Raw genomic sequence first — 72,089 nt, 5'->3', positions numbered from 1 at the left:
TCAGTCTTGCTTTTGAATGAAGATTTTCTTTGTTTTGCCTTCTGACATGAATCACAAGGGCCATCAAGAGCAAATACTGATTTTGGCAGTACTCTCACAAGATCTTTCTTGACTAACTCATTTATATTGTTGAAATTTAAACGAGAGAGTTTCTTGTGCCAATTCCAGCTTTCTTCAATTGATGCTCTGCTCAACAGGCAGATTGCAAAACCATCAGTACTTGTTAAAAGCTTGGCTTCATAAATGTTACCATGCCTGTATCCTTTCGGAATAACTTTGCCTGTAGATTTGCTTACAACTTCACAATGTTCTTCAAAGAAATCCACATGATAACCTCTGTCACAGATTTGACTAACACTCAGCATATTGTGTTTAAGTCCTGAGACCAGAGCTACTTCTTTAATGATGACATTCCCAAAATTGATATTGCCATATCCCAGTATTTTTCCAATGTTGCCATCTCCATAAGAAACACTTGGGCCAGCTTTCTCCACAAAGTCGGATAGCATGGCTTTATTTCCAGTCATATGTCCTGAGCATCCACTGTCCAGAACTAGGATATTTTTCCTGTTGCCCTGCAATCACAAAGACCACTAATGATTAGTTTTAAGGACCCAGACTTGCTTGGATCCTTTGGCCTTATTAAGTTTGTTAACATTTGCAGTGGATTTAGCATCAGAGTTTATGTTAACATTTTTCTTATCAGCATTTACACTATCAGACTTTGTATTAGAACTTACACTAGAAGGAACAATGCTAACTTTCTTTAAAGAAGGTTTTATTTGATAATAATCATAGTACAAACTATGATTTTCCTTACAAGTATAAATGGAATGCCATAAACTACCACAATGAAAACAAGGATTTTGTGGCCTATATCTAACAGACTGACTCTTAACTCCTGACTTTGAAAGTAAGAAGTTTATGTTCTTATTCTTCCTGCAAAAAGAAGCCAGATGGTTAGAACTTCCACAGTTATGACATGTTTTTCGAGGAGCATTAGGAACAGGCTTATAATCATTGCTTTTATTCACGTCTTCCTTTCCATTCCTATTTTTCCTAGGTGACTTTACCTTGTTTACATTCTTAACATCCTTCAGCTTATGCTTAAGTTGTTTCTTCGTCATTAAGTATACATTAACTTCAGTTGTCTTTTCCTGTTTTAGTTTGTCAGAAGTTATTTCCTCTTTAACTTCTGATTTCTCAGTATTAGACTTTACAACTACAAATTTAACAAGTTTTAACTTTGGCTTTTGTTTAACAACTATAGGCTTAATTTCTACAGTTCATTTATCATTCTTATCATCTCCATAACCTAAGCCCTCTTTCCATTTTCCACTACTTAACAAATTCTGAGTTATTCTGCCAGAGTTAGTCCAAGTCCTGATAATCTCTCTTTCCTTTTCTAACTCAGTTTTTAGAGATTCATTCATTTTAAGTACTTCATCCCTAACATAGAAAGCAACATCTCTATCTTTCTGAGTTTGATGGAACATGACTAACTCTTTTTCTAAATAATCATTCCTCTTTTTACAAGCAAGATTTTCAGAAGTTAATCTTTCATATGTTAAAGTTTGATCTCTATAACTAATGAACATGGTTTTAAGATATCTTCTCAACTCATTAATATCATCAGTATGAAAGGCATAACTAGTTTGAGGTACCTTTTGTTGGATTTTTAAACGCAGTGGGGCGTGGAAAAACACTTTTACACACACAAAATCCAAATAAAAGCATATAAATCGTGAATAAAAATTCGAGGGATCGAATCTAACCTTTAAAAATAATTCGGAGACAACGATCAGAGATCCTTAGCAGTTGCTCCTCAAGTGTGAAGCACTCCACCGGTATCCACCAAGAAAACGACTTTTAGGAGGAGGTGGAGAGAATTTGGTTTTCTAAAATTTTTGGGTTTCCGGGGTTAGAATAAAATAGGGTCTATAATAGTGTATTTATAGGCAAAATTTTCAGCTGAAATTTTCCCATAAATATTATTATTATTATCCCATTTATTATTCTCATTAATAATTAAAACACCTTTTAATCATTAATCATTTTTCTAAACACTTTAGAAATAATTCTCTCTCTTGATTTAATTTCCAAAAATTAAATCCTTAATTAATAATATTAAGAACTTTTCTTAATTAATTTATAATCAATTAAATCTCATTTAATCAATTATTAAATTTTCCAATTAATTATTTATTTCACAAATAAATAATTATTAGCCATTATTAATTAATTCTTCCACCATAAAATCATTCTCTTTTTATGGTGTGACCCTGTAGGTTCAATATTAAGCCGGTAGTAGAAATAAATAATAATAAAACTATTTTATCATTATTTATATAAATTCTCTAATTTATTAAATATGATTAATTAATTAATCACATTTATTCTACATCGTGAGTTATGCTTCTCAACATATCGCGACTATCCGGATAATATGAATTCACTACTTAGAATACCAAGAACCTGTCAGTGAATAGTTACCGTACAATAAACTCCTTCTACCCTACAATATCCTGATTAAATACAAGGCATGGATCTCGTGTCAAGCCTATCTAATTCAATCACTTGCTTACCATTTACTATGCGTAGTTCTATGCAAATTAGAAACTCATTTCTAATTTCATTCACTCTGGCCAGAGATTCCTGAACTAGCATAAGTGGATCAGCCTTGAAAATTCGCTTCCTTCACTGGAAGGGGTAGATCCTTTATTGATCATACACTATCTTCGTGTATAAATTCCTATACCCAGAAGAGCCCTAATAATTGTCCTTGGAGACTAAGGACTAAACCAAAGCATAGTTCAGTGTACACAAGATGACTATGATGACCTCAAGTCTAAGGATACTTGTACAACTATCACTAAGCGAATAACTGCTGAAACGTGAGTGAACTCCATCAGTTGTTCAGCTAGGCGAGTCATGTTCAGTGAACTTATTCTATAATAAGCACCTACATACTAGCTATAGTGTCACCACACAAATGTCTATGAGAACAGACATCCTTCATAATGAAGCAAGCATAGTATGTACCGATCTTTGTGGATTATTAATTACCAGTTAGTAATCCTATGACCAGGAACTATTTAAGTTTAGAGTTATCATCTTTTTAGGTCTCACTATTATGATCTCATCATAATCCATAAAAAGCTTTACTCTAACTATGGTATATCTTATTTAAACACTTAAATAGATAAAGCCCGTAATAAAAACAAAACAAGCCTTTATTAATATCAATGAAATCAAAACAGATTACATAAAGAGTTATTCCTAAATCCTAATACCTGATTGGACTTAGGACATATTCCTTTTAATCTCCCACTTGTACTAAAGCCAATCACTCTGGTATCTAATACCCATCTTGACGATCAAAGTGACTTTCATAAAGTAGCTTTGTGAGTGGGTCTGCTATGTTGTTATGTGTGTCAACTCTAATTCAATACAATATAAGAAATGTTACCGCACTCCCACTAACCCTTTTGTAGACGCATGGTTCATCTACGTTTTTGATAAAATCAAACTCTTTGATTGTCTCATCAAAACGAATGTTCCATCTTTCGAGAAGCTTGCTTTAAACCATATATGGTTCGCAGCAGCTTACACACTAGGTTTTCATTTCCCTTGAAAAGAAAACCATATGGCTATATGCCAGATTACATAGTCGTAGTAAACAGCAATCGCAAGCAAAATCCGAACTGATTATAACAGGGCTACAGGTAAAAGGCTTCATCAAAGTCAATCCATTGCCTTTGTTTGAATTCTTTTGCCACAAGCCTGGCCTTATAGGTCTCCACCTGGCCATCTACTATAATCTATCTTTTGTATACCGTATACATAGATTCCATTCTGGATTTCATGGCACTATGCCATTTCTCTGAGACAACACTACTCATAGCCTCATTATAGGTCACAGGGTCGTCATCATCAAATGATTGACAACTCATTGTCATTCTCAATGACAAGGCCATATTACCTCTCAGGTTGGCGAGACACTCTCCCTGACCTACGAATGGGCTGTTCCACAAAAGGTTGTTCAGTCAGAACAGGTGTTTCCATTTGATCCGTAGTAGTTTGTGCTTCTTGAACTTCATCAAGTTCAATTTTGCTCCCACTGTTTCCTTCAAGGATAAACTCCTTTTCCAAGAAGGTAGCATGTCTGGATACAAACACCCGATGATCGGTGTAAAAGTAATACCCTAAAATCTCTTTAGGATATCCCACAAAACTACATTTTACGGATCGATATTCCAGCTTATCTGGGTCAACTTTCTTGACATAAGCTAGACATCCCCAAATCTTAACGTGTTTAAGACTCGGTTTCCTTACTTTCCATATCTCATACGGAGTTTGAGGAACAGATTTGGAAGACACCTTATTCAGTAAATATGCTGAGGTTTCCAATGCATAACCCCATAGGAATACTGGAAGATTTGCATAGCTCATCATGGACCGAACTATGTCTAACAAAGTTCGATTTCTCCTTACAGATACCAATCTGGAGGAGTCCAGTGGGAGACTATACCATTTACTTAGAGATAATCTAGAAACACTCCATTAAAGTATTTACCACCTCGATCTGATCGAAGAGTTATGATACTATGTTTGGTTGTTTCTCCACTTCATACTTATTACTCTTTGAACTTTTCAAAGGCCTCAGACTTGTGTTTCATCAAACACATATCCGAATCTAGATCTATCATCTATGAAAGTAATGAAGTATGAAAATCCACCTATGGCTTGCTTAGACATTAGTGCACATACATCTGTGTGTACCATTCCTAGCAAATTTGCAGCCCTCTCTCCATGTCTACTAAATGGAGACTGCAATGCCACTATAAAGTGAGATTTTCATCATCCCTTTTCTTTTACTAGTTTGTTCAATCTGAAGTAAATCATGCTCTATGTCATATACATACAGACCATTATTTAAAGTACCACGTCCATAAAGAATATTATCTCTAAGAATAGAACATTCATTATTCTCAATAATAAATGAAAAATCCACCCAAGTCTAACATGGGAATAATATTCCTCACAATCGAGGGAACAAAATAACAATTATTTCAAACAATAGTCTTGCCCGTAGGCCTATGTAAATGAAACGATTCTACATCTACAGCAGCAACTCTTTCTATTTCCCATCAGTAGAATCACCTTCTCTTCCTCAAGAGTCCTACTTCTCCTTGGTCCCTGCAACAATTGCAGATATGAGAACCACAGGCGGTATCTAATACCCAAGTAGAAATGACATATTCACTTCTATCATGAACATACCTGAATCAGAAGCGGTAGTCTCACTACCCTTCTTCTTCAATTCTGCAAGGTAAACCTTGCAGTTCCTCTTTTAGTGCCCCACCTTGTTACAGTGAAAGCAAACAACTTTGCTCTTGGGGTCTTCAGCTTTTGGTGGAACCGGCGTTTTCTCACCTACTTTCTTCTTCTTGGAAGAGTTCCTCTTCCTTTTCTTAGGATTGGAACCTTCACCAATTAGAAGAACAGAACTCTTCTTAGGGGGAAAATTCGATTCCGCAGTCTTCAACATGTTGTGGAGTTCAGGCAGGCTGACATCCAACTTATTCATGTGAAAGTTCACAACAAACTGCGAGAACGAACTCGGAAGCGATTGCAAGACCAAGTCTTGGCTCAGCTCCCCATCCATGGCAAAACCAAGTTGTCCAAGACGTTCAATCAAATTGATCATCTTAAGTACATGGTCATTCACAGATGATCCCTCAGACATCCTACAACCGAACAGCTCCTTCGATATCTCATATCGAGCTGTCCTCCCCGCCACATCATACAACTCTTGTAGATGCATGAGGATAGTGTGAGCATCCATATGCTCATGTTGCTTCTGTAGCTCAATGTTCATGGAAGCTAGCATGATGCATTGAGCAACATTTGTATCATCTATCCACCTACGATACACAACGTGTTCATCATTATGTGCATCACTAGCAGGTTCAGTAGGCTTAGGTGAGTCAATCACGTATTCCAGCTTCTCAATCCTGAGAACAATTCTCAAGTTTCGAAGCCAGTCAGCATAATTAGGACCAGTCAATTTGTGAGCATCTAGTATGCTCCTGAGTGATAGTGCAGAAGACATAACGTACAAAGTAAATCTGTAAATGATAAACACATAACAACACTTAGCAAATATTCGATTTCATTTCAAAACACTATATGAATCGTGTCTTTATTCATAAGTGGCTCCCACTAGTTTTCCTAATTTATTCAACCCCCTACATGAAAAATTAAGCATTCATAATGCTAGTGGGAATAGGGATCCTACATTCCATTACACAACCCCGGCTGTGGCACGAAACGCCATGTAATGTTCAATAGGCAGACAACTCTTGTCAATTACATCTCATGTTATTCCCTAATCAATCTTTAGCCTCTTGAATAATTGAGTCACGGCTGTGGCACGACAAACTCAATATTCTAAGTCAAGTCTAACCCAACATTCCGTACTATTGAATCAGTCCCCAAAGGCCCACGGCTGTGGCATGTAACGACCTTTAGATTCTTATTCAATGTACACATCTCTATGTAATAGACAAGTATTTCTTATTTCGAAATCAAAGCCCTCGGCTGTGGCACGAAACGACAATGATTCAAAAATAAGAACTACTTTTCTATCATGTTGGAAGGCTATGACCGACACAAGCCCGTTGTATCATTGGCCAATTACTACTTGATATTATTTAATTTTAGAGGGATTATATTAAGTTACAATCATAATCATATTATAAAGAGATTCTTCCTTTTAAATTAAATATTTCAAATCAATAATCAATAATCAGACGATTCCCAGATCGGGTGGAGCATTGTCAAGAGGCGTCACTTAATAACCCTTTCTTACAGATAGAAATCTGTTGTTGACAGAATCATCCTTTCTCTCATATCGAAAATTCATATTCAATTACGTGTTTCACAAACACAAGAATCTCATGATTGTATTCATAATATTATTCTTAAGGTTATGAAACAATTTCACTATACTAGGTTGTCTAACAAACGCCTTATGTTCATTTAAGTTCACCTAAATCTATCATCGCATGATAAACTAAGCATATATCACATATATCAACATGAATAAACATCAAGGTAGGCATGTCATATCATCTAGCATATGAGTCTAAGCATCATACATCTCTATGTATCACATGAAGCATTTAAAAGCAATTAAAACAGTCAAAAACAGCTTTAAAACACTTCATGGAAATATAAACAGTTCAAAACTTTTATATAAACTAAAATTGATCACTCCATTAGATCCGTCTCGGAAAAACGAATCCAACGGTATATTACACGCCCAAAACGGAGTTACGAAACTCCCAGAAAATCAATTTTAAAATCAACAGAAGGGCTGTAACGCATTACAGGAACGCGTTACAGGCCCTGTAACGCATTCTGGTGATGCGTTACACCCCTTTTCAGCCATTAAAGGGTGTAACACATTCCGTGAATGCGCCACAGGTGTGTAACGCATTCCCGGAATGCGTTACACCCCTATTATTTTTTTTTTAATTTTCAGCAGCCGACTTCTTTTCTCCTCGAAAACCGTGCAGCCGCCTGATAGAACCTGTTCCCTGCTTCTTTCTTCCGTGCCATCACACAGAAGACATCAGCAGTACAAATACATAATATATACATACAAACAATTCATATATATATAATTATTTAATTACAAATTTAATTGTAAGAACTTCAAAAATTCATAATAAAAAATCTATACATCCTAAAATTATGAAAAAAATATCCAGACGATCTACAACACTTGTAGAACCCAGATCAACATTCAAAATTATTTTGAGAAACGATTTCTCATCAGACAAAATTAATCCATAATATAACTTGTAAAAATCATAATAAATTCATACAAGCACATAAAATTCTGAAATTTTTACCACAGATGTATATGCATACAACCTATGCTCTGATACCATTGTTGGATTTTTAAACGCAGCGGGGCGTGGAAAAACACTTTTACACACACAAAATCCAAATAAAAGCATATAAATCGTGAATAAAAATTCGAGGGATCGAATCTAACCTTTAAAAATAATTCGGAGACAACGATCAGAGATCCTTAGCAGTTGCTCCTCAAGTGTGAAGCACTCCACCGGTATCCACCAAGAAAACGACTTTTAGGAGGAGGTGGAGAGAATTTGGTTTTCTAAAACTTTTGGGTTTCTGGGGTTAGAATAAAATAGGGTCTATAATAGTGTATTTATAGACAAAATTTTCAGCTGAATTTTTCCCATAAATATTATTATTATTATCCCATTTATTATTCTCATTAATAATTAAAACACCTTTTAATCATTAATCATTTTTCTAAACACTTTAGAAATAATTCTCTCTCTTGATTTAATTTCCAAAAATTAAATCCTTAATTAATAATATTAAGAACTTTTCTTAATTAATTTATAATCAATTAAATCTCATTTAATCAATTATTAATTTTTCCAATTAATTATTTATTTCACAAATAAATAATTATTAGCCATTATTAATTAATTCCTCCACCATAAAATCATTCTCTTTTTATGGTGTGACTCTATAGGTTCAATATTAAGCCGGTAGTAGAAATAAATAATAATAAAACTATTTTATCATTATTTATATAAATTCTCTAATTTATTAAATATGATTAATTAATTAATCACATTTATTCTACATCGTGAGTGATGCTTCTCAACATATCGCGACTATCCGGATAATATGAATTCACTGCTTAGAATACCAAGAACCTGTCAGTGAATAGTTACCGTACAATAAACTCCTTCTACCCTACAATATCCTGATTAAATACAAGGCATGGATCTCGTGTTAAGCCTATCTAATTCAATCACTTGCTTACCATTTACTATGCGTAGTTCTATGCAAATTAGAAAATCCTTTCTAATTTCATTCACTCTGGCCAGAGATTCCTGAACTAGCATAAGTGGATCAGCCTTGAACATTCGCTTCCTTCGCTGGAAGGGGTAGATCCTTTATTGATCATACACTATCTTCGTGTACAAATTTCTATACCCAGAAGAGCCCTAATAATTGTCCCTGGAGACTAAGGACTAAACCAAAGCATAGTTCAGTGTACACAAGATGACTATGATGACCTCAAGTCTAAGGATACTTGTACAACTATCACTAAGCGAACAACTGCTGACACGTGAGTGAACTCCATCAGTTGTTCAGCTAGGCGAGTTATGTTCAGTGAACTTATTCTATAATAAGCACCTACATACTAGCTATAGTGTCACCACACAAATGTCTATGAGAACAGACATCCTTCATAATGAAGCAAGCATAGTATGTACCGATCTTTGCGGATTATTAATTACCAGTTAGTAATCCTATGACCAGGAACTATTTAAGTTTAGAGTTATCATCTTTTTAGGTCTCACTATTATGATCTCATCATAATCCATAAAAAGCTTTGCTCTAACTATGGTATATCTTATTTAAACACTTAAATAGATAAAGCCCGTAATAAAAACAAAACAAGTCTTTATTAATATCAATGAAATCAAAACAGATTACATAAAGAGTTATTCCTAAATCCTAATACCTGATTGGACTTAGGACATATTCCTTTCACCTTTAACTCAGCAGCTTCAGAACTGCTATCAGCATTTGCTATCAAGGCATAGTTCACCTCACTTTCAGAATCTGAAGTGTCTGTCCAGCTTTTCTTCTTTGTGACAAGAGCCTTGCCTTTGTCACTCTTCACTTTCTTGCAATCAGGAGATATGTGGCCTTTCTCACCACAGTTGTAGCATTTGACATTTGTGTAATCTCCTCTGTCAGACTTCCCTCCTTTGCCTTCAGATTTTCTGAAACTATTCTTATCAGAACTTGCACCTTTCCTGGAAAACTTCTTTCCCTTCCTGAACTTTCTGTATGCAATCCTTGTGATTCCTTTCACCATAAGAACACACAGCTTCATCATCTCTTCATCAGCATCCATCTCAGGCAAGCTTTCAGTTTCTGAGTCATCATCACTATCAGAACTTGATGACTCAGTATCAGACTTTGTGATGAGCGCTTTTCCCTTGCGTTTCCTTGAGGTAGCTACCTTGGGGGATTCTTCCTCAGCCTTAAGAGCAATTGTCCTTGACTTTCCTCCTTTCCTCTTGCTTCTTTGTTCCATCTCAAGTTCATGAGTCTTAAGCATCCCATAAATTTCATCAAGAGTTGTTTTTACAAGATTATAGTTGTCTCTTATAATTGTGGCCTTTAAATCCCAACTTTCAAGAAGATCTAACATGAATTTAAGATTTGAATCTTCAAGATCATACTCCTTATCAACTAGTGATAAATCATTCAAGAGTTTGACAAATCTGTCATATAAATCAGTCAATGACTCATTAGGCTTTGAGTCAAAGTGTTCATACTCTTGAGTGAGTATAGTCTTCCTGTTCTTCTTAATCGAATCAGTTCCCTGACATCTTATCTCCAAGGCATCCCATATCTCCTTTGCAGTTTTGCAGTTAATTACCCTGTTTGACATTACATCCTCAATGGCACTATGCAGCAAGTGTCGTACCTTAGCATCCTTAGCAATTGATGCGATATCTTCAGCAGTGTAATCACTCTTCTCCTTTGGTACATATTTTGCTGCTTCACCTGCAACTACAACAGCGAGTTTTGTTGGCTTGTGAGGTCCTTCATTGATTCTATCAAGATATTTTGGATCTGTAGCTTCCAGAAACATAGTCATCCTCACCTTCCATATGGGATATTCATATGGTTTCAGTATGGGAACTCTAATCGCCTCATATCGACTATGGATTTGAGTCTTTGGAGGTTCTTCAGTTTTGGTGGGCTTGGTTGGAGTTTCTGTTTCAGATATGATTGTTTTTAGATCTTAAACTATTTGTATGTTAACAGATAGGTTCTGATACCACTTGTTAGGTCACACACACTGTAGAATGGGGTTGAATACAGTGTATAGCACAATAAAATCGAATTTAAAGAACACAAGTAACAGAAAACAAACTTTATTAAACTCTGTTACAATGTAAAACTGTCCTCTCTCAGTGATGAACAAATATCACGAGAGCTGCTAGGGTTGTAATGAATAATATTCTCGATAATGATAACATTTATAGTGTAAACCCTATGTCTGTGTTTATATATTATACAGTTACAAGATAATCACTAATTGATATGGAATATAATTTTGCTTCCTAAAATATATCAACCAATTATCTTTTCTTCCAAGTATTATATTCTTCATAGAATTCCTTCTTCATGCATATCTCTTCTTGCGTTTGTCTTGAACTTCTTTCCTTTCAATCAACCGCCTTCCTTATCTGAAAGTTTCCTTAAGTCCTGATATTATCTCCTGATAAATATCTCCTGAACCTTAAGTACTGGTAACTTAAGTTCTGACTTCTTTATAAGTGCTGATTTCCAGTTAAGTACTGATTTATCCTGTTTAAGTAAGATCTGAAAACTAAACACAAATCATATTAGACATGACATTATCAAGTATATATAACACTATCTTTATTTATCGAGGAGCCTTAATCGCATGTCTTAGATTCCCCTTTCACGAATTCATTCCACGTCTGCTCGCAGATGTGCAAATAAACCCATGCCAGCTCCCCCTAACGCATGGAAAAATATTATTTATTTTATGGTTTTATGTCTTAGGAATAAATTTCCTCTTTCAGTCGCCGTTAAGTCGCCGTTTTTAGAAAGATTTTCCAATTCTATAACAGTGCTTTAACTCAACCGGGCTGGATTTTAATACGTCAAAGGCCCAAAATCCCCCATATTTTTTATGGTAACTCCATTGTCGAGAATAACCCAAAATGGAGAGACGAATTTGTTAGGTTGACCTGGACCGGAGGCAATTGGGCCACTTTTTTTCGTAGGCCCTTTTTCAAAGTAGTCGATGGTAGTCCTTCTAGCATTAGGTTAACTAATAAGGAGGAGGTCGCTTATCAAGCCCTCATTGCGGATAATGGCCAAACAGACTCCTGGACCCTTTTAGAGGAGTTTTCTCTGAAGAAAGTTGGTCTCTCCCAGGCCAGTGATAAGGGTAACTTTATCTATTTTTTTTATTTCTTTCTCTTTATAGAAGCTTAATTATTTCCAGACTTTAATGTTTTTCTCTCTTCCTTTTTTATTTCAGCTTGCGAGGCCATTAACAACATTAATAGGCCTAATGAAGGGGAATCAGGCCGCCAAATAGGGGCCAAGCTGAATAGGGACCCAAGAAGTAAGCCCGATGCCCCTATCTTCCTAAGGCCTCATATCCCCGAGGTCGCGCTGGGGGATGATGTGGATCCTCCACTCAAGGCGCACTCTTTCAGGCCCAACCGGGGCTTCAGGAGAAGTGACACGGTGTTAAGATCCACCAAACATGCCAAGGATTGGTCCTACCACTCCATAACTCCCCACAACTTTACTAACATTGTCACGTGGAGTGACACTGACTATTGAGCTTCTGGGTTCTCAAGCTCAAGCTTCGGTAATGTTTCTCCCTTTTCCTTTAACTATTATCTCCTTTTTATTTTGAGCCTGTGCTAAATCTTGTTTCCCTTGTGCAGAGTAACACCTACTTCCAGGCGGCCCTTCACCAAGCTAGGTCTTGGAAGGGGAACTCGGATGAGTTTGAAAGGGAGATGAAGAAATAGAAAGAGAGAGCTGGGGTCCTTGAGAAGAAACTGAAGAACAAGGATGAAGAGTTGTCTATAGCCCATGTTGAGCTGGTCAAACTCCGGAGTGATAAGGAGACACTCATTTATGATTACATAGACTCCCAGAAGTTCAGAGATTTGATGAACATCAAGATGAGGGTCTCTTTCCCATCCAGTTTACGCAGGGTTGGGATGCTGCTGTGAAGGCCGTGGCCGAGAAGCACCCAGGCTTGATAGAAGCCCAGGACTTTATCAGTCCTTAGCAGCCGGAGACTGAGGACAGCTTAGATGCTCTTTTCACTCCCCTATGCAAGAAGATCTCATTCTCGATCCTAGCACTACTTCTCCTCATTCCTCTCCAGCAAAGGGTATAGAGACTTCTGCTAATCCCGAGGAGGGGCAAACTGAAGCTGAGAAGGATCAGGACGACCCTGCTAGGGATGAGTAGATTTTTATCCATTTCTTTGGACTTATGTATTAATTTGTTGTGTTTTGAACTTATCACCCTTCGGGGTTTATTTATATCATTTTCATTGCCTTATTTAGTTGTTTCCTTTTAATTTTCTAAGTATTTTGGAGTTCGCACTTTCAAAGAAATAGGTTAACACACCCGAACTACTCAGTTCTTAAAAATCATGCATCGAATAGAGGGAATAAGACTTGGTCTTCCAAAGTCTAAAATATCTTTAACTCAAGAATATACTCTGGTTTTTCAAAGTCTAGAATAACCTTTATTCTGAAACATAACTTGGCTTTCAAAACCTTACATAAGATGGGTTCAACCCTTAATAGTCACTAACTAGAATGCAAATCTTACTAAAACTGAGATAAAAAATTCTATGCAGGAAAATCTTCAAGGTGCTTTTGAACCTGGTTACTACTATAGTAAATACTAGCTATAGGTACCAAACTTTCAGGTTTTGAGCATGCCAAGTCCGAGGTACTTCTTCCCCATCCACGGTCTCCAATTTGTAAGATCATCTTCCTTGAACGCTCTTAACCTTGTATGGCCCTTCCCAATTTGGGGCGAGTTTTCCCTTCTGCCCTACTCTAAAAGCTTCCACCTTCCTTAGGACCAAATCTCCCTGCTTGAAAAACCATTCCTTCACCCTTAGGTTGTAGTAGAAAAAGGCATTTTTCAGATATTCCACGATTTTCGCATGCGCTATATGCTTGGATCCTTGGAGATGAATGAGTTATCTCCACTGGAACAACCGCTTCTACCCCATATGCTAGCATAAATGATGTTGCTCCCGTAGTGACCCTACACGTAGTTCTGTAAGCCCAAAGTATCGGCAGAACTTTATCCACCCAATTATTTCTGGATTTTTCAATCCTCTTCTTTAAACCATCTAGAATGATACGATTTGCAACTTCTGCTTGCCTATTGGCTTGAGGGTGAGCAACAGAAGTGAATCTCAAGTCAATTTCGTTCTCTTCACAATACTTTTTGAACTCTTCATTATTGAACTGCATTCCGTTGTCGGTTAACAAGATTCGTGGAATTCCATATTTGCACATAATATTCTCCCACAGGAACTGAGAGACTTGCTTAGTCGTAATATTTGCCAAGGGCTTGGCTTCAATCCATTTGGTAAAGTAATTAATCGCAACAATCAAGAATTTCCTTTGAGCAGTAGCCATTGGGAAAGGCCCGAGAATATCCATTCCCCACATAGCAAACAGGATTGGGGAGTTTATGAAAGTCAACATTTCGGAAGGTTGTCTTACTACAGGGGCATTTTTCTGACAACGATCACATTTTTTAACGTATTCTTTGGCATCAGTCATCATTTCTGGCCAATAGAAGCCTAAGCGAATAATCTAATGGGCTAGGGCCCTGCCCCCCAAGTGTTGTCCACATATACCCTAATGCACTTCTTCTAAAGCAAGTCGAGCCTCATCCGGCCTAAGGCATCTTAAGTAGGGAACTACAAAAGACCTTTTGTAAAGAATCCCATTAATCAAAGAATATCTTAAGGCTCGCATAGATAGCTTTCTTGCTTCCACAACATCACTAGGAAGCCACCCGGTTTGCAGATGAGCCTTAATAGGATCAATCCATGATGTCCCCAGCCCTATAGGGGCAACAAGCTTAAAATCAATGCTTCTTATTTTCAAAATGCGGAAGTATACGCTCCCGAGCTTTCTTTAATTTCTGACGAGGCAAATTTGGACAAGGCATCGGCCTTAGTATTTTCCTCCCTTGGAATGTGCTCAACATGGCACACGTCAAACTGAGTCATAACGACCCTTACTAGGCGCACATATTTATCCATGATTTCATCTCTTGCCTCAAACTCCCCCTTGACATGAGATATGACAAGTTTTGAATCTCCAAAGACTCTCAAGTTCTTGACCCTCAATGTCCCTTCTAGGCCGAGGTCAGCTATCAGAGCTTCATACTCAGCTTCATTATTTGTGGTTGGGAAGTCTAACTTCATGGCATATTCAATCAGGAACCCATCTGGGCTTTGTAAAACAAGCACTGCTCCACTCGAATTTGTTTTTGATGTTCCATCAAAAAAGAGAACCCGGTATTCCTTCTCTTTAACGCCCTCTTCTTTGTCTCCTTTATTACCTTCCATGTCTTGAGATATAGAATCTTCCTGCCCCCGACTTCTTGGTTGGGTATAGTACACTCCACCGTGAAGTCAGCCAACGCCTGGGCTTTTATTGCCGTTTACGGATTGTACTTGATGTCAAATTCTCCCAATTCTATTGCACATTTAATCAGTCTCCCACTAGCTTTGGGGCTGTGAATGATGTTTCTCAAGGGCTGATTTATTAGCACTTCAATTTTATGAGCTTGGAAGTAAAGACACAACTTCCTTGAAGCCATCACTAGGACTAAAGCAAACTTTTCAATAGTCAAATAATTCAATTCGGCTCCGTGCTGAATCTTACTGACATGATATATGGATTTCTGGACTTTAAGTTCTTCCTTAACCAATACAGCGCTCAAGGCATTTTCTGAAACAGCAAAATATAAGTACAAAGTTTCATTCAGAGCTGGTTTGGCCAACAACGGGGCTTGAACCATATACTTCTTCAATCCTTCAAATGCCTTCTGACTTTCCTCAGTCCACATGAAATCTTTTACCTTCTTCAGGGATTTAAAGAATGGTAAACACTTATCTCCAGACTTGGAGATGAATCGTCCTAAGGCAGCGACCCTTCCAGTAAATTTTTGAACATCCTTGATAGATCGTGGAGGCTCCATATCCAAAATGGCCTTTATCTTATCAGGATTTGCTTCAATTCCCCTCATGGAGACCATCAATCCCAAAAACTTTCTAGATTCCACTCCGAAAGCACATTTTGCTGGGTTTAGCATCAAATTGTGGTATCTCAAGACCTCAAAAGCTTCCCTCAAATGGGTTATGTAGTCAGTCTTCACAAGACTCTTGACTTCCATTTCATCTACATACACTTCCATCGTTTTCCTAATAAGATCTTTAAAAATTTTATTCACTAACCTTTGATAGGTAGCTCCTGCATTCTTGAGACCAAACGCCATAACAAGATAACAAAAAACACCGAAGTCAGTGATGAATGATACCTTTGGCATGTCATCTTTATGCATCTTGATCTGATTGTATCCACTGAATCCATCCATAAAACTCAACATCTCGTGACCAGCAGTCGCATCTATCAATGTATCGATCCTTTGCAACGGAAAATAATCTTTTGGGCATGCGTCATTTAGATCATGAAATCCATGCATATTTTCCATTAGCCTTCTTCACCATTACAGGGTTTGCTAACCACTCCGGAAATTGTATCTCTTCAATGAAACCGGCCTCTAAGAGCTTTTCTACCTCTTGCTTGATTGCCTCCTGTCTCTCTGGGGCAAAACTCCTTTTCTTTTGCTTCATGGTCTTTCAGTTTGGATCTACGTTCAATTTGTGAGTGATCAGTTCCGGGTCTATGCCAGGCATATCAACTGCTGACCTTGCAAATGTATCACTGTTTTATTATAAAAACCTCACCAACTTCCCTCTAAGGGGCTCCTCTAGTGACGCTCCAATAAAAGTTACTTTCTCAGGATCCTCGAGAGCCAAAGGGATCGGAACCAAGTCTTCTGCTGGCTTCCCTCTTTTCTCATCATTCTCGCGGATATCCAGATCCTCTATAGGCAAAACTTGCCCCCCAACTCCATCAGCCCTACAAGAGGCTACATAACAACTCCTTGCCATCTTCTGATCTCCTCTCTCTTCTCCAATCCCGTTTCGGGTGGGAAATTTCATCACTGAATGATAAGAAGAGGGGACTGCCTTGAAAGCATGTATCCCCGTTCTTCCCATGATTGCATTGTAAGTTGATCCAGCCTTTACAACTATAAAATCCAACATCTGTGTTGCTTGTCTTGGTTCCTGACCTATAGTCAGAGGCAACTTAATTATTCTCTCCACGGGGCACTCGACTCCAGCGAAACTATATATTGGCATATCAGTTGGGGTTAATTGAGAATCATTGTAACCCATCCTTACAAAGGTATCATGGAGTAAGATGTCCACCGAAGCTCCATTGTCTACAAGGATTCTCTTCGCCGGGCTGTTCCCTATTATCAGTGTTATGACCAGAGGATCGTCGTGAGGAAATTTGACACCCTATAAATCAGAATCATCGAACGTCATTGTTACTCTTGTCCTAGCCCTCTTCGGGGCTTCTCCGACAATATGCATAACTTCTCTAGTATATGCTTTCCTTGAGTTTTTAGATGAACCAGCAACAGTTGGTCCTCCAAAGATTGTATTTATCACTGGCCCTCAGGGTCGTGGTCCTCCGAAGATTGTGTTTATCACCGGTCCCCTAGGTTGGGGATTTCACCCCTGATCATCCTGATCCCTTTTACGATCATCGAAATTCTTTCTTCCATTATTGTTCTTATCTCCTCCATCTCCAGTATACTTGCTCAGCCTTCATTTTCAAATTAGGAATTCTATTTCATCTTTCAGTTGCCTACACTCATCGGTGTCATGACCAGCATCCTAGTGAAATCTATAATATTTGCTCTTATCTAGCTTAGTAGGATTAGCCTTCTGGGGCTTAGGCCAACGAACATCTCTATCTTTCTCGATTTCCATCAAGATCTGACTTCTAGGAGCGTTCAACTTAGCATATTCAGTGAACTTTTGTCCCGGTCCTCCCTTCTTCGGGGTTGAATCAATGTTTTGCTCGTTTATAGGATACTTGTCCTTAACATTATATTCTAGATCAGTCTTTCGCTTTTTGCCACCAGCATGCTCGTTATTCAATACTGTCTTCCTCATGCTTTCCTTCACTTTGATGTACTTCCCGACCCTGTCTTGGAGCTGTAACATTCTTTCAGGGGGGTGCTTGGCTAACGACATCTTGAAGAACTCGTCCCTAGTTCCCTGCTGCAGTGCTATCATAGCTACCTTGTCATCAAGGTCTGGGACCTTCAATGCTTCCTTGGTGAAACGGTTCAAATAGTCTCTCAAGGACTCTTTTGCCCCCTGCACAATGCTCATGAGGGATGCTGAACTTTTCTCATGCACTCTCCAACTGATGAATTGCTTAATAAAAGCTTGACTTAGATCTCTGAATGACCCAATTAATATGGAGGCAAACGGCTATACCATCTTTGAGCCATTCCCGACAGGGTTTGAGGAAAGGCCCAACACTTAATAGCGTTGTTCAAGGGCTGCAACAACAGTGCATTAGAGAATGTCCTGACATGATTAGTGGGATCTTCAGTGCCATCATAAGCTTTGATGGTGGGCATCTTAAATTTCCATGAGATGTGGGCATTCATTATCTCTTCAGTGAATGGTGGAGTTGGATCATCAGGATCTCCTAGGGGCAGAAGATCACTTGGATCAACCCTTGGGACAACAGTCCTTCTTTGAAGCGGACCATCCAGGTCTATAATTGGAGGAGGATTTCTCCTCCTCGGAGGTAGTTGGGGTCTCGGGGTCAGGTGGGCCTCCAGGTCACGCTTCAGTCTTTGGATCTCAGCTTCATGAGCCCTGATCCTCTCCTGCACTTCTTGGGGATTCGTCCCTCGGGTGCTTCTGGGGCGTTGGTTAACATCGGGCATTGGTTCTTTACCAGCACGCCTCCTCCTTGGAGCCACATCATCATCCGAAGATTCAGAGTCTCTCTCAGTATAAAGGCCCAGAGAATTCTTGATCCTCCGGAATATGAGCCAAACCGCGTATATAGGGGGCGTTTGCCCTTGCGCTTTACTCCGATTTGCATGTCCACTTCCTCCAACCTCGGGGTATAGAGGCATCCCATAAGGGGGGGGTTAGTGGTCACAATAGTTGAATACTCATATCCAACGGGTCGAGGATTCACAGGTGCATGTAGCTGTTGAACTTGGGAATTCGTCCCTTAAGGAGCCGGGGGATTCGTCCCTTGTGGCTGAGGCTCAGTTGCCCCTATCAGGGTTCCTCCTTGGGTGGTGGCATAGGTCGAATGCGGGGGTATATCCACCGTTGACGAAATCATTTGGGTCGTCCCAGCTGGTGTTCCTTCGGGGGCGTTGCTCCCGTTCCGTGTTCTCACCATGGTTATTGTTATACTTTACCACAGACGGCGCCAAATGTTATGGATAAAAACTTAGGGTATACTTAACGCTAGGGTTCGTGAGCTTCGAGACTCGATTTGACTGCTCTTGTGTTTCGTGACTCTACCTGCCTTAAGAAGATGCCTACGTACCTTGCTGTATGCCAAGGATCGAGTCAAAAAACGTAGTTCTGATTTGTGGGGTGAGACCCCTTATATAGATGTTGGGAGTCCTTGAATTGGATTAGGGTTATGAGACTTGGGGGACAAGTCTCAGAATTTGGATAGACTTTGGAGTCCTATAATAAAGGAATCAGATTCCTTGTTGGTTTAGGTGCCCTCTAGGCTATCTTCCATAGAGTTATATTACTGTTTGGACTCGTTTAATGAACTGTTAATCCTCCCTATTTATTAATTACGAAATTAATAAATATTCAGGGCTATTGGGCTTTCTTTGTTCCGGGCTTTCTTTGTTCCATCAGGCCTGATCAATGTGTTAACCTTCTTAGGCGTGATCAACGTGTTAACCTTCTTGTGCCTGATCAATATGTTAACCTTCTTGGTCTGAATGTCATACACATTATTTTTTTTAATGAATCTTGCGGTCCTAAATATAATTAATGCAACATTAATGATATAATTATGGTTTATTTCATTCCATATCAACACACCACCTTTAGCATGCGTCAATAGAAATTATCACTGGACAAGGAAACTGTGCCCATAATTTCTAAAGTAATTAGGCTATTAACCTTAATTACCGTTAGGTACATATCATCTTGATTACGTTGAAACATGGATGGGACTAGCGCATAAAACTGTTTGCGGCCAAATATTTAGGGAATTTTTGTCATTTCAACTCATTTACCCTTCTCCTTTCTTGTATACAGGCCCCTTTTCTCGAGTGCTCGAAAAGTGCTCGAGGTAGGAAACTGTCAAAAGTGTGACCGTACATTTTCAGAAGGAAAAAATATCACCCGCCAATTTTGTTAGGATGATATTTTTCACCAATCATGTTTCGTGAATATAGGAATTGTATTTTTATATATTAAATTTTTGTTCATTATTAGTTTTGAATTAGAAAATTTAAACTTAACTCTTACCGTAACTTTATTAAGAATATTGTTTGGTAACCCGAATACGTTAATAAAATCTTTTTTCTGATATCTTGATGTAACATCAATCACATTTAAAGTGGGTGCACATAAACGTATACGGTGTACGATTTTAATATCAATAAATTTATAAGATATGCACTTTATACATTAATATTTAAAAATAATAGATAGTTTTTGTAACACTTTTAGAAACCGTTTCGGGATTTTAACATTTCTCGTTTGTTAAAAATCAATGACAACTATTTATGTAGTAAAATCTGCATTATATGAAAGATGGATTGTCGATATAATGACTGGCATCCTTATAGTAACGTAATGAGAGATTTTCAATAAAAGCAAAATAATTTGGTAACCCAAATGTCCGAGTCCAGTCTATTTAACAGAAAATCATGATACGGGCCCACCCCGCCCTATGCAACATGTTTGGTATGGCCTATTAAGGCTATACGCAAGTTTTTTCGCCCATTGAATTGATCTACCTTAAATTTGGCAATGTTGCACCAAATTCATTTGGGATCATCTTTTTTTCTTTGAACAAGATTCGAGATCTTTACTATAATCTTCGATTCATTACTACTCATTCAAATTATGCTAATTTAATAATATTATTTCTTTCCATTGAAATGAATTGGAACTTGGATAGTATGCAGTAGTATTGAATTAGCAAAGCGATAACCAAAATCTATTATGAAAATATAATCAGTGTGTTATTTATCGGAACGTATCACTTTATTTGGAGCAGTGATCTTTGGTATCTCCGTAACGCTAATTTTCTCATATCCTTATTCATCTCTCTCGCGTCTCTATAAATACTCAGTCTCTCTCTCTATGCTACTAATATAATCTCTCTGCAAGATCAACGACACAATGACAACGGGGTTTGGTCCGGTCTCCAAAACCTCCAACGTACTTTCTTCTCTTTTTTGGTTCACCCTTAAACACAACACACACTTAATTTTTTATTTACTTTTTTATTTACACTCCGTGCCATGTTATTTAGGGTCCGTTTGGATAATGGAATTACAACTTGTTTGAGGTTCTAATATTGAAATCTCGTTCTTATTATCGTTAAACTGGTTGAAATCCCATTAACCGAACTGACACCATAATATGTAATGTTTTTTTTATTGTAACAGATTGCGACACTGGGCTTTCTGATCCTGGGATTGCTTACTCTACAAGTGGTGCAATGTGACATAGAGTTCCCAGCAATAAGTTGTCGGAAACATATCGCGTTCTTGACGGAATTTGGAGGAAAAGGTGATGGGAAAACATCAAACACCGCGGTGTTCAAGAATGCGACTGCTCAACTGAGTAAATTTGGATCAGATGGCGGAGCAATGCTCGTCGTGCCACCAGGAAAATGGCTCACTGGTAGTTTTAATCTGACTAGTAATTTTACTCTTTTTCTCCAGAAAGGAGCGGTTATTCTTGGATCTCAGGTATAAATTTGTTCGAAACGTATCATTTTTTGTACGTTATTTACTTTACAACAGTCTTGCAATTACAATATTTTAGACGAATGCAAATTCTGCACGTTTATAGAATGTCTATAAATTGCTAAATTTCTTATCGGAAAGTAGGAGTAACATGATTACGATACATTTTTCCAGGATATATCAGAATATCCTCTGATTGAACCATTAAAATCGTATGGAAGAGGAAGAGATGGTCCAGGGGGGAGGTATGCTAGTCTTGTCTTTGGAACAAACCTCACTGATGTTGTCATAACAGGTAATATATCTGATTTCATTTTCGTCTGTGCAATTTGTGTATACTTTTAACAAAATGATTGATTTTTATGAGGACTGATTCGATCACAAAATTTGATTAGGGGAAAATGGCACGATTGATGGCCAGGGTGCCTACTGGTGGGATAAATTCCATGCCAAAGAACTTGAATTCACCAGGCCTTATTTGATTGAAATAATGTACTCAAATCGAGTCCAGATTTCTAATCTCACGCTGCTCAATTCTCCCTCGTGGGTTGTCCATCCAGTTTATAGCAGGTTCGGACATTTTTTTCTGTCACAAAATGTACGATTATTAGTTTTCTTCGGTTGAAGAGAGTCGTTAATTTTTACTTGGTGCATAGTTCTTTCTTCATTTGATTGCCATTCAGCAGAACACATCATCCTTCATTTGATTTTTTGATCTTAATTTGATCAAACTTTGTGATTTTGCTGCAGTGATGTAATAATCCAAGGTTTAACCATTATTGCACCTGTTGACTCTCCTAATACAGATGGGATTGATCCAGGTCTACAATGCTATATACTGCTAATTCTATCCATTCAATATTGTAATTCTCTGTTTAAATGTATTTTTTGATGTTCTTACTTTTTGTTTGCTTCTTGTACTTCAGATTCTTGTACAAACATAAAGATTGAAGATTGTTTCATAGTCTCGGGCGATGACTGCATTGCAGTGAAAAGTGGTTGGGATGAATATGGAATCGCCTTTGGAATGCCAACAAATCATCTCATCATTAGACGGCTAACTTGCATATCCCCTGACAGTGCAGTCATTGCTCTTGGCAGTGAGATGTCCGGAGGTATCAAAGACGTAAGAGCTGAAGACATAACTGCCATCAATTCTGAATCAGGGGTGAGAATCAAATCAGCTCCCGGAAGAGGAGCTTATGTAAAAGACATATATGTGAGACGCATGACAATGAACACAATGAAGTATGTTTTCTGGATGACTGGTTCTTATGGATCGCACCCTGACGAGGGTTATAATCCAAAAGCACTTCCACAAGTAAATAACATAAATTTCAGAGATATTGTTGCTGAGAATGTCACAATGTCAGCAGATCTCGCAGGAATTAAAGAGGATCACTACACCGGAATTTGTGTTTCTAATGTGACCATCAGTCTATCTCCAAAACCAAAGGAGGTCCAATGGAACTGCACTGATATTGGCGGGGTAACAAGCAATGTGAGTCCTAAACCATGTGGCTTGCTGCCTGATAAGCATTTAGAATCAGGCTGTGATTTTCCTACCGATGTACTGCCTATCGACAACGTTCAGTTCAAGACTTGTAAACTGGCTTCCCAACAAGTTAGCAACTAGATTAGAATGTGTGAAATGTCGAGTTAAATGTTATTTTTAGGCTATGATGCAACTTTTGTGGTTTAAGGCATGATGTTCAGATAAATAAATAGAGCTTGACTGTTATTAAATATAAAGAAAAAGGAGTATGCGACGTTTTAACATCCAAAAATTCAGAATATATTTCAACAGCAGCAAAAACAGCCATAGAATAGTTAGTGCTTACACAGTAGAAAGAAATTCGAAAATTTAAAATCAATTTTTGTTTGTACATATAGCAAAAGCAAATAGACGCATCCAAAATTTTGAACCTCGATTCCTGACTATCAGATAACCACAGCTCATCTGCATCACCCATGGACAGCTTCAGTGCTCGTGGTCCGATATGGAAACACTTGTTCCCGCTAAGCTTGTCTAACCAAAAGTACTGTTTAATATTTGAATGAAACAAAGTTCAGTCCAACTGAGTATAAAAATTAGTTCAATTATTATATTTTTTTTGTATGGTAGTAACTTCATTCCAAGGCTTCTGTTAATGGGGCTCGGCTCCCAGTGCTAAACATGGATACATGTTCAACTATCATATTTGTAAGACTGCAGACCATATTTAAAAAAAAATTCCTTTCACCCTATTTAAAAATATTATTATTAATAATATGTCATTTGCATAAATGTTTAATAAATATCTTGATTCTCAATCTTCAATTTAAAGCTTGTAAACGGAACTTTGTCATTTTTCGGAAATAAATTACCTTATAATATTAATAGCAGTTTGCTCACGTCGATGGTCTGGTTTACCTAGCATAGAGCAAAAGTAATGGAAAGGAGTAAAATTTGATAAAAAGTAAAAACAAAACCAAGCTAAGATTACTAAAGGAAACTAAAAATCTAAATGCACAATACTCAAAACTGAATAACTTAATTTAAATGAGTAAATTGTTTTATTAATATTTTAAGAAAGGGTTATGGTACTAAACTTATAACGTTATCGTATTTTCTGATCAGGCTGTGAATGCAAATTTGTCATATTAGGGTTTGAATGTGATAGATTTTTAGTGTAATGATCATTTTCAGCTCCCAGACATTTTTGACACGTTTGAACATAAAATTCATTTTTTTGGCACTATGTTCAAACTCTTCCGAAAATGGCACAGAATGCTACTACTTTTGAGGCATATATATATTTTTTTCCTATTCCCCCCTTTTTGTGTCTTGTGCGCTTTTTTTCGAGATAAAAAATTATGGTGAAAGGCATGTTTTGACCTCTTATATTGAATTAAGTATAAATTATTTTGGTCTAATTGTTTTTTTTGTTGGATAGTGATATAAACATATTTTAAGTACGTATTTTTTATTTTAATAATAAAATTGTATATATATGACTTTCGTAGTTTTCAAAAAGGGTGTCTTGCGAGTCAAGTGCGCAATTTTTTGATAAAGACACAATTTCACGGGTTTTTCCAATGTAGTTGCAATTTTTTTCTGTAAAAATTCTTTCCGTGTAGTACTACTTCTGTAGTACTTTGATTACTTTATATTTTTAAAAATAAATAAATTTAAAATTTATGAGTTTTGACTACCAAAAAATGGTAGTATAAATTCATAATAAATTAAGAAAGAACTAATACAGAACAGTAATTCGACAGAAAATTGAAATTAGCACGCAAGTATTAATGATAATAACATTACAATAAAGAAAGATACAACTAATATAGATCTAGAACAATGCAGATACAAAATACAAAATGGAAATTTGCATGCCGTCAAATCAGAACACAATGATTCTCGTCAACATGCTGCGATCGAGGTTCAACATCACCATGATCATGGGTCACCAATACTTCGTGTCCACACAAGAGGTGTATTGTTAAGCCTAAATCTGCAGCGTAACTCTCTGTCTTCCGCACTCTGATGATTAACGTAAAACCTGGTCGAAGGTGCATCGATCAGCCAGGTCTCGCATGTATCAGTATCAAGGTTCATTTTGCATTCAGAAATGGTGATGGTATATGGGTGTAGACGTTGCAGAGCAGCGAAGTTCATCTCCCTATTAACCGGTACATCATTTGCTTCCGAAATGACAACATTAACTTTGTTACTGCAATATAGTAGCAATTTTGAGGAAACAGAATACATATTTTGAGAAATCTTTGCACTATGATGGTTTAACTTATTTTTCTTACATTTCATCACCAATAACCATTTGTAAAGACCTCTATTGTACATTTCTTGCATTTATAACTTGTTGTACATTTCCTCGGTCAACAATTAATCCAACCACATCTACAATCCATAAAAGAAGAAAATGTTAATATGTAACGAAATGTAATACGAAAAGGTTCAATGAAAATGGAGTATAATGATTACCAACGTAGTGATCATTTTGGAAGTTAACATCATCAATTTTTGAAAGATCAACAAAGTCAAATACATCTTCATAAGTGTCGGGAACTTCAGTAATTCGAGTTAAATAACAAATGAGAATGTGCATGTCCCCTTCAACACATTTATAATTTCCCTCGTAGGGTGTCACAATTTTTTTTTGAAATATCATAAGTTTGACCTTCGACAATTCGACCATGAAAACGACCTACCTCCCCAAACGGTATCCATGCATGCATACGGTTGCGCTGTACGGATCTATGAATAGATTTATGAGAACTATATAAATGAATTTGGTGATTGACAAGATTAAGTTTTTAAAGCAACTTACATATTCATCAACAAGTATCATCTGCAAACCTCGATACGCTACGTTATTATTGTTATAGTCATCCCATTGTCATGATAATTGAACTTTGATTCTCCACTGATTTGACTTACAAGCCGAAGGTTTCTTAGTGATGTGTAATGTACTGAATCCATTGAAATGTATTATAAATGGTTTGTAACTTATGCAATTGCAAAAGAAATGCAATATGACTTATGGCCATGTAGGTTTTAATTTATAGACCCTTATTAGTAAATGAGTTAGGTATCCCGTGAATACACAGTATAAGGCACATTCAACAACTCATTTATATGATTTGACTTGTCATTACTGTTTTTCATGTGTCCTTCCACTTGAACAACTCATTTATTTTGTTGCATTCTGCATGTGGCAAACAGTGGCCCCTTTATAAATTGGCAGTTGTAGAAACTAATTTTATTTTAAATGCTCAATACACACTAAATGTACCTCTACATCAAACAAGTATGTAAGTCATATGTCATAGACCTATTTGTATATTCGAGGATTCAACTCAACTCAAATAAGAATGTAATAAGTAAATAGTGGATCGACCGTCAGAGAGATCTCGCAAAGTAATATCTGTCAAAGGATTCAGAAACAAGGTTCATCTACAGACTTGAGGAGGTAATTCACTGGAAGAAGTTCAAGAAGTTGATCATGCCTCAGTGATATAAATCAAGATCGTGGATTTAATCAAGTGACAGAGATCTCGTCAGAGTATCAATTAATTACAAGGATTAAATCTGAAGAAAATCAAAGTGTCAAAGTCAAGACATGAAGAAATGTCACGGAAGTTAGTCACTCATGAACCAGACAGTACATCGAGTGTCAACGTTGAAGTGGTGGAATTGATTCATAATTTTCAGTGATTTTCAGAAGATTTGCAGAAGAATGGTTGCTGCTCAAGACTAGAATTAATTCTCTATTAATTAATTAAGTCATCTAATTTAATTAAGAAAATAATTATATCTGCGAAGAATAATTTATTTATTAATTGAATTAATTGATTAATTAATTCTGAATTAATTCTAGGAATTTTCAGAAGTTTAATTGGATTAAATTCAAGCATTAAATCAGCAAGACAATTGAAAATGAACTAGCATGACAATCAGGATTGTCATACCGATTGTCATGCTAGGCCATTGTCAATTGTCTCACCGAAAGTTACTCTAGGAGGATAATTGTCTTGCTAGTTCATTCTGATTGTCATGCTAGTTCATTCAGATTGTCTTGCTAGTTCATTCAATTATCCTACCGAAAGTCTTGCCAGCTATAGGATTGTCATGCCAATTCAATTCTATTGGTTTGTTGATTAAAAAGAAGCAGAAGACCTTCTTTCAATTATCTATCATTCAAACAGAAGAACAAAGAACAAGAAAAGCAGCCGCCTTGAAATATTACATTTTTCATCTGTTTAATCCAAGATTAAATTTCTAGATTGTAAAGTTAAATCCAATCAACTAGAAATCTTTATCTTGTTCTTGTGTAACAATCTAGCGGATCAAAATCCCTAGAACTTAATCTCAAATGACGTTTAGCATTTGAATCTTTTTATTACAAAAATAGAAAAAGTTCATGTCGAATTTATTCTAGATTTGTGATAATTAATTTGAGATTAATTCCTTGTAATCGATACAGTTGTTGTAACACCTTTCAAGTTTAATAATATTTTTATTTAACTTGAATTTTGTTTCACATTTTTTATTCCGCATTTAATTCGATTATTCGGTACTGTTTGTATTCAACCCCCCCTTCTACAAACACATTGGGACCTAACAAAGTAACATTTTTATATATTATGTTGAACTACAATGCTAAAATTCATGATTATGAGGCCTCGTCAAGAAAAAATATATTCCCCCATGATACATTTTTCCAAGGAACTAAAACCATACGAAAAAAATATTAAAATTAAAATAAAAAAATACATACTACAAATAGGTTTACATCACTACTCAATAAAAAAAGAATTAAACCAAAATAATATTTGGGAATTAAATATGAGTATTTCAAAACATGCCCTTACGTAACAAATGCACACTCGACTAACATGACATCCTTTTTGAAGCTACAAAAGTCATATATTTACAACTTTTTGATTAAAATAAAAAGACGAAAATGCAGAACGTGTACTCGAGGTTTAGCAAAAATGCAGAGTATGTACCTATGTTCTAGTAAATTACAAACGGTGTACCTTAAGTTTCAAAATTGCTGCAAAACGTGTACGGACGTTAACTTGGAACTAACACCGTTAGTAAGAAATGAAAAAAGGAGTGGTCTATTTGCATTTAGTCCAACTAACGGTTATAAACTCTCTTCTCTGTACTTTACCCGATCTTATATCGGGTTATTTCTTTCCCCAAATCAAAAACCCTAGCCCTTACACACAATTAAGCTATAAATCAAGATATTCAATGGCTGAATATTGTAGTTGTGGTCGCATTGTTGTATAGAGAACAGCTTGGATAGATGCTAATGCTGGAAGGAGGTTCCTTGGGTGTGTTCAAGGTAGGAGGGGCTGCAACTATTGATGAACCTGTTTGTCATCGAGGTCGAGTGGTAATTTGTGGCTTACGATCTAGATTGAGAGCTCTTGAAGCAGACCATATCAACAATCCAATGTTGGTCGATGAAGACATCCAAGATAAAGTTCAGAGGAATGGGTGTTCAAAATATTATTATGTAACTATTTCGATGTTGTTCATTATTTTTCTGATTGTTTGTGGTGTGTTTGGTAATGTGAAAGAAGTAGATATAGAATTGTAAAGTTGTAATGAGGATTTTAATGTCTTGTTGTTGTATATTGGTAATGAAATATTGTATTGGTAATGAAATTTGTGGTTGATCTCAATTGTTTCTTTGCATACACAGATCATAGCATAAGTAAAGAAGAAAATTTGTTAAATAAAAAGCCATTTATTTAGATAATAATGCAGATAATACATGGCTTAATCTGGGAATAACTAAAAAGACAGTACAAGCATTTCAAGCCATCTTGTCTACAAGCAACAGGCCCTGGATGGATGGTGGTGGCATAATAACATCCTCAAGGCCACCATGATCATTCATTTCCTCATTGGCAAGAGCAGCAACAGGTACATTTGAAGTACTTGGGATGTGCACCACATCACAGAAATCCCACTTCTCAGTCATGATATGCCTGATCGTCAACACCAAATCAAACATGTCATAGTCTTCATCAGGGTTGTTCACCTTCTCCACAGCTTCTTCATTCTCACACTCAACAATGACAGACATATTTCCGCTCTCTCATGCCATCTTCAAACCATACCAGATGGACCCCAGTTCTGCAGTCACTGGCACTGTCAACCCAATCATACTCTTGCACCCTTTCATTTAGTTTCCATTTGAGTCTCTCATTATGCATGCCACAGAAGCCTTCATGTGAGAGCTAAGAAAGGAACCCTTGACAGTCCCTACAATAGGCTTACTCCAAGTAGACATATTGCTCTAAATAAAGTAGATAAACTGTATAGGTGTTTATATGAATTGCAAAGCAATGCACAAAGTAGTGAAATTTATAGGCAGAAAAACTTAAATGCATACTGTCCCAAAGTTTAGAGCAACCAATAGGGGTATCAACCACTGTCATTAAGACTTGATGTAGTCAAAAACTTGGTAAAATAACTGTCAATTCCCAGTACAAGCTTGTTGAAATGCAGTCAAAGTAAGGACTAGCATTGGCCTATAAACTAGCCTATCACATTAATACCAACCTATGTTAATTTAAAAAAGTATGTTACAAACTTAACAATTATGAAAATTGTTACGAAAGTAACATAAATACCATCCATTTAATGGATGCAAAAAATGCATAGGCTGCCAAAAATCAGTAACATGTATAATTGCTTAAATCTTCCATGGAGGCTTGGTGCTTGATTTTTCCTTTCTCGCCCTAACAGATGCTTCCAAATTTTTCAAGCTAGTGGTGCAATTAACTATACTGTTGAATCTGTATGGTTGTATTCCAAGAGGGGTGTTTGATACAGCTGATGTAGGTTGAGAGTAGGTAGTAAAGATCTCACCTTGATTTTCAGTAACATTAATAACTCCCACCTTGGCCTTTTTCTTTAAATTTGCATATTTTAGTTGTGCTGGCCTCTCTTCCCTCCCTGCAACTACAGCTTTTGAGTTTTTGAAAATTGCATGCTTCTTAATAGGTGCAGAGTTTGTAGCATTTGACTTTTTAGTAGTTTGAGTAGCACTACCATTGTACATATCTAGTTTCTGCAAATAATCACAAATTAACTTATACTTGCCAAAATGTAGTTAAAAAATATAATGTACTTAACATAATGTAGGTAAAAAAGATCACATTTTTTGGACGGCTCCTTGCATTATGCTTTTCTTGTCCACAATGGCTACATTTTACAGTGCTATTCTTCCTCACAAGCTTTGTACCATCAGATTTATCTTGTTTAGGATCATTTCTACAGTCCTTTTTCTTCTTAGGTCTACCAGGAGCTATCTTTACCAGAGGGGCTAGAATATTTGGATTTCCAGTGACTTGATCTCAGTATAGCTCAGAATTTATAGGTTCAAGTGTGTGTTTGTGTGTGTGTAGCATGACATAAACATGGCCTTAGTATATGTCTTGTGAATGTGCTCTGAAATTTCCAAGTTCCTCCATTTTATACATGCACATGCATGATAACATGGAAGTCTAGTTAGTTGGTATTTTCTGCATGCACAAGTGTGGTTTTCCATGTCTACCACCATTTCATGACCACCATCTGTCACAGTTACCAAATATGTGGCCTTGCCAGACCATTGCACCATACACCCTCCAATGAAGCTCATTGATCTAACAAAACATGAATTAATATAAAAATATTATCAATATATTATTACATAACTATGGATGAATGACCACTTACTTGTTAACTTTCCTCATGGCACCAGGACATATAGGGTTTAAAGAGTAAGTTTTTAGCATCTTGTCTCTCCTAGTCTGAATTCTAACCATAGCACTCTTATGCAAACCTTGTAAAAGACCAATGATGGGAAGATCCCTATATTGTCTGATACTGTTGTTGAAAACCTCAAAATGGTTATTCACAAACATATCTGATAGAGAAAATATCCTAAATGCACTTCTAGTCCATTGTGATTTAGGTTTTTCCATCAACCAGTTGTAGCACTTCTTTGACAGCTGCATGATAGAGTTAATTAAATTGTGCAGTTAGTTAGGTCATAAATATGATAAAAAATAAATCTTAACCTTTTTTAGCTCATCCATATGTTTGTTGAACATGTAGTCTATTGTAGCCCTTGCTGCAAGCCACAAAAGCTTTCTCAAAATGATTCCTTTATGATCTTTCACCATGTTCCTATAAAGGTGCATAACACAAAATCTGTGTTCACAGTTTGGCACCACTTCTGTCAATGCATTGATCAAACCCTGAAATAATTATAAAGGTAAGTTATAATGTCAATTAATAAACCATGAAATGTCAAATAAAGGCCTAGTTACCTTTTGTCTATCAGAAATGAATGTCCAGGATGCAGAATTGACCACACCAACATCAGTTACCAATAGATTTATGAACCAATTCCAGCTTTCTGAATTCTCTGCCTCAACCATGGCCCAACAAATAGGGTACATCCCATCATTAGAGTCACACCCAACTGCTGTCAATAATTGACCTCCATAAGGTCCCTTGAGATGGCAACCATCCAGCCCAATTATAGGTTTGCAACCTATTTTAAATCCTTTCTTGATAGGTCCTAAACAAACATATGTTCATTTAAATCTTCTTCCCTCCAATCCAATCTGTTCTTCTTTTAATACAACATCATTTGTGGATTTAGGCATAACTTTTTTCACTTCATTCACATAATTTCATAATTTACCATATTGTTGAATATGATCACCCTTAATATTTTGTAATGCCAACCTTTTAGCCCTTCCTACCATATAGATGCTAACATTGCAATGCCATTCATTAATTATCTTCTTCTGAAATGCAGAGATTGGCCAAGTGGGATTCATCCTAAGGTCATTCTCATAATGCTTAGCTAACCACCCCATAGTAATTTATTTTTGTTCAAAGGTAGGTGCACAAGTATGCTTCTTGAAATAAGTCTTCACCTGGTATGTAGAAGTGCTCTGCATTTTAGCGGCATAGATTTTCCACTTACATCCACTACCAAGACATACAAATCTAACTCTCACTCCAAAATTTCTTACCAGCTTTATTGCTCTCATGTGCACAATGGCATGCTTTCTCACTGCTGCCCTAAATGAAGTTGCACCAGTGAACAACATTCCCAACTCAAATTGTGGATCTCCCATATCTGTTTCCTCATTAAAAACATGATACTTCAATTCCTCTTCATCAGTGCTATTTCCAGCCATTCTCTCCTCTTCACTACCAGCATACTCACTGAAGTCAGATACATCACTTAAGTCTTGTTCATCTTGATCCATGAAGCCTGTTATTGTAGATACATCAAATGCACACATACCATAATGCCTATCATTTTCATCAGCACACTTGTCTTTTTTGAACTCACCATTTTTAAAAGTTGTTACATCTTCATCTGTTGAGTCCATGTTTGAGCTATCACCATGAAAGCTGTTGTCATCACTATGATGATCACTATGATCATTATTATGATCATCAACTAATTCATTTCCAAAGTTAGGCTCTACAATATCTTCATGATCACTGAAGTCTTTATATATACCCTCAAGTTCAAATAATTGCTCCAATTCTTCTTTCTCATATGCAATATGTCTAAGATCATTTACATAAACTAGGTCATCCAGATGCACCTGTGATGGTATGTATGTTTCACTAACAGTATATACATGTATGATTCTACTGCAATCCAGAGCATCACACATTTGCAAGACATGAGCATCATTTGATAAATGGTTCAAATTACTCTCTAAATCACCATTTGGAACCTTGTAAAACACCTCACAAACAAATGTTGATTCACCACATTCGGTTAACATATTACCTATCGCTAAAAAGCTCATCTCATCCACATCACAGCTGTCTACATATCTTATTTGTCCACCAACATAATTTCTAGGATTTAGTTCAAATTGACCACCAATGTGCATTTTTATGGAAAATTTATCAAGAGAATCTGCATAAATATGAAAAGGTGGCAGAAAAACATAGTAAGCAAACATATTCAATATGTTCTTCAAACCCTAATCCTCTTACAAACACAAAAATCACACTTTTCTATCACACCTATGCAAACATGATGGTTACAATCATATGAGACAATATTACATATAATATCACATTATACAAGTATAAATTAAAATTTTATCACTTCAAACTCACTACTGCAATCAAGATAAAAAACATGAAACAAGATAAAGCAAGAAATTGACTACTGTAATCGGGTACTTCCTTCGGGGGAGTATACATCATTTTCAGCTACAGGACGCACAGACCATGCCGTGGCAAATTCAGCAAGAACCTTGGAAATTAAGACATAAAAAAGATTAGGATGGAATCAAGAAGAGTAAAGTAGGAGATTGGCGCCAAATTACCTCCAGCCAGTGCATATATATTACAATAATGCATATTCTGCTGCAATTACCAGAACACCCTTCACAATCTGCTTTATTTACTAACGGAAGTAACAGTTGAGATGACGGGCGTACACATTCTGCAGAGGTTCATCAACCGGAGGTACACAATCTGCAATTTGAAGGAATGAAGGTACACACTCTACATTTTGTTAATATTACATGTACACACTCTGCATTTTAGTCAAATAAAAAATATACACTAAAACTAGGTTTATATCACTAACCAACAAAAAAAAAAAATAAACCAAAATATTTTTTTTTAAGTATAATACTAGAGCTCAAAACATGAGCTCCAGAAAAATTTTTTTACGTAGCAATAGACAAAGGCACAAATGGGGAGGGAAAGAAAAAAAATAAAAAATATATATATATATATATACCCCAGAGCGCCACTTCTAACTTCTTGTGAGTGTCTGTGGCAAAACCCCGAAAGCAATGGCGTTCTGTGTCATTTTTGGAAAAGTTTGAACACCTATGCCAAAAAAATGAACTTTATGTTCAAACGTGCCAAAAATGTCCGGGAGCCATCATTTTCTCCCCAACCAAACAAGGTGTGATAATGCATAGGTGACGAGCAATGTAAGTTCTTAACCGTGTAATTGCAGCCTGATAAGCAATTAGATTCAACATGTGATTTCCGATCATTGATATACTGCCTATTGACAACGTTCAGGTCAAGATTTATATGCTGCTTTATTAACATTCTTAGCAACTGAATTGACAAGTGAAATAAGAAGCTATTATGTTAATATATAGTTTATGATGCACCCCTTGTGAGTTCTGGCTCGTAATCTTAATGAATAAAAACATATGCAACGAAGATATCATGTGTGGCATCTTGGTATAAAGAAGATACAATTGCCAAGATATAAAACACACCCGTCGCACCAGGGCGAGGCTGAAACAGCTTTAACAGCAATTTACTGGTTAGGTGTATTTCAACAAACAAACAGGTAAATAAAGTATACACTGCATTTTACTTTCCTTGATGTATAGCTATGTCGTATTTGCACTTCAAATTTATGGTCAGCATCCATCTTTCAATTTGCATATATTCATCTAAAACACTCTCAAATGCGAAAATCCATGGTTGCAGACACAATTGCAAACAATGCCTTCAGAATTGAAATCGTCCTGGCATGCAGATATCCTTGATGTTTACATGAAGTTGTTTCCTAACTGGATGCAGCTTTATCTCATATAGCTTTGGCCAAAGCTTTCCTGTCACTGATATATATAGTTTACTACTTAAAACATCGAGATAGCACAAACCATAAAACGGAAGGATTTAAGAAAAGATAATCAGTTTGGCGAATATATAAACACATTCAACTTGAGTTCTAATAATTGGCCTGTTCATGCTGAAGAGTTTTCACATTGCTGTGTAGACCATAACCACAAGCAGTCAAGCATAATCACATTGGAATTCTAGTATAGAATATAATATTTGTTACTAAACGGTGAACTACCCTAAAGCTTACCAAAAATCCTGTTTTTCTCTCTATCCCAAGCTATGCCATTCAAAACATCAAAATTCTGGAAGACAGAAAGTTGAAAATTTTAAGTTGCACAAAGAAAAGAAAAAGTAAGCCCAATTGAAAACAGTCCTTTTGAATAGGACATACTGGGGTATGTTTGGTTTGAGTAAAAACAGTCCTAAAGTTACAATTTGTAGCAAATCAGCAACTAAAGCATGTAAAGCAATCGCAGATGATTAAAATGTGAAGGCCTTACATTTCTCCCAGCGGCTAGTAATCCTTTTCTACAAAACAAAAAATAAAAAAAAATGTAATCTAAAATCAAATAAACTGGAATTTTGTGGCAACATTTTCCACTACACCCAAAAATTGATATACATATATAGCAACTGTAAGAATTATAAGAAACCTTAAACTGTGAAGTAGAATCCACTCACGGACGACGCCATCCTTTGGTGAAATTCTAGCAATGCAGTCTGTCTGCTTCATAAAAACACAAGTTCCAAGGCATGCTAAGCTACAACATTTTTAATGTAGAAATGATTAATGTAACTACAATGAAAATGTTCCCAGATGACAAAAAATGTTGCAATTTTATATTTGAAAGCTATATTACCCGAGTGCGGGTACAGGTGTCAGAAACGAGTGTAGTATCAAGTGTCAGGTTCTTAGTTCTAAAAGATTTATGATTCTTCGATGTGGATCTGACTGGGTTTAAAAAAAAGAATCCAAATTAGATACTACACACATGTCATGTCCAGTGGACACGGTACAGAGAAATAACTGGAGGGCCTGGGTAATAGAGTTTAAAAGCAATCAATGACATTGACCTATACTAAGATTTTGAATGCTTGGTATCTTTAGATAAAATTAACTTGAAAGCTTCTTTGAAAGAACTGCGAACAAACACACCACTGCATACTGTAAAACAATAGATAGAGGGAACAATCAACTAATGCATCAGAGATTGTTGATCTAAGAAAGCCATCAATAATTCAATATCATGTTATAAGTTGCACAATAACAAGATACCCAACAATAAATTCTGTCGTTTTTATTTGATCCTGAATTTGAATGAATTTGAGATTTGACAAATATCACAACACAAAATTAAGAGCTCCCTGAGATAAATATAACCAACGATGGGCAAGTGAAATACCGGGTAGCTTACCTGCAAAACATTTGCCCAAACTTCATCATTTATATACTCCAGCTCATTAAGGTTATGCACTTCATGCCCATTATAGGTGACAACTTGTTTCTGTAAGACTTTTTGGTGAAAACACATTGTAAGAAGAAAAAAGTATATACTTAAATAAAAGGGAAACACCAAAGCTACAATTCAGTGATTCATTAACTATGCAGTTTAATCACAAAAAAGCTACGACACACCCGTCAAATACTGTACACAGTATAAATCTAGGAGCTGAATACACAATCTTGCTCCCTCTTCCAACCCCCCCAACACAACTAAAGCCAGCGAAAAGATACCAAAAGTTTTTTGTTCTGCTTAGACCTTTCATGTTTAGTGGATCAATGTGATACAAGGTTGAACTTCCATCAGTTCCAAATAGAAATTTTCCATCAGTAGCCAGCCCCCAACCATCTTCCATCTGGTGAGTAAATCTCTGAAACTGCAAAAAAGAGGGGGTAAATCACTGCAAATCTAAAGAACTACAAATTCATCATGCTTATGCTGTAAAAGAATTTATTTGTTGATATATAACATACAAATAATAGTCAGTCCCCTTAAGTATGTTGAACTATTGAACAGTACTTAACAGTGACAGTCTGACACAGATGGTCTTGCTCCATAATATTATCACAATTACATATGATTCACCGCTTCAAAATTAAATGAATAAGGATATGAATGAGCTATAAATAACCAAGGAATTATTTATAAAAGCTTAGAAAACCTAGTTTGCAAGTCCATTTTATCAAAATATATTGGGTCGCATTCTGTGAACAAATCCTTTTCTTTAGATATGCAATCTGTGCATATCTTAAATTCTGAGATCTTACCACTCAGTGTTCTTGCTCATCACATCGGCCCATCCTCTATTAGTGTAGTAAGTACAAGTAATTTCAAAACTAATCTAACTTCGATTTCTTACATTTACGAGACTCTATCCAAAATCCTTAATTGATCATGTTAAGTATCCTGATTCCTGATTATGTCATTCAGTTTATTTGTCCAAATCTTGTGATAGTGTCAACCTTTTACAGAGGGTGCGCATCAACTGATTTATTTTACTGTTGTTCTGTAACTAATTTTTTGGAGTTCATATAATCATAAAAAGTTTAAATACGAAATTTTCCTCTACTGCCTCAATCTCATATATAAGGTTTAACAACCATATAACACATGCATGGTCGTCAACCAGCAACAAACTGCACCAAGTTCTAAATATTCACCTTTCAATAAAAAAGAAAATTACACTACACATGCTCAAATAGTCCTACACGGCTACAACCTAATTGTTCCACTCAAGCTATTCCAAATCAGCATATCAAACAGTATTTCAAGAAAAAATAAATCATTATAATATTAATAATTAAACAGCACAAAACTCCAAAGCTCTCTTGTGGTAGATCGTCATAATGACACAGAAGACCAACAGCTGTTCGATCCGAGTGCTTCTCTTCACTTCACAGTGTATTCTTAAAAGTGTTGTACTCTATAAATACACTCACTTAATGGCTTTTAACATATAATTTATGCTTCAAGTGCTGGAAATATCATAAAATCAGAAACAAAAAACAAATTATAATAAACTGCATACATCCATATGCAAAATGAAGACATTTGATGAAACAATTTTTTATGCTTAAGAAACTTTGTTAAATTTATCGACAATATATATACACACATATACTAGTCCTCAATTTTGAATGCATGAATGGAATTCAAATTTTAAATTATCATAAAAGGTGAAGCACAGACTTTGCTGAAATCATTTCGGTCATATATGAAACCAATTTTCTTCAACCAAGTAACTTGATATAACCTACAAAAGCACATGAAGGTCATCAGAATGAAGTACCCTTTAGCTGTAACACCAATAGATCATATATTCAAACAAACTAGGCTTGGCCAAAAAATTGCTACTTATCTGACGGCACACAATAATGTAAATATTTTTTTAAGTACCACAGACACAAGCAGTGTCAAACAAAGAATTTTGAAAAACTGGATTAAATTTTGCCTCGGGCTGAAAGTTAAGCTGAATATATGTTAGAAGAACGCTAAAAATGTACTTTATTGATGTGTAAATAATAGGCGTCTGTCCATAATTCCTCTTGTTTTATTTTTTTGAAGTCACTGCTTGTTTATGACTATGTTACATCACTGGGTTATAAGCTTATTGCTACATAATTATTATAGGCAAGCTTAAGTCAATGTGGTCTAGCACATTCCTTCCTCTCCTCCAGTCACAAGTATAGCTAGATATCTCGGATGCGTCGGCTCAAGATCACAAAGGTTGCTGCCAGTCGTCTAGCTTTTTAAATAGAATTTGATCATCCTAACAATTACACAAGGCTCTGTAAAATAATACAATTACAACTAGAGAACACAAATATTTATTCACAAACCTGTCATTAAAAAGAGTTAGACCTTCTCCAAAGTAAGTTGAATCCATCTTATGAAATGCCAAAATCTATTAATAGAAAAACACAATTAAAACCCAATATTTCACCAACTATTTGTAGAGAATTATAAGAGGAGTAATGCATACAATGTTATGAAAGAAGTAACTTAAATACTGAAATTAGAAGATCGACATAATTGTACCTCTCCGCTCCGAATATCTACTCTCCGAACCGATGACTGAAAAAAGTTACGATTGATAATTGTTAGCAGACCACAAATCAATCAGGCATTAGAATGTAGTAAAAAAAAGAGGTTTTTTCAAAAATACGTATTTTTTTTTGCAAAAATACGATTTTTTTAATTTTAATTTTGCAAAAATACGATTTCACAATTTTTTTTGCAAAAATACGGTTTTGCAACCCGCAACAACCAGATGCAACCCTCTGCAACCAGATACAACCTCAAATGCAACCCGATGCAACCTCAATTGCAACCAACCAAAAACCAATTCAGTACTTTTTCAGTTAAGTTGCATATTTGGTTGCTTCGGTTGCAAACAGTATTTTTGCAATTTTTTAAAAAAGATCGTAAAATTGCAAAAAAACTTAGAAAAAGTAGTATTTTTGGTAATTTCTCAAAAAAATAACTAGCAGGAGAACAAAAAAAGAAGAGGTGACCTGATGATAAAGACCAGTTGACTCATAGAGAGTATCATTTCCTCCATATAAAAGCCCCTAAAAGCACACAAGTACCGCGATCAGCTCCACGTAAACTACATTATAACAAATACAAACAAATCATAGATTATAAACATGATATGATTGTAAAGACCTGAGTAAAGGCTCCAGGATCATGAGGAAACTCGTTGACAACCTCGATTACGTAGTTTTGTTTAATTGTACTGTGGGATTCTATTGCACGGAAGGTGTTTGATGAAATGCTCAAGAGAAAAAATGCAACAATGAGCAGCATCATAATAATGAGAGGTATGAAAAAGATGTGTTTTTTGATAAAGGTGTGGATTGAAGGTGGAGTAGAAGTGGTGATTGAGTCTTTGAGAGTTGATTTGTGTTTGGGTGGTGCTTGTTGTGTGTTCTTTCTTCTTTTACCTCCGCTCGCCATTGCTTTTCTTGATTCCCTGAGCTGCGGGAGTTTCCCGTAAGCCCGATCCTGTTTTTGTCTTCGGTCAAATTTTCATTTTAGTTCCTGTTTTCCTCTTCTCTTCTCAGATTTGTCATTTTATTATCTTGATTTTTTTGAATGGTATAATCTTGATTATATTATACAATTAATTATTGTTTTATGATATAATTCCTAACCTCCCAAATTTGAATATGAACGAAAGTATGACAAAAAAGCAATTTTTTGCTCTCAAATTTTTGGGAGTCAGAGCAAATCCAACAATGTTTTACTAGATGTCTTATAAATATAATAAAATATAATGTCCTAATAATTTAAAATATGATTTTTGCATATTAACTCTAACAATATGCCTTATAATGGTGTCCTATTATTAGAATAATATTATATTTAAATTATAATTGAAGGGAAAGAAAAGATGAGAGAAAGAAATGAGTAAAAAGAGAGGGAAATAATTTTTTTATTAATATAAATTAAATAAGGCATGCCTAGGCATTTGATAAATATCCTAGTGTTTTAAGACACCACTAGGACATTGTTGGAGCACTCATTTAAACAAAATGCCTTAAATTCTAGTTTAGGACGTGAATTTAGGGCACTCTTGGACTTGCTCTAAGTGAAAATTTTAAAAAATAATCAACCCGCAACTTTTCGTTTAATAACGGGGTGAAAGACATATGAGATAAATGTGCGTGAACATGATTATCCGTGTAAAAATAATAAATACATTTTCGCGTCATTTATTTTTGTCACATTAGAATTCGGGACTTTTTATTTGAAGAGTGTGGAAAATGATGAATTAAAAATATTTTGACTACAGAATCGGTATAATATATTTTTTTATGATAAAATTTGTTATTCAACAAGATATCGTGGTCTAGCAAAAAAAAGTATTAAGACATAGTTTGTAACTTACTTAACCCATACACTTATATTTTTTTTTCTTGATTGAATTATAAATTTTAAAATGAAAGTAAGTAATATGTCCAATGAAAAGAACACTTACAAATTTACGTTATTCCCTTATTACTAAAAATATACCTTAGTCACATCTTACTTAAATTATATTTTTTTAATCTTAACTCTAAAGTAATATTTATAACTTAGTCACTGTGTATATAAAAAATAACTAATGTTCAAGTAATTAAACTAGTGTACTTGCTAAGCATGCCTAATTATATAATATTGTCCGTTTTGAATCGAGTACATACAGATTTATTTTTGAGTCACTCTCAAAAATCCTCGTACTAATGAAGTTATCTGACTGCTTATATATTAACAAATTGCCCCCACAAATGATGTTGGATAACTCTAACAACCCCCTCCTTACACATCTTTCTCGACACCTGTCGGATCAGCCTGTTGACCTATATTGAAGTCCATCACACAACGGTCTTGAGTCCAATTCCCACGTTCAGTTGTTATGATAATTTGAATATTAACAACTTACAAACCATGTTTAAATTGAAAATAAGATAATACAAAATATTTATAAGACGTGGTCTTCAGTATATTTGAAAATATATAGTATATATATTATTGTTCAGATTATCCAAATCAAATTAAAACGGTCTTGCGTCTAACTCTCATGCTTAATTTGTTTGATTAATTAAAATCCTAACATACACCCTATATTGTGTTAGGGATTCGAGCATAAAACGCAACGGAAAAACAAAAAAAAATGAATCTCTACCGCAAGATCTATGTATAATGACTGGATAATTATGTAGAACAGATGTTTACCTTAATATAGCTTTCCTTCTGATTGTAATGGACGTCCCGATTCTTGATGAACCACAACAACCCTCCTTTCAGAGATCTGCTCTCCAAAGTATTCACATGAACGTCCGATCGTCCAACGATCACCGGAGCCGGTACTAGCCGATTTGATTGCCTTCTTCTCTATCTTTCTCTCTAGCCTCTCTAAGATGTAGAGCTGCTAGGGTTTTTCTCTAAAAACGTGATGCAACTTCTAACCCTAAAATATACATCTTAATGCATATATAGGGAAGAGAGGTGATTAAGGCCTAACCCTAAACCTAATGGACTTCTAAAAGGACCCATTCTGATTTTGGGTTTATATTATTATTAAATTTGAATTCTAATATATATATACAATTAATCAAGTCTCGCTTAATTAATTAAATAATTAAATTCGAACTAATAATAATATTTAAATTCATAATTTAAATAATACTTTGTTTTAAACGTTCTTTGTGTGTGACCCTTTAGGTTATTATTACGTTGACAATAATTATATTTTCTAATAATAAAATTATAAACAATGAGTGTCATCCAGTAATACATCATTGCTACTCAAATAATAATATTAATTAGTGATTCAATTAAACTTTTCGTGAATAATGTACAATGTAATGTAATTCCTTTAGCCTTATATTATAGATCAAACTCGAAGCATGCAATGTGTCATCCTCTGCAAACGTTGAATCCTTCTTTCCTTGATCAATGAGAAAATCAGCATTTGAGCACGACCATGCATTTTATAGTCTTACTCAATTAAGAGGCCAATAAATCACTCCGTTAAAATAGGAGGGCTAAATCACATTTAGATCATTCATATTTATCATACGATTCATAATATACCCAATGTCTACTTTTATGATTACCCGGTCAAGAATAACTTTCAATAGTATCAAAGTATATTTATTCTTGTATAGAAATATAATAATTTCAGGTCAAATGACCAATATATCATTATCACTGTGAGATTAACTTATGACATTTTAAACATGTAGTATCTCACAACGGATCAATTCAGCACCATGTATTTAATACATGTGTCTGTGTTTTGACTTTAGTATCACCATATCTATGATCAATGAGATGTGATCATCAGTCAACAAACACACTAATCTCAACGTATTTATTATCGTCCCTTACCAATAATACTCCCTCCGTCCCAATTTATATGTTTTGTTTGACTTTTAATTGTCAAATTGACTCAATTTTGACCGTAAATAAAAATTTAGTTTTTTATTATTTTGAAAAAAATGAAAAATACATATTAAAGTAGAATAAACATACTTTCTAATGATGTAATTTTTATAAATATTTTCGATAACGTACTATGTGAAATTTTTGGTCAAAATTCGGTCAATTTGACCGTAAAAAGTCAAACAAGACATATAAATTGGGACGGAGGGAGTACTTGACTAGGGACCTTTAAGAATATCAATATTATTTTCATAATCTCATTTCTAAGTCACGTACTTAGAGATATAGATTTACATATCATATTTCAAGGATATTTATTAATCTAACATTTTATCGCAGAAAATAAAGATATAATAAATTATTAAAGAATAATTCATAGAATCATAATTAATAATCCAAATATTTTATAATATAAATATAATAGTGTAGTGTTGTATTTAGGGTACAAATATTAACATATTGTAGGTATGTCGCAGGTGATTAGAGAGTAATACCATTTTTATAAAAGAAACTTTCTATACATAACCAACTTATGTAAAATTTTGTTATGGATAACAATTTTGAAAAATAAATACACTCCTTTAAAAATATGAAATGATTTTGATAAAGTATTTGGTTGGAAACTGAGCTTTACTGAAATGGATAACGTATATATACATATCAGAGTTCTTACAAGTGAATTCCTATAAAATAGCTTTGAAAAACGAGCTCTAACTTTATATGAAATAATTTGTGGGTGGAGGCATTCCGTTTGCTGATAGGTTATGATAGTTTGTTAATTTCCATTTTTAAATTCTCAATTTTGCAATTTATTTTTATTGTACTAATGTAGGGACCGTATTGGCAACTATTGGGGTTGCCAACTATTGAAATGTATTTTTGAAAAAGTTGTCAAAAATGATATGAAGAAGAGATAAAATAAAAAACTAATACATATATTAACTTGACAAAATTTAACAACTTTTTGGACAACTCCTATCGGAGATGCTCTTATTGTTAACATAATATGTTTGCATATAATTATTATTGATATCAATGTTACTGATATGATTATAGCATGTACTTTTAGAATTAGAAATATGCACAAAAAACTATCCATAATATATCTCAATTTAATAGATTGATGATATATTAAAATCAGCCTTCTTAATTTACCATTGTATATATTATCATCAAAATCAATAGTGTAAAAATAATACTTCCCATAGTTTAATGTCACTTCATTATTTGAGAAAAAATTTCAAATCAATATAACGAATTTGAGTAAAATATAAAGTACGAATTAAATTATACGTGAATTGGTGAGATCCAGTAATGCAAATTAGAATATTTTATAAAATCATAAAATATATGTCATAGCAAAGAATTTTATAAATTTTCAATAACTAAATTATGAACAATATTGGCTCATTTATAAATTAAATTTAGATTTGTAAAAATTAAATTAATTTCGACTAGCAATTTAATACTTTACTTGAGACTATAATATAATGTTAAAATCCTGATCCGAGAACAAAAATATATATATAATATGATATTTTTTATAAGATTATTCTTAAAAAATGAATATAAAATATTAGTATAAAAAATAAAAAAAGATGTGAAAAGAGTAGAATAATCTAGAAAGAGGTTGTTCCCTCCAAAAAACCCGCACAGACTCTGGAACCTCCCAGAACCAACCTCTCAACTAAAGAATAGCTCCCTGGAACCCCTCCCTCTCCCGGTATCTATACTCTATATAAACACATACAATCCAACACCTCGTAATCATCTTCTCAACAAATCACAAATCTCTCTCAACTATTTTCACACACTCAGCACTCAAATTTTTCATTTTCAAATGGCAGATATCGAAACATTCGCATTCCAGGCTGAAATTAACCAGTTGCTCAGCCTGATCATCAACACTTTTTACAGTAACAAAGAGATTTTTCTTCGAGAGCTTGTCAGTAATTCATCCGATGCTCTTGATAAGATTCGATTCGAAAGTCTCACTGATAAGACTAAGCTGGATGCTCAGCCTGAGCTTTTTATCAGGATTGTTCCTGATAAGGTTAATAAAACTCTCTCGATTATCGATAGCGGTGTTGGAATGACTAAAGCAGGTATATATGCATTACAATCTCTGATCTCGTAAAATAATGTTAATAATGTACGATTAGTCTCGGCTATTTTGAAATCCTGGTTCCTCCGTACAATATTAGCACGATCGGAGTTTATACGTTTTGTTAGCGGATTTACATTATATTCTGTATATGAATTGTGAATTAGATTATAATATACTTTTAGTCTCGGTTATTTTGATATCCTGGTTCTTGCGCTGTATAATATTAGCACGATCTGATTTTATATGTGTTTGTTAGCGAATTTATATTTTATTTTGTATATGCATTGTGAATTAGATTGTATGATAATGTTTTGCGAGTATTATGCTAGATTAATTTGGTTGTGGTTTGATTGATTTTAGATTTGGTGAACAATTTGGGGACAATTGCGAGATCGGGGACGAAGGAATTTATGGAGGCATTACAGGCAGGGGCGGATGTGAGCATGATTGGTCAATTTGGTGTGGGATTCTACTCTGCTTATCTTGTTGCGGAGAAGGTTATTGTGACTACCAAACATAATGATGATGAGCAGTATGTTTGGGAGTCACAGGCTGGTGGTTCGTTTACTGTTACGAGGGATGTGGATGGAGAGCGGATTGGTAGAGGCACTAAGATGACTCTCTTCCTCAAGGAGGATCAGGTATTATATTTCTTCTTGTTATTTATAAATTCGTTTATTATGAACAAGAGTGTTTTTTTTGTTTTGATTATTTTAGTCTTGATGATATATGTGCCATTTTTCGGAAGTCAGTTAGTTACCTGTTATGTTTGGGTTGATATTTTGATTTTTGTGTAACATGTATAGAGTGACAGCAGTTTTTAATTTCTCAACACAATGTTTACTTTCTTGAGGTTAAGTAGAATTGCTAGCAATATCATGTGATGTTCTGTGAAGTACCAATTAGTCATGGTTTAATATGCTTTCATAAGCATATCATGTTATGGCAATTATGTGAAGTTAAGTACCAATTACATATTTAGGCAGGAGTTATAGTTTTTCTATTCCGTGTTCATTATTGTCGTTGAGGATTAGGAAATCATGGCATATGGTTTAGTGTAGGATTAGAATTGCAAAAATTATTTTAAGCCTGTAATATTTACTGATAACTTTCTTGTGTTTGTGCAGTTGGAATATTTGGAAGAGAGGAGGATTAAGGATCTTGTGAAGAAGCATTCTGAGTTTATTAGCTACCCGATATATCTCTGGACTGAGAAGACTACTGAGAAAGAAATAAGTGATGATGAAGAAGAGGAAGAAAAGAAAGAGGAAGAGGGGGATGTGGAGGAAGTTGACGAGGAGAAAGAAAAGAAAGAATCCAAGAAAAAGAAAATTAAGGAGGTGTCTCATGAGTGGGAGCTCATTAACAAGCAAAAGCCCATCTGGTTGCGCAAACCTGAGGAGATCTCTAAAGATGAGTATGCTTCGTTCTACAAAAGCTTGACAAATGATTGGGAAGAACATCTTGCTGTCAAGCACTTCTCTGTGGAGGGTCAGCTTGAATTCAAGGCCATCCTCTTTGTTCCCAAGCGTGCTCCCTTTGATCTATTTGATACTCGCAAGAAGATGAACAACATCAAGCTCTATGTCCGGAGAGTGTTTATTATGGACAACTGTGAGGAGCTAATACCTGAATATCTAGGTTTTATCAAGGGAGTTGTTGACTCTGATGACCTGCCTCTCAACATCTCTCGTGAGATGCTTCAACAGAACAAGATCCTCAAGGTAATCAGAAAGAATCTTGTGAAGAAGTGCATTGAGATGTTCAATGAGATTGCAGAGAACAAAGAGGACTACAACAAGTTCTATGAAGCGTTCTCCAAGAACTTGAAGCTGGGAATACATGAGGACAGTCAGAACAGGAACAAATTGGCTGATCTGCTCAGATATCACTCAACTAAGAGTGGTGAAGAACTCACTAGCTTGAAGGACTATGTTACAAGAATGAAGGAGGGTCAAAAGGATATCTTTTACATCACTGGTGAAAGCAAGAAGGCAGTTGAGAATTCTCCGTTCCTGGAGAAGCTGAAAAAGAAAGGCTATGAGGTTCTTTTTATGGTGGATGCCATTGATGAGTACGCAGTTGGTCAGCTGAAGGAATATGATGGGAAAAAACTGGTTTCTGCTACCAAAGAGGGTTTGAAACTTGATGATGAGACTGAAGAGGAAAAGAAGAAAAAGGAAGAGAAAAAGAAGTCTTTCGAGAATCTCTGCAAAATTGTGAAGGATATTCTTGGAGACAAGGTGGAGAAAGTGGTTGTCTCTGACCGTATTGTGGACTCTCCCTGCTGTCTTGTTACAGGAGAGTATGGTTGGACTGCAAACATGGAAAGAATCATGAAGGCTCAAGCTTTAAGGGATAGCAGCATGTCTTCTTACATGTCGAGCAAGAAGACCATGGAGATCAATCCGGACAATGGAATCATGGAGGAACTAAGGAAGAGAGCTGAAGTTGATAAGAACGACAAATCGGTGAAGGATCTAGTAATGCTTCTGTTTGAGACTGCTCTATTGACATCTGGATTCAGTCTCGATGATCCAAATGTGTTTGCAGCAAGAATCCACAGGATGTTGAAGCTGGGGTTAAGCATCGATGAAGAAGAGGCTGCAGAAGACACGGATATGCCTGCACTTGAGGAAGATGGAACTGAGGAAAGCAAGATGGAGGAAGTTGATTAAGGTGCCCCCAGTTCGGTTCTGTAGTGAAGAAAAATTGGTCTGAGTTTTGTCCTGTCGAGTGTCAAATGTTGGTTTAGTGTTTCTTTTTCTGGTTTGTTATTGTCTTGTCAGTATTTTGTGTCCTGTTGAGTTGAATATCGATTAAGCATTTGATGTGATGAACATTACCCAATTTTGTACCTGCAAATTCTTGATCAATATAATTTTCTGTTTGGGTAATCTACTCTCGATTTCACATTCTGGCAAGCAAATTATATATACTCTATGCATAATCGCCATATTATGTTGGAAAAACTTAGAGAAAAAAGAAGATACCTACATTTTTGAAGACAACTTGTACTGCTATATTTCTTGTTTTCTTTTCCTCCTGTAAAACTCAAGGTAAACTAGCCATTATATATGCTTTACAAACATATTAAAACTAACTACTACTAAAACTAACCACTATTAATTAATGGGTAAATTACATGTACATAATTTACTCCATAACTCCACTAGCCCACTACTAAACAATTCTAAAACAATATTTTTCTCTAATAATTAATCTATTGCTAAATATCAAATAATTAAATAAACAAATAATTAATAACTAAATTTAAGATTATTCCAACATTCACCCCCATAATCTTAAATTTACGAAGCACTTTCTCTTCGCCTGTGATGCACTTCTCACCACCATTAATTTTGATGCACTATCTCATCAAAAACACTTTGGAGCACTTTCTCTCCAAAAACACTTTGAAGCACTTTCTCTCCACAACTCTAAAATAAAATTTCTTTCATGGCCTCTTGAGCCATGATATCTTTCTCATTATTTCCCCCGCTCATGTTCCTCTTTTATTTTTATTCTTGCTTCTCTTTCCTTTTCCACGTACCATTTCATCTTGATATTTCACTAAATATATATGGAGAAATTTTTAATACCATTTGAAATCTCAGATAAAAACTTAATATATATATATATAAATGTATGTATTTTTATAAGAGTCTCACAAGCCTTATAACATATAGCTCTGATGCCATGTTGAAAAAACTTGGATAAAAAGACACCTACATTTTTTTTTTTGCATTTGTAACATTGTGGCTTTCCTTTGTACCAGCAGTCTTTTCCTTCATGTTCCATCTTATGACAATGGTTGCATTGAACTTTGTTACATGTACCTTTTGAGGATGAAGCTTTAGCTAATAGCAGTCCCTCATTTTTTCCTCCAATTTCTTCCTCCCTCATTGATCTCCTTTGGATAATGGAATAGAGACGGAGAAATTGTTTGATGTCATGGAAAATATTAAGGATAATATATATATATATGTATATATATGTATATGTGTATATATATATATAGCTCTGATACCAATGTTGGAAAAACTTAGAGAAAAAAGAAGACACCTACATTTTTGAAGAGAACTTGTACTGCTATATTTCTTGTTTTCTTTTCCTCCTGTAAAACTCAAGGTAAACTAGCCATTATATATGCTTTACAAACATATTAAAACTAACTACTACTAAAACTAACCACTATTAATTAATGGGTAAATTACATGTACATAATTTACTCCATAACTCCACTAGCCCACTACTAAACAATTCTAAAATAATATTTTTCTCTAATAATTAATCTATTGCTAAATATCAAATAATTAAATAAACAAATAATTAATAACTAAATTTAAGATTATTCCAACATATTACACTTGCCAGTAAAATTGCAGTATGAGAAAGCTTGTTATCAAGGACCTTTAAGGTCTGGCTCCATCCAAATTGTGCACCAACATTGCTCAGTAAATTGCAACACTCACTTAGTTACAGCTCGCTGGTAACAATTGCTACATCAAAATATCATTATTCAGAGAACTATCCGTTTTGCTTTAAAAATGAGCTTGTACATTTAGAATGACAATGCATGAAATTAAATGATGATTTCCTCATCCTGCAGAACAGAGGGAGGGGGGCATACTTAGAAAAGACTTAACTATGGACTTGAACGCGCAGAAATAGGTAGTATTTGACATAAAGTCTTGTTTTTAATTTTTCAAGATAAAAATGTAACTGTATTCTCTTTTATATATAAGGATACATGTTAAATTATACTGTTTATGTATATAAACAAAGATTATGGGATTATTTTGTAAATGAATGTAATTTTAATATAAGCTAATAATATGCTAGTCAAATAAGTGGATTAATCAATAGCACTAATTTGTAAGTTTTCTTTTCATATAGAGAAAAAAAGACCAATCAAATTTAATTCATTAATTAAAGATTATGGGAGTATCTTGTAAATTTATGTAATTTTCATATAGACTAATAACATGGAATTAATTTAGTCAAATAAGCTCATTTGTAGGGATCTGTAATTAATAGCAAAGACTTATTTGTAAGTTTTTATTCAAATTAACAAAAAAAGATCAATCAAATTTAATTCATTCATTAAGTGACAAACTGGAATAGGAAATATCATAATGGGTATTAGAATTTGTAACGGTAGTTTTGCACTACAAATAGAGTGGAAAAGCATTCTCCATATCACACCATTATTTTTACATTTCACATTTCATACACAGCTAGTTATCATCAAAAATTTTATAGACACCGGAAAAGATGTCAACACTGGTTAAATGCTTAGTGATGATGTTGGCAATTTTGGCCTTTATAGTAAACCCTGCATGTTCAATCTCATGTCAAGATGCCGTTACCAAGATCTTGCCTTGTCAACCCTATTTGCTGGGCTTCGGAGGTGTCACCGCACCTTGTTGCCAAGCTGTTGCACAACTGAACCAGCTTGCTAGCTCTAAGCCGGAGCTTAAAGCATTATGTATTTGTTTGAAACAAGCGGCACAATTGTTCCACATCAATGTCGAGAGAGCTAGACAACTTCCTGGTCTTTGTCATGTTACCACTCCAATTCCTATTGATCCCAATGTTAATTGTGACATGTGAGTTATTGAGCATGACCTTGTGTCGTTTTTTTCCAAAAAAAAATTTCTAAGATTTGTTTATAAAGACATGATACGCTTATTTATTTGCTTTTTTTGTTTTGTTCATTTGCAGACTTCATTGAGCTGTCATATGCTCGGGAAGAACTCCAATGGCACTGTGGAAAAATAAAGTTGTAAAGAAGCAGCATATCAATTAGTTCCTTTGCAATCTTGAAAATAAGCTAACAAGTCTGGAATTCTTCATAGCTACATGTCTCCGTAACGTACTTATTAGTGTTTTACTAAAAAGATCTGATCACACACCCCGCTTGCTTTTTATTGAAGTACAAGAGATGATAATATGTTCATGTCAATGAAATTTTTATGTCAATATAAGTATGCATTTAGCTCTGGTTGTTAAACTCGAACTCTCTCCATGGTTTTGTGTTTATATATATACTCAGTAAGTCTGAAAATGGATTTGTGAAACATGTTTTAAATTCTTGTTCAATTTTAATATATATTAACACAATGAATATATACATTAAGAGATCCAACCGTGTACAAGATTCAAATACCTAAGTAATAACCAATCCCCTTGGTAGGAGTCATATAAGCTCTTAAAGAAATTATTTCCAGGAAAGAAAAATCTGACTAATTTTACCATATACATTAAACATAATATAGAGTAGCCATCATCTGTTTGTCATACAACCCAACTTGAGCAATTAGAAAAAATACTTGTACTTTCGGTAACAAGTACAATAGTAGAGTAGTAGAGATAAATAGGTTTGCCACCTTGTCACACTTGGCACTTCCTAATGTTCTACTCATTTGCTCAGCATATAACATTGAAATTTGATAATTAACACATTAATCAACCAAACCTTTCAATTGCTAATATGTTTCTTTTGTATCATCTAAATGTGGAAAAAAATAAGTGAAAGAGAACTCATTAATTACCAATGCAAACCGACGTCCAACAATAATGGGTGATATAGTGGCAAGATTCTCAGTCAAAGAGATGCTCAAGTACGCTAAAATGGCCTTGTAAATGTTGCTTCAATGTTAGGCCACATGTATTTTCACTGTTTTCATACAAACTAAAACACAATCACAAAACCTCGTGTTTTTACGTCTACAACATAATTTTTATGTAAATCAGGATTGCAATAAGCCGCTCCATAGTGGTAAAGTCTCATCTTGTCTGTTGGCCGAAGTAACAATAGTCGCATTGAACCCTCGAATATGTTCAAAGATCTCGTAATGCTCTCCCAGTTCAGGGGATAATTCGCAAAACCCCGTTTCCATCGAGAATTGAATGGAGTTTTCCCGTATTTAAGACCATAACAAGGTTTTTAGTTCATATTCCATTTGGCTTAATTGTGTTTTCGCGAGACCAATATGATAGAGTAGCAAGTAGTTTATAATCAGAATCTAGACCCTGACAAATTTGAGGTTCAAGTTCCAAGCCCGGGTTGTGTTTCTTCATCTTCACAAGGAAAACTAGAATGAACAAAATTATAGTTGGCATAATGGGATCTGACTATGTATACATTTAGAATTACTCGTAGAAGCTGCAATTTACCAATCAAGATAGCAACCATTAAACTTCTTATATTGAAGAAATAGTTTATCTCATTTCCCAGGTGTAAATAAAAATCTATGTTCTGCTACGGTGAACTTAAACATTTTTCTCTTAACTAGTGTGGAAGTATTACGAACTGAGAAATTTAAGGGAAGGACCTAGAGATGGACAAAAAATAAACTTCCTCCTATGTAAATCAACATCTCCAAAACAGACCATAATATCAAGAAAGTTCCGACAAATTAGATATAACAAAAAAATTCTCAGAAATTCTTAAACAATGCTGAAGGCATTAGAATTTAGATAGCAATCAACAAAATGTTCTAATTTTTCAGCATATCCCCAAATTTGCAGAAAGTACAAAAGTTGGGGGATAGACTCCAAAGAACAACTTTAACTAGGTGGTGCTCCACCGAAACCCCCAGAGCCACGCCCAAATCCACCTCTACCGCCACCCTGCATGTCCGCAATCAATAATTACACATTTGGGAAATTTAAAGGTCTAATTTCTCGGCACGCAAGAATGAGCATACAATGTATCGATGGTAAAATATACAAGTTAACTTGGACCAAATAAACACAAGTATATTTTGACATTGATTATAAACCAGTACCAACTTTTGCAGAGCATGAAACAACACATGTAATAGAGTTGCAAGGCAATTCTTTGGTAACGAAGTACATAGAATATGTATATTTTTTTTGTCAGAATAGAATATGTATTTGAATCAATTGAATATTTATTTAGCTCACACCGGTAATCTCTTAGTTACTCCATATTAGTTAATCTAGGTTATAAATATGTACTTGTGTATATGGAAAATATGGAAGGACATAGTAGGGATAGGACTATCTCATCCGGACAAATGACCACTTTTTTTTATCATATATCAACAGTGTTATATTTACACACACACACAAAACTAGGATTGGCTTTGGTAAAAACTATTGTTCTCTTAACTCCTATAATATCTTCCGACAACTAAATACGAAAGGAAAATCAGGTATCCATAAACATCAAGCAAAACACAAAAAGTTGAGGGAAAAAAATTCAATTGCATCAAGGATATAACCATCAACTATGATGAAGCTAAAATGTTATCAAACTATCCTATTATTTACTCAAGCTGCGGTTAAGAATTGCAATTTAAGGTTAAGTTCAGAATTCCGTGCACATTTTGACCTTTCAACATTGAATTACAACTAAACATGTAACACAATCATACGTAACCTAAAAAAATCAACAAAAACATCACCAGGGGAATTAGAATTACCCTGAATGCAGGCTGGTAATCAGCAGGAGCTCCTCCTTTTTCACCACCAAATTCACCAGGAGGACCTCTCGGTCCACCTCTGTACCCATCCCTGTCACCAAACCTAGGTCTTTCTCCCTCAAACCTGGACGGGCCACTGCAAATTAAACACCGCCAATCAATCCAAATCAGCTCAATTTAATTTAAACATAATAAGCAAACTTAATTTAAACAGAATTAGCGCTCAATTAGCTGAAACAGTTAAATATACCGTGGGCGATCGCCAGGAGGGCCGCCCATGGGACGGCCGAGAGGCCTAGCAGACTTCTTCAGAGTCGAAGGAACAATGTCGGATGGGAGATTGAGATAAGTCCTGAGAAACTCAATCCCATCATTGGTAAGGTACCAATAGTAATGCATCCAGGCAAATGTCTCACGCACATACTCTTTCGACTTAAAGCTCTGCATCAGCTTAATAACCTGTAGATTAGGGACATCGATATCGGGGTGTTTCGCAAGATTGTAATCCTTTTTTGCATAGCAAACCCCCTCTGTACAATATATCCATTCACCAATTCATTACATCAACATAATTAAACACATAAAAACACAAAATCAAAAAAAAATTAAAAAAAACTACAGATCCAAAAACAGTCTATACACACAGATATTATATGAGTACCTTGGAAGAGGTACTTGGAGATTTCTCTTCTATTCTTTTCAGTGATAATCTGACGATAATTAAAAAAATAAATAAAAATTAAATTATTGCATTTTGGATTAAAATGATGTATAAATTTATTTATATGAAGAATGAAACATACCATGATTCCTGGAATGAGATGAGGAGTCTCTGATGTTGTTGTCTAGCAGCTGCTGCGACTAAGCAAATGAATACATAAAACCCTAGAATTTTGATATGATATGTTACGGTTTTTATGGAGTCTTAATGTTTTTATGGGCTTTGTTTTGGTTTTTGTTGGACAGGTCCAACAATGTCTTTTTGATATTTAGACCCAAATTGCAACAAATTTCGGGGCCTTTTTAAAAAATACTTAAATTCAAAAAGATTTTTGTAAAATATTGCTATTCACAGACGTATGAGTTTGTTGCTTGTTGTTACTATGTACACTTATATATATATTTTTATTAAGTTAAATTTTTTTATTAAAAAATCCTAAAGCTAAAAAAAATACAAAAATACATTTTTTAATTTTTTATTTGCAAATTACGAGTTTTTAAATTTTTTTTAGCAAAATAATTTTTTTTACAACTCGATGCAATTAACTGCAATTTCGATGACTTTTGCAATTTATGCAAATAGAAACAATCTTTAATGCGACTAGTTATATATATGGTTGATTTTGAATGCATCTATTTCTGCAAATTTTTTCAGAAGAGAGTAAAATTATAAAAAAAAAACTTAGATTACGTAGTTTTTTGGTAATTTTCTCTAGATTGTACTGTAGTATTTTTGTGCTATAGATTGTTTAATGTAGTGCTATTATTTGTTCGCCTGCAAGTTTTTCAAGAGAAATATATATTTTTGTTTTGATTTTGAAAATAAGTACCTAATTTTGAAAGTATGGTAATCCAAACGGTTCTTTCTTGATTCTTTTCGGTAACAAATATTATTTAAAGTAATTAAATAATAACGACTCCTAATAGCATCTCCAATGCGAGTAAAATATAGATATTATCTAAAATTTAGTGAACATGTAAGAAATTATACTTTAACGGTATTAGGTATAATGATTAATTATATTTAAAAAATTATTATTTTTAAATTTCAACTGTTATTTTTAGTGAAAAAAATTACTAAAGAAATCCAAAGTAAAGTTAAATACTTTTTTATTTGATTTAAGTGAAAATAAAAATATATTTAATAAAAACATATTTGATGATATTATTGTAATATTTTAAAAATAATAAAAATTGGTTAACAAACATTAATTTTATATTTTATAAAACATTTAACTAAATTTTATTTATCATATTATTTTATTAGTATTTTATAGAATGTTATATTAAAATAATTATATAAGTAATTAATAAATTTGGTTAATAATGATTTTTTTACAGTTTTTATATAAATATTTTTACAGTTAACACTACGTAAAATTAAATAAAAAATAAATATATAATAATTATTAAAAAATAATAAATACATATAGGGTTCAATTCTTTTTGGCAGGAGATACCGTGGAAATTGATATAACTAATGGGGAGATGATCAACAAATTTGGAACACCAAATCCTGATATACATAATTTTAACTAATAGAAGAGACAGTTAGAGTGATTAAAATTTTAGATAATAGGTATATGATTGACACTTAGACAATTTTAGCTAACAGAGGTGATTAAGGTTGGAGTGGCTCTAAGTGGATATCGTTGATAAGACATATTTGAAGATTTAGGTGAAACGATTACTTTTTTAAGAAGAAAAAGAGAATGTTGCGAAAACAAGCAGCCAGCCACTTGCTTTCAGAAACAGATTAGCAATGAGGAGAGAATTATTCATTTTCTCTTGCAAGACCTTCAAGTATACTTCCTGCAAATTATATAATCTGCACTCTCTTTAAGGTAATATCTTAGACAATTTTAGTAGGATATACTACAAATAACATGCATAAAATGGTGATTTGGCACCATCTACCAATAAAGAACCAAAAAAAGCCCTCTACATTCTAATGTGTCTTACAACATGCCTAAACTCTTTCAGCAAGCTAAACTCTTTCAGCACTAACCCTTTTCTTCCCTTCATTTCACAACACTCGGCTGAAGAGACTGGTGTTAAATTAGGCAGTATGTACATAGTTAAAAGGAAAACTGTTTTATTTTACTTCACAATACAAAAGATTTCACAACAGGATATTGTGCTCTTATTACAACAAAGAAGACAGTAGTGCTTCCTCGTGTTGTCCCGAAGTTCAGCACACCAATATGCAACTAATGTTCTAAAGTTTTTCCAAAGTTCTGTGCATTAACACGCAACCACGGGTGACGGGTCCTGGTACTTTAAGACTGAAATCGGCAGCTCATTCCATACCAACTATTGAAGCAGGATAAATACATATAGAAGGGTAGATTCTTTTGCAGGGTAATACTTTTCCTTTGCCTACCCGAATTGAGCACCATGATCAGCTTGGTTATCTAGGAGATTATTAACCATATCATCAGGGTTTTCCTTCTCCTCGTCGATCTGATAGGATGAAAGCAACTTCCTCTGTATCAGTAGAACATGTATCAGATTATCGTGATATAATCTAATAAGCTATCGTCAAAACATTAAAAATACATTTACATGTTAATATGAGCATATAGAATGCTAATTGCACAGTTTCAGCACTTCCAAAGCCTGGGTTTATACAAATAGCAAATATGTATACACTACTGAAACAAAATATGCATGCTGTTGTTTAGCAAAAAAAACGCATGCTGTTAAAGGCTTTAAAAATCAAGACACCCCAATTTGCTGTCCTTGATCATAATAATTTACGAAATTTAGTAGCACGAACTAGCTTTTATCAAATGCTAGTTTTTATCAGGGAGAAATCATTCTTAATAAACTTACAAGAGGACTCAAAGTGCAAAGACAACTTACATGATCCTCAAACTTGGGGCTGGTCAAATTGATTGAGAGGTTTCTCATCAACAATAACACCTGGACATGAACCATAGAAAATACAATGTTAAACAAGTTCTAATTATAGAAAGAGCCATATTGTAGCTTCATAAACTTTATTTGCGTGTAGACATCCAGATAGACCTATCTAGTATCTACCACCATTGTCTAAAAGGTATTCACTACTCATTAATGTGGATTTGCTATAATTTGTTGTCTACAACTGGGTAACGCATAACAAATCTATCTCTTTGCTTAAACTATTTATAATTTTTTTGCAATATCATTGATATCAAATTCTGAAATTTGAGTTAATAATATCAAAACTTGTAACGAATCCAACAGCATACTATTAGTATATTGCTCCTTCCCAGCCGAAGCACACACAATGGTAAATTCAAGATATAAATGAGAACTACCAGCAGGAGACGTCAAATTAAGGAATCATCAACATAATTATTAATACAAATAGCTAATTAATTTTAAGGGTCATATCAACTTATTCCTCTAGCTCATAAGATTCATGACTGCAGGGAATTGTTCAGGTAAATCAATTTGTACTATGCCTTGGAGAGGGAAAATACGTTAACATCCACACACCAACCTCCCCTTAATATCACTAAAATGAAACTTCATTACTCGAAAAAAGGTTCAATAAATTATACCGTTTCAACATCTATTGGATCCATTTCTTTAAGTTTTTGCACGTGACCTTTCGTGTTTGGATCGAAAACACTGCCGATAAAGCTATATACCTCAGCGAAGTCGGGCAGAACTGCACGAAAACAAAAAGAGTATTAAGCAAAGATTAGCTACCACCATATACCACTTGAGCCGGTTTTAGTCCCACTCAGAAGAATGAAATGGACTTGTAAATCAAGAAAACAAACAAAATTATCTAGAAAAAAATTAAGAAAACATACCCAAAACTAACAATAACATCAGAAAGAGAAAGAAACACAACTGGTAGGTTGAATGTCCCAGTCCTCATGGGTAAACTTAACCCTCTTCTTAAATTGATAGATTAAAGGCACTCAAAAAGTTTTTTTTTTTGGCTAAATGAGAGAATTTAATAAAAGACTAAGGCCATCTCCACCTTAACTCTACTTTAAAACAATTTTAACTTCAAATTTTCAACTTTTTCACTTCATATTACTATTACATCTCCAACCATTACTTTATACATCCCTTCAAACTCTACTCTAAACATAATAATATATAACCTTATATACAGTCACACATACATGAAAACTCCATATCTCAAAACGTGTGTACACATATTATTAAATAAGCATGTGTCTTCACCTTTCAAGCTGCATATTGGTTCTTTATTATCACTTCATTTCTACAGTGTAGCTTCAAATTTGAAACTGAACAGTTGATTCCTTTATATTTGAAGATATATTGGAGTCGTTTTTACAGGTTTTAACTTTATTATTGAAGAAAAAGGTGCCTTTAAAGGCACCATTGGAGATGCCCTAAGAGTACATAATCTAGGGCATACCCTGCGGAAAAAATGAAAGCCTCGGCTAAGCATGAAAGCCAGCAGCCAACTACAAACTAGAAAAAGCTAATCTCGCACTAACAAGTAATGGGACAACTGGACAAGTATATGAACTATGTAGAGTCTGTAGCAGTAAATAATTGACAACATGTTTCATTTTTTAGGGCTTGGGATAAGACACAAATCTAAACTACTTCTTGGAATTCAAAAAAGTATGATCACCGGTGTTATAATTAACAGGCTGACTAAAACCAGAGGAATAGAGACTATGACATAATATCCTCAGGCAGACACTTAATTAATATAAATTTCTATTTTATTCAATCAAGAGATGAAGTCCGTGAAAGAACATTTAGAAAAACATGTTATAAAGCAAACATTCCATTTATATGAATGTTTCCCGAATGTTTTGTTTCAATATTGTGCTCTTGGACTCTTCAATACGCAGACACGACGTCTGACTGTAAAACTTCCCTCCAGAGTTATCAAAGTTTAAATAATAAGGAAACTGCATTTAAACTATGGATACCTGCAACTATAAGTTGAACCACGGAATATGACCTATATATAAATAACTTATATTAGCTACTTGTAAGTGGCTCACCCCTCAATGATGACCCATGATTCCTTTGATCATTCATTTCACATGTTGGTTGTGTTCTTGGTGTGCTTTCAGTACTACTGCAACAGTTATTTGCCATTGGCTGCCTGGCAGCTATATCTCCTGTAAGAGAAAATGAATAATAAATTATCGCACGAGTATAAGAAGCCGCAGACTACAAAAAATTACATCATAAAATACACTGCAAAATACTAATACAGATGACTGAACCTTTAGTCATATTTGAAAGAGCGACTGTTTGCATGGAGTTCTCAGTCTGGGAAGACGCAGCTGCTGTGCCCGCAGCAGAATTTCTTGGCAATGGAGAAGAATCTGGCCTTCGTATAAAACCAGTTTCAGGTAGAGAAGAAGACGCCTGGAGTGCCGATTTAGCTTGCGAGACAGGAGCTGTAACAGATATGATGCACAATCAAGTTACATTAAGCTTGACAAGTCAATTATGAGAAAATAAGGAACCGTGCGAACCATTTTTAGAAGCTTTCTGTGGATACGGATGAGAAGCTTTTCTTTTTGGCCTTGGTGGAGGTAGATGTTCATTAGTTCCACTTTTCTGAACCTTCATAAAGTACTTCTGTGCATGACTTCGTATCTGCACATTATAACCCCACTCGTTATAAGCATCAGTTTCCATTTGTATGACTTGGCATACAATTTTTGTAGATCCAAAAGAGTGAAATTCTATTAAAGTATGCATTATAAAATTGGAATATCTATGGTAACATAACATCAGAAACATAATCTATACTATTATATCAAAGCCAAACTTAAGATAAACTGTTGGTCAGTATTATGGACTCAACGGACTAAATTGGCATCAACAGACTTTATAAAATGGACTTACTAAAATCTAATACAAACATTCTTATTAAAATCCAATACAAAGTGATGGCATAAATTTACAATCCGAAATCATAATAATTCGCTAATCCTAGAAATAGTATATATCTCTATCCAATTTAGGTTTGTTGTTAGCTAGTAAGTAATGAAGTACATATCCTATATTTGTATTCATGGAAAGAAATTTATAGTTATATGCAACTGAAATTACCTGGATGACAGTCTTTGAACCAATAAATGCTTCTATCTTTTTCCAATCCCGGTCAAAGCTATGCACATCAAATCAAGGTTTAATTAGTTGATTGCGCCAAAGCATGTAACACATTCAATAAACAGTTTTTGCTTTTTAAATTATTATAAAATAAAATTAATCAAAACAGCTAGACACCCATTGGAAGGACAAAAATGATTCAGTAAGTTTTGAGTGAATAAAAACAACCTCTAGTGAACATTAAATGATCACGTCACCCTCTATATTGCTTCATCCTTTTTCAAATTAACATGAAATTGTGCTTCTGCTTATTTTACTAACAAAACTAGTGCTACATATCTTCTTTATCAAATAGTTTGTTCTTTTTACTCACCGGACATTTTTTATACACCACATATTCTCATTCTTCACGTAACCATTGCAAGCTGTAGTTTGTACAATCACTCCCCTGAAATGTACTGGTGAACACGATTTTATAGCGTGATATAACCCCGCATCTGTTTATTGCTTAACTTTCTGTTTCTTAGACTTTTGTATATGCCTTGACTCTTATAATCCATGTCGGACACTTAACACTCGGATATCGGAAACTAGTATGACCACTGACACTTAATTTTCGTTCCAAGGATATACAAAATTTCAGAACATTGCACAGTCATAATCCACAAGGTGAAATAAAAAGTACTAAAATCAGATAAACCATTTATCCGTTATAGAATCACTCAATATGTATTTACAGTACTTTCATTTCCTTATAAACTCCTAGAAATTTGAAATTTTCGTGTGATGGACAAGTTGTTGGCAAGTGAAAACTGAAAAATACTTGATATCTAATGCTAGAAGGTAAATCTAATTACACGCATAACAGCACTGACACTTGTTCAACCAGTTAACATCTTTGTTTGATTGGCCAGTACTTGCCATTAAGATGGGATGCAAAACAGGAGGAAGACCGTAACATCAACCCATTCATACAATAAAAACGTCTACCCACTGCCGCAAGACGAGTACAAATCATAAAATAGTAAAATGTACATTCACCTATTGGATGCTGAATTTATCAAATTAACAAAAAATCAAACCCTCCAAAATTTACATTTCCCAATTCCAAGCGAAAATGTGAAATGCCAACTATTTATGCACCCCTGAGTCTTCCAGCTAGGTAAATAACTACTAAATACCCAAAAACATTACAACTCACAATTCAGAAGCACCTAAAATACCCCCAACTCAACAAAATTCATCAAAATCTAAACTTTCAACACACCACAACCTCAAAATCATAATCAAAACACAGCCATGACCCACCATCAAATTACCCCTAAAATACACCCAACCCAAATATCACAAAAAAAACCCCAAAAATCAAGAAAAATGACAACAAAAGAGGCTAAAAAAAACTCACAGATGAAGAGCTTCAAGAAACTTGTCATGCTCAGGATCAGTCCAGCTCTCTCTAGACTTAGTAATAGTATATGGCTTTCTGATCTTCTTGGACAAATCATCCGACAAACCCGGGTTCGAACCACCTGGCTGACTACTAAAAGCTCCTATATTAGGAAGCGCCATGCCCATTTGAGGATCCAAGTAGAAATTCTCAGGTGGGTTTGAATTTAATGAGACCATTAACAAAGTAGCAGCAGTTTTGTAATAAATATCTGAAGGTGTTTGATAAAATTGTGTGTGTTTAATAAACACTGTTTATATATGTTTGTGTGTGTGTTTCGGGTGGTCTGAAGCTGGTCTTAGAAAAGTGTTAAGACAGGGTGTTGTGGTCAGTGGTTTTGTTCGCCTACTTGCAGATTTGCTTGGTCTGGGTTTGATTTGGCTTTGTGTTGTGACACGTTGGGATTGTCATTTGATCGTTTGGGGGTTCTGTGGGAATGGACGGTGGAGATTGTTCCTGGATTGTCTGTTTTATGATGATGCAGTATATCATGTGCGTCGTATGGCTACTAAACACTGCACATGCATTATGAATTGTTTTTTTTTTCTTTCTAAAGAATATTCACTAGAATTATGAGAAGTCCCGGTTGGTCAGAACTCAGAAACCATCAAAGTCGACCGAGTGCGCGAAGCTATTGGAGCCTATCCAATTTTCACGATAACTATTTTAATCACGGAAATTTTTATATATAAATGCTTATAATATTGGGTAATAATTTATGGAGGTTTGTAGAAAAATATTATTTAAAAAATATTAATATATATTTATTCATTTTTTATCATATATAGTCATAAATTTAATTATCAAATTCAAAATGAAGTTGCATAATTGTTTTCTTTAAAAATTTATTAAAATTTAATGAAATAGTTTAAAAGGATTTTATAGTACAATTACAATAAAATCACACTTATTCAAAATTATTTTACAGTAAAATCAAATTTAAAATCAATTTTTTTCAAATTTCAATTGTTAAACATTTTATTATATTTAAATATTATTATTATTTTACATTAACAACGAATTTGATGAAATTTTATAATAGACTAAAAGGTTCTCTCGTAAAAAAAGACATATATATATATATACATATATCACTATGTTAATTTTTTAAAAAAAAACACTGAAGATTATTAAAATTCTAATTCGCAAATAATGTGCTAGCCAAGTGAATTACACAAAATAACTTTATTCTTCTATATTATTAATTATTTTAACAAACTCATCATTGATTCATTAAATTTTGGGTCAATTTTGTTTCAAAATTTATCATAATGATATTTATAACATTGATTAATAAGCGAAATTCCTTTTTACATGATACCAAATTTGATTTCATCTTATTTTAATTACACTCCATTTTGATTCCACCCCAGTATAATAATGTTGTTTTTTATATAACTTTATGTTACGTTATTTATAACGAAATAATAGAATTGTTGATTTTTTATTATAATTGTAATTCCTATTTCGGGTTCACCTCCATAAGCCTGTTTCTCGTATAATTCTATAGTATATTTTAATAAAATAATCAAATTATTAAAATTTTATTATAATTACAAAAATTTATTATAATCATAACACAAATAACGTACCTTTATTTTGGTTTCACCCCGGTATTTTTATTTTTGATACAAATCTATATTATTTCATTTTTACTTAAATAACTAAATTGTTGGAGTCGTATTATAATTACGACTCATATTTTTGTTTCAGCTCCGATATCCTATTTATCAAATAACTCTATATTAATTTTTAATAAAATACTAAAATTGTTAAAATCGTAACATAATTATAATATTTTTATTATATTCATAATGCATATAACATATTTGTCACATATATATTACATCTTCTTTTACAACTATTTTAAATAATTATAGATAAACAAAATAACAATAACAATATTTTGATTCATAATTTGTTTTCACCTTTATCTTCATTTCGCCTCTAAATTCATATATGTTCTATGGTCCTAAAGTGTTTTTTATATAAATTATTATGATTGTTGATATCTATTATAATTATAATATATTATAATAAATAATATATTTAGACAATGATGGTGATGTATGATGAGATAATGTCTCATTACTCCACTTTCAAAAATAAAAATAACTACCGGCAAGAACAGTGCTTAGATACCCGCCAAATATGTAAATCACTTGTGTGTATTCATATTTTTTTGAATTATACATATTGATTTTAATTAAAAAATTTAGTCTCTGCATATTCAACATGCATATTTTTTATAAAAAAAAATATACATATTCAATATTCATGTACCTGTTAACAAAAAATATATATACAAAACACGCATGTGTGTGATATGTATTCGATACACGCATTATGCATACTAACCTATAACCCGTGCGATGCACGGACTAATTATACATTTATAATTTTATTATTTTCTAAAAATAATTAATAAAATACGATAATTATATATTATTGAGATTAATGAAATTAAATATTTACATATTATTTTTGTATGTATTATATCGAATGATTCAAAATTTAGATAGTTAAATTTAAAAACAAAACACTCAAAATATTATAAATGCTATGACTATGGTTCGAGTTATGAAAATAGAACTACAGGGACAAATTTTTAGAAGATGTTAAGAATTTTTATGTTAAGAACTCTATTAAAGTATCTAATATGGATGACATAATATCGATTTGCGGTCATAGGCGTGAAGGACAAATTGTTACATAATTTTATCTGTTGAGATATTTTATGGCGTTAGTTATTTACTTTCATTATTTATGTATTTTTTTTGTTTTAGTCAATTTATAACTTACCTATTTTGAGTCTTCCATGTTGATATTTTCTGTTCAAAACTGTTTTTCAAGTGATTGATATAATATCCTGAGAGATGGAATACCGAGGGTAACACCGAGTTACTTGCATTGCCTCTCTTAGGCCCTAAAATACATTTTTTCGATTTTGATATTACAAAACTTCTTCGACTGCCACCTTTAATCCAAATTATGATTTGGTATTATTTTTTTGTAATTTTGTTTTTAAATTTTTTCATGGTTTTTTAATTATTTTTGTTATATTATAATCTGAATTATTAAAACTAATTTTGGAAGGTTTTTGTTTCCCTACAAAAGAGACAAGAAAGGAGTTGAGTGCGATTATATATTACTGAGATTAATGAAGTTAAAATATTTACGTATTATCTTGTATATATTATATTATTGAATAATTCAAAATTTAGATAGTTAAAATTTTAAAATGTCGTGTTACTTTGGGTCGCTTCACACAAGTGCATAGACTATTGAAAAGTGGGAGTTTTGAATAGTAATGGTGTATATGGATGATTTGGTATTGTTTTTTATAATATTATTTTTTTGTTTTTTTCTTGATTTATTAATTATTTTGTTATATTATAGTTTGAATTATAAAAAAAAATTGGAAGGTTTTTATTTTCCTACAAAAGTGATAAAAAAGAAGTTGGGTGCGATTAGAAATCAAGTTGGATAGTAATTCAAAGAATTTGTAGTTATAGCAGATACATGATTTAATTTTTTAATAATTTATAAAAGATAATAAGTATATATTATTGAGAGTAATGAAATTAAAATATTTACGTATTATCTTGTATGTATCATATTATTGAATGATTCAAAATCTAGATAGTTAAAATCTTAAAATGTCCTCCTACTTTGGGTTGCTTCCGCATAGACTATTGAAAAGTGGGAGTTTAGAATAGTAATGGTGTATGGGGATGATTTGGTATTGTTTTTTAGAATATTGTTTTTTTTACTTTTTTCTTGATTTATTAATTATTTTGTTATATTATAATTTGAATTATAAAAAAATTGGAAGGTTTTTATATCGCTACAAAAGACATAAAAAAGAAATTAGGTGCGATTAGAAATCAAGTTGGATAATAATTTATAGAGTTTGTAGTTAATAAGTTATATCAAATACATGATTTAATTTTTTTTAACTAAATTATATTTGTTTAAACTTTATTTTGGAAGGTGTTAACATATATTTTAGAAAGGTGTTAAGTGACCGAGGAAACGAAATCATGGTTTGCTTATAATAGTATAGTATAGATTCTTGTTTACTGAATATTTTGAACAATTCTTTCCGTCATTGGATATTTGTGTATTCTAAATAGAAAAGTGGATATTTTGATACAACTACATTTATTATTATAATTTCGTAATTACCTAAATAAAATAATTTGGCCCGTGAATATCGTGTAATCTTTCGATAGTTTATAACAAGAAGAACATTAGTATATATTTTCCCAAAACGAAACCAGTTTGAAATAAAAGTCTTAACTGGCGGATTAAATTTATCTATTTTGAATAAAATCGTTAGATAAATAAATATTTTACTTAATTTTTCTTATTATATACTTGAAAAAAGTCTTTCAAGTATTTTTCAAAATTAGCTTTTTGATAGCAAAAAAATATTTCAAAAGAATAACTATCAAAAACTAATATCAAGATTTTTATTTGTTTAAACCTCTAATTTGATTTAAAAGTAGCATGGAGTATAATTTTAGTTGCGGAATGCGGATGGAAATTGAGCAGCGGTTAAAGGCCCAAAATAATGTCGTATGATTAAAAAAAGTCCGAAACAGCTCAAGAGGGCCCATTTCTAACCTTAAAGGAATGTTCCAACGATAATCCTGAACTTTAATGTCTTTTTGTAAAAAAAGGAAAAATGTTTTTTGGTTTACTTTTCTTCTTCCTTTTTTTTTGCAGAAAAATCACTGGCGATCACATGAAGCTGTATTTTTCTAAAATTGAAATTTAAATATAAAATTTTTATTTCAGTTTAATTATTTATGCAAATATCCCCTAGTAGTTAGAATAACTATAAATAAGTTTAAAAATGTAAAAGAATAATATTATTACAGTTTAATTCCGCTGTAAACTTTATTTATGCAAATATTCTCTAGTCGCTACCAAAATTATGAATAATTAAAAAATTATTATTATTTAATAATCTCTAATAAAATGGAACTTAACTCTTAAGTTAATTATTATTATAATTAACTTGACTATTTTGTTAGGACCCTTTTGATATCATATTTTCTGTACTAAACCAGGAGTCTTTATCAATTTCAAAATTTTGGATTAAGTTATTATATAAGCGTACTTGAAAAAACAAGAAATTTTATGCAGACAACACTGCCAAATTACAATTATGCATATGAGTTTGAAATCAAGAATCGGGTTAAATTGATATGAGATTGAGGAATGATTGCTCATATAATGTGTTTGGTTCAATGTTATAGATAATCTGTTTAATTTTAATATAATTAAAAGTTCAATTGCTTTCTAATATGATAAATAAAAACATATTATATAATACATTGAAATTAAGTTTTTATACAACTTACAAACAAAAATTTAATAAACATGCATATGATTGGTAAAATAAAATTCAAACAATTAAATTATAATTTAATATTTGTTAAGAAATTAATATATAACTAACTGACAATAAATAAAAATAATAATATTTATTTTAAAATTAAATAATATATCATTTTTAAAATATATGTATTAAAATTGTATTTAACTAATATATAAATATGTTTGAAATAATAAAAAAAAATATATACCTCATGCCCTTTTTCCAAACTCACCTTTCACATGTAGGATGAACCAAACGACCTTTAATTATTAGATTCAGTAGTAGAAGTAAAATGATAATTGAACTGAATTAACAAAAAACCACTGCCGAAACTGCACTGAACAATTAAGGCTTGCAAGCGTCGTTCCATGGGAGCTCGTGGTTGCCAGTTGGCAAATTTCTCCGAACAATTCTAGGATTCAAGTTTTCTAGTATTACAAAATTGAGGCTGGCGGCGGGGATAGGTCTGTGTATACATTGAAACTGGTTACTGTACAGTCATCTCTTTATATTTATATTAGAGCATCTTCAATAACCTCTTCAAACAAGTTTTTAAATCAAAATTTAAAAAGTATGTCAAAAAACCAAGTTTCAACAAGCTCCTAGTAGCTCTTAAAAACCTTAAGAATCTCTTCTCTCTACTCTCTTTTAAGAGCCATTAGATAACTCTTAACTTCTTTTAGTTAATAAAATATTCACATGCACATGTTTCATTTCAAACATTTGTCATGCACAATTTGAAATATGAATAAAATATAACTTAAGAGGCAAAATAAAGATTATTGTTGGAGTTAGACACGAAAATCTATGTCCTCACTTGCTAAGAGTCACATTGTTTATATTATATTTAAGAGTATACTAAGGGACCGTTGTACATGCTCTTGAACTACTAAAACTCTAACACAAACTCCAAGTATTTCTCTATTCCCCCTGTTAAGTCATTCAGCATCTATTCCCCCTGTTAAGTCATTCAGCAGACTCTAATGTTTGTTAAACTATTTTAATATTAGTAATACATTTTCCCTATGTTTGTTAAACTATTTTAATATTAGTAATATATTTTCCCTCCAAAATATAGTCACCATTTCACGCTCCATTATGTTAAACTCCTGCTATCATGTGTATGTTGTGCAAATGTTTAGGACATTTTATGTACTTGGTGATGTTACTACTGCTGCTCTATGTCCTGGTGACACCACTTGTTCTCCTGCTATCTATCTCAACGGTTTTCGACTATCCGTGATTAAAAAAAATTCATCATCTGGTTACCTGATTTTTTAGGCTTACTAATAATATTTCATTTAGTGGATATGGATTTGGTATATTTGGTTGATATATCATCATAACTAGAGGTTTTGAAACAGCAGTAGCGTTGCTTCCATCGGTGATCAATTGTTGGTATTCATATATGGAGTGGTGACCAATTGTTGGTATTTAGAATGAAGTCAGTTGCATATGTTCATATATGGAGTTATATCTATGGAAAATAGAATAAAAAAACAAACAGAAAAAATATTGAGGAAGGCTTGTTGGAACATGTCCAAATAATATGACTTAAAAGTCTACATAATATTTATTTTTATAAGGAGTCTATCATTAACTCTTGGAGTTGCTCTAAAACTATTAAATAATACTGCTTTCTTTCGTCCCACCCGTTTGTATACATATGGGATATACACAACAGATGTTGGTAAAAAAAAGTAATTTAGTAGAGAAAAATAAAAAAATGGATAAAATGATGGGACCGAAAAGTGAATAATGATGTGACCAGTTAATATTTAATGTATAAAGTGATCGTGGTGGAAAGTTGAAGTGGATAATAGTTAATTTTAATATTATTAAATTTTATTAATTTTGGAATGTATAATTTAGTAGGAAAAACTAAGAGAAGTGATAAAGTGATGAATCGATTAATATTTAATGTATAAAGTGAGCGTACCGGAAGAAAAAAGTAGATAATAACCACTCCCTCCATCCCTTTGAATTGTATACCTTTTTTTTTGGAAAGCAACCATATATATAACTGGGACAAAGCCCAATAATCCTTAAAAACCAGCCCAATTGAAATTGGGTTTAACCATACTTAGCTTCATCAAAACAAATATCATAAATCACACCATAATCCAGCATAATTAACCACTAAAAACTGAACTTTAAACTAAATTATCTTAAATTAAAATTAACTAATAAAAAACTATTGGACTTCCCTAACAGTCTTCCCCCTTCAGCATCTTCACTCCAGTGCCGCTTCACAGCTCCATTCCTGCACACCATCAGCTCCATTCACCCCTGCAACAGGCAGACCCACCACAATCTGAAGCCCTTCCATATCCTCTTCATCATCAATGCCCGCACCCACTGCATCTGCATCCACTTCCTCATCATGCAACCTTATTCCCTGGTTCTGCACTCCATTAATTTATGCCTCCTGAGGCACATCGACTTCCTGAGGATCCAGCACCCCATCTTCCAGAACATCAGCTTCGATCTCACCTTGTCTAACAACCCTGAACCTTTACTCAATACTTCCCAACCCCATGTCTAAGTACCAGAACTCTTCAATTCTCCCAAAGTCCCTTTTCACAATCACCATCCTATCCCAGTGGTTAGCCCCATACTCTGCCAGATATGCAGCTAGCACATTGGCTTCTCTATCAACCAACCTAAGCTCACACTTATAGTTCCTATCAGCCTTCCTTTGATTTAGCTGTCACAAAACATATGCGTATTGAGGCCTGCCACCAAGAACCGTAGAATTAAACAACTCCCAATATGCATCTACATGTTCAATTTCCAAGATCACCCTCTTATACCCCGTATAATACGCCTCCTTCAGCCCCTTTAATAATGCATGTAACTCGTTCTCCCTCTGATCACCCAGATCCAAAGACCCACCAGTCATATGCAAAATGAACCCCCCAGATAATCTCTAAACACTGCACCTATACACGAATGCTGCCCATTTGGCAAAGCTTCCTGTGAAAAATAGTTATGCACATTGCACTTCACCACCCCCGTACTTAGCATCAGCCACCTTGCATTAACATTGATGTTCCCTTCCTCCATTAAAACCCCAATACAAGACTGTAAACCCTACAATTAAACTCTCTTTACAAAGAAATACTAATGATTTTCTGAACAGACAAATGTGAAAAATGTCTACCTGCAAAGAGTCTCTTATATACTACCCCCAATTAATTCCCCAAGAGACTGTCATAATAACTCTATAGCCTCAAAACTATTCCCCAACACAACGGTTTAGGTTTCCAAGAAGGGATCTAAAAAACCTTTCCAGATTCCCCAAGTAAAATAATTACACTACTAGTAATCATAACTAGGCTATTTAATATCTAAAAATCTACTAAATTCTAATAGCCGAAATTACTTTTCTAATGAACAACAATTCTCCTATTTAATCACCTCCAAATTATTCATAAAAACTCCCATTTTTGCATGCCCATCCGTAATTTCATTCCACCTTCTATTAATATGCTTCAACTGAACATCTAACAGCTTTTCATTCCACATTTTTTTCTGAAGCTCACCCAAATCAGTTTTCTTAACTAAATTCTCATTATCTGACAGCACCAAGATATGTTTACTAGACCACCTGCTATCCTTGAGCAACTTAAGAAGAATTTCCAAAGCAAATCTCTCCACCTCCAACACACTAGGAAGAGATGCAGGCCCAACAAACTGCAATAATTTTTTACCTGCAATATTTTGAACTAATCCACCAATGCCAGCTAAAATCTTGCCTTGAACATCCCTTTTAAAACTTCCATCTATAAATGCCATAATATCAAAATTACCTTGCTTTATAAAATCTGTCCACAAGTCCTTCTCACTTGAAGTTACTACCCCAACTAGATTAAAAAACCACCAATCCCTTCTCTTTATACTGATAACCCCATTAGCCAAACACCATTCCAAAGCTCTACTTTAAATCAGAATATATACCTGTTTGTAATCTGGATATTTGCTATCAAAGAGATTTCTATGTAGCTAAATTGTCCATATGGTAGCTATTAACACACTATTCCAAACTGATTTAATACCTTCATGATGAAAAACAGACTTTGATCTCCACATAGAATCCCAATCTACAATATATACCATTGAAACTATCCCCCACCAACTTAATACCAAAATCCAGATTTTCCTTGAGAAAATACATTTTCAAAAAATATGTTCTTGGGATCAAAACCACATAGCAAACAAATCTTACATTTACAGTAGTCATGCATTCTCTGAGCTAACCAGATCTTTGTTGGAACAATTTTAGATTTTACTTTTCACAAGAACAATTTTACCTTCTCAGGCACCTTGTATTTCCAAATGTATTCCCATTCATCACATTTCACTACATCACTTTTGATCAGCAATTCATAAGCAGCTCTAGTGGTATATTTATCCTTAGCTGGTACCCAAATAATCATATCCTTATTAGCAGAAAAATACACTGAGTTCACTATAACCCCAAGCTCCTCAAATTCCTTTAATTCCCAATTCCTCAACTTCCTCTTCCAAAATACTTCACCACTCTTCTCATAACAATCCCATAAAGACTTGAAAATGCTTACTTCCTTCTGCTGTAACTTAGAAATGTTGTATAACTAGGGAATCTGTCCATAATGGTTATATCTTTGAACCAAAGATCTTCCCAGAAAAGAGATGATTCCCCATCAGCAAATTCCCATCTCACAGCTCCAGACCTAAAATATCCAGATTCAGAATGCTTAGGAACTGCCCCTAATATGTCCTGCACCATTACTGAGCATGATTTCTGATTGCTCAACACCTTTATACCCCCACCCTGACCACAACCATACTTGTCTCTTAACGATACATTCCAAGCCATCTTTCTCTCAGCTTGCCATTTAAACCACCACTTACAAAGCAATAATGAATTCATATGCTGCAAAGAGCTCAAACCTAATCCTCCCCGTTTCTTTGATTTGCGAACTGAGCTCCAAGCTATTAAATGCATCTTTTTGCATTTATCTCCTCTATCATCTGCTGAATTTCCCCAAATGAAATCTCTTCTAATTC

At 34.0% G+C, this 72,089-nt stretch overlaps 5 protein-coding genes across 9 annotated transcripts; 2 read left to right on the top strand and 3 right to left on the bottom strand.

Moving 5' to 3' along the window:
- Nucleotides 1–20,940: 20,940 nt before the first annotated feature.
- On the top strand, nucleotides 20,941–23,541 carry LOC141692572 (putative polygalacturonase). Its single transcript, XM_074497453.1, has 6 exons — nucleotides 20,941–21,229; nucleotides 21,460–21,765; nucleotides 21,937–22,057; nucleotides 22,158–22,332; nucleotides 22,513–22,583; nucleotides 22,689–23,541. The coding sequence occupies exons 1-6, from the start codon at nucleotides 21,191–21,193 to the stop codon at nucleotides 23,396–23,398; spliced, it is 1,422 nt and encodes a 473-aa protein (XP_074353554.1). The 5' UTR covers nucleotides 20,941–21,190; the 3' UTR covers nucleotides 23,399–23,541.
- A 10,960-nt stretch (nucleotides 23,542–34,501) lies between these two features.
- LOC141692302 (glutaminyl-peptide cyclotransferase-like) lies at nucleotides 34,502–40,044 on the bottom strand. 5 transcript variants are annotated; one of them, XM_074497072.1, is made up of 11 exons: nucleotides 39,595–40,044; nucleotides 39,441–39,497; nucleotides 38,965–39,000; nucleotides 38,766–38,830; nucleotides 38,116–38,179; nucleotides 36,685–36,802; nucleotides 36,328–36,437; nucleotides 35,578–35,648; nucleotides 35,425–35,452; nucleotides 35,172–35,226; nucleotides 34,502–34,911 (listed from the first exon to the last, which is right to left on the bottom strand). In XM_074497072.1, the coding sequence occupies exons 1-11, from the start codon at nucleotides 39,883–39,885 to the stop codon at nucleotides 34,808–34,810; spliced, it is 999 nt and encodes a 332-aa protein (XP_074353173.1). In that variant the 5' UTR covers nucleotides 39,886–40,044; the 3' UTR covers nucleotides 34,502–34,807. The 5 variants fall into 5 exon arrangements, with proteins under 5 accessions (XP_074353173.1, XP_074353172.1, XP_074353174.1 ...); XM_074497071.1 differs by having other exon boundaries at nucleotides 34,502–34,917; nucleotides 39,595–40,037; XM_074497073.1 differs by having other exon boundaries at nucleotides 34,502–34,917; nucleotides 36,340–36,437; nucleotides 39,595–40,032.
- A 4,566-nt stretch (nucleotides 40,045–44,610) lies between these two features.
- Nucleotides 44,611–47,862, top strand: LOC141689382 (heat shock protein 83). Its single transcript, XM_074493656.1, has 3 exons — nucleotides 44,611–44,963; nucleotides 45,326–45,606; nucleotides 46,093–47,862. Exons 1-3 carry the CDS (start codon nucleotides 44,699–44,701, stop codon nucleotides 47,641–47,643), a joined length of 2,097 nt encoding a protein of 698 aa, XP_074349757.1. The 5' UTR covers nucleotides 44,611–44,698; the 3' UTR covers nucleotides 47,644–47,862.
- A 4,508-nt stretch (nucleotides 47,863–52,370) lies between these two features.
- Nucleotides 52,371–54,360, bottom strand: LOC141693704 (small ribosomal subunit protein eS10z-like). The gene is made up of 5 exons (XM_074498865.1): nucleotides 54,225–54,360; nucleotides 54,083–54,131; nucleotides 53,672–53,951; nucleotides 53,422–53,557; nucleotides 52,371–52,603 (listed from the first exon to the last, which is right to left on the bottom strand). The coding sequence occupies exons 1-5, from the start codon at nucleotides 54,225–54,227 to the stop codon at nucleotides 52,541–52,543; spliced, it is 531 nt and encodes a 176-aa protein (XP_074354966.1). The 5' UTR covers nucleotides 54,228–54,360; the 3' UTR covers nucleotides 52,371–52,540.
- Nucleotides 54,361–56,028: 1,668 nt separating this feature from the next.
- On the bottom strand, nucleotides 56,029–62,053 carry LOC141693116 (protein REVEILLE 5). Its single transcript, XM_074498122.1, has 8 exons — nucleotides 61,607–62,053; nucleotides 60,202–60,259; nucleotides 59,619–59,742; nucleotides 59,364–59,540; nucleotides 59,136–59,255; nucleotides 57,693–57,802; nucleotides 57,007–57,066; nucleotides 56,029–56,628 (listed from the first exon to the last, which is right to left on the bottom strand). The coding sequence occupies exons 1-8, from the start codon at nucleotides 61,825–61,827 to the stop codon at nucleotides 56,521–56,523; spliced, it is 978 nt and encodes a 325-aa protein (XP_074354223.1). The 5' UTR covers nucleotides 61,828–62,053; the 3' UTR covers nucleotides 56,029–56,520.
- Between the last annotated feature and the right edge of the window lie 10,036 nt (nucleotides 62,054–72,089).

Source organism: Apium graveolens, chromosome 10 (genome assembly GCF_009905375.1).
Source record: "Apium graveolens cultivar Ventura chromosome 10, ASM990537v1, whole genome shotgun sequence".
In the NCBI taxonomy this organism is placed as follows: domain Eukaryota; kingdom Viridiplantae; phylum Streptophyta; class Magnoliopsida; order Apiales; family Apiaceae; genus Apium; species Apium graveolens.
This window is presented reverse-complemented; position numbering and strand designations above follow the sequence as displayed.

Coding starts and splice junctions, on each gene's coding strand:
- LOC141692572 (XM_074497453.1), top strand. CDS start 21,191: ATGACAACGGGGTTTGGTCCGGTCTCCAAAACCTCCAAC. Junction 21,230..21,459: donor CGGTCTCCAAAACCTCCAAC/GTACTTTCTTCT, acceptor TTATTGTAACAG/ATTGCGACACTGGGCTTTCT. Junction 21,766..21,936: donor CGGTTATTCTTGGATCTCAG/GTATAAATTTGT, acceptor ACATTTTTCCAG/GATATATCAGAATATCCTCT.
- LOC141692302 (XM_074497071.1), bottom strand. CDS start 39,885: ATGGCGAGCGGAGGTAAAAGAAGAAAGAACACACAACAAGCACCACCC. Junction 35,453..35,577: donor ATTCTACTTCACAGTTTAAG/GTTTCTTATAAT, acceptor TTTGTTTTGTAG/AAAAGGATTACTAGCCGCTG. Junction 35,227..35,424: donor TACTAGCCGCTGGGAGAAAT/GTAAGGCCTTCA, acceptor TCTGTCTTCCAG/AATTTTGATGTTTTGAATGG.
- LOC141689382 (XM_074493656.1), top strand. CDS start 44,699: ATGGCAGATATCGAAACATTCGCATTCCAGGCTGAAATTAACCAGTTG. Junction 44,964..45,325: donor TGTTGGAATGACTAAAGCAG/GTATATATGCAT, acceptor GATTGATTTTAG/ATTTGGTGAACAATTTGGGG. Junction 45,607..46,092: donor TCTTCCTCAAGGAGGATCAG/GTATTATATTTC, acceptor GTGTTTGTGCAG/TTGGAATATTTGGAAGAGAG.
- LOC141693704 (XM_074498865.1), bottom strand. Junction 53,558..53,671: donor CCTCCTGGCGATCGCCCACG/GTATATTTAACT, acceptor TTTAATTTGCAG/TGGCCCGTCCAGGTTTGAGG. Junction 52,604..53,421: donor ATTACCAGCCTGCATTCAGG/GTAATTCTAATT, acceptor GCGGACATGCAG/GGTGGCGGTAGAGGTGGATT.
- LOC141693116 (XM_074498122.1), bottom strand. CDS start 61,827: ATGGTCTCATTAAATTCAAACCCACCTGAGAATTTCTACTTGGATCCT. Junction 59,541..59,618: donor ACAGAAAGCTTCTAAAAATG/GTTCGCACGGTT, acceptor TATCTGTTACAG/CTCCTGTCTCGCAAGCTAAA. Junction 57,803..59,135: donor TCATGGGTCATCATTGAGGG/GTGAGCCACTTA, acceptor GTTTTCGTGCAG/TTCTGCCCGACTTCGCTGAG.